Source organism: Anabrus simplex, chromosome 11 (assembly GCF_040414725.1).
Source record: "Anabrus simplex isolate iqAnaSimp1 chromosome 11, ASM4041472v1, whole genome shotgun sequence".
NCBI classification, from domain to species: domain Eukaryota; kingdom Metazoa; phylum Arthropoda; class Insecta; order Orthoptera; family Tettigoniidae; genus Anabrus; species Anabrus simplex.
Genome location: NC_090275.1, coordinates 4,832,936 through 4,905,024, shown reverse-complemented (window position 1 = coordinate 4,905,024; position 72,089 = coordinate 4,832,936).

Sequence of the window (72,089 nt, the reverse complement as noted above, 5' to 3'; positions counted from 1 at the left end):
TTTAAAGCTAAGTTAGGCTGGGCAGTGATATGAGACTAAACTGGAGTCCCATTACAAAGAATATTTTTTAAGTATTAGCTTTCACTTGTATATAAACTGGCTATAAATTATTACAAACACTTTAAAATACCTTTGTAAATATGTACTCGTATCAATTCGTGTTGACTGTGGGGTTCATATTACGCCGACTCATGACCTCAAGATACTGATGTAAAGAAGTTTCCAACAAGACATATTAACATCATATTGACGGTTTATTTGTACTACAACACGGGGTTTCTCCGTAAGTGTCATAATTAGCTATACATTAGCGAATTTTCACAACCACCATGCTGAATATAAGTTGACATTCAAAACTTGTGTCTTAGAAAGGCGATCCTAGCGGGAGAACTAAAAACTAAATTCGGTGACCCCGCTTCTCATTGCTCATTTCCCAGCCTAACCGGTAGGAGGCTGATATAAATAAGCGCAAGCAATGCCAGGATTCAGCTATGGGCCCCGTGGTCGCCAACTCACGCTCCCAAGTTAAGAGACCCTGGAGCCCCTTTTAGTCGCCTCTTACAACAGACAGTGGTTACTGTGGGTGTTATTTTGCCCCCAACCCACAGGGGCAGCAGTCCGTAGAGATCAACTCGATAATAATAATAATAATAATAATAATAATAATAATAATAATAATAATAACAGTGTGTGACTGCGGGAGAGGCCTAATGCAGTTCTTATCTGTGGACACCCATGGGCGACTAACGCAGCTGTGAGGTTGGGGTTCTCTGTAGGTTCAAATCTAATGCTGAACTTGTCCGAGGACTAGGAGGACTTGCCAGGTGCAGGTCTTGTTAATTGCGCCCTTAGGCGATCTGCCGTCGCGACGAGGACGAAATGATGAGGAAGACACATAAATCCAGCCGCTGTGCCAGCAGAATTAACCAATTATGGTTAAAATTCCCAACCGTGCCGGGAATCGAATTCGGGACGCGTGTGATCAAAAGTCAGCACGCTAAGCATTTAGCCATAGTGCAGGACAATCTAATGCTGAATGCCTAGTTCCCGAGCCAGAGAAAATAATCAATTAATGTTAAAATCTCGAACCCAGTACTCCTGGGACCTGAAGGCTAGAATGCTAATCAGGTAACCACGGGGCAGGACATGAGATGGAGGATTTATCTATCACAGTCAGTCATTTAACCCGATCATACATGCCTAGTTTATTGAGTACTGAACGCGCTTGTTTTCATCTGACTTATATGCCACTTGAAATGGTAGCGTTTAAAGACCATCATTTCCAATTTCTTAATAGATCTGTCTCGTGGCACAGATCAGAGCAAAATGTAGCTTCCACACAAGTCTTAGAATCATTTATAGCTGTGGCAATGAGGAAGCACTGCTGGGGATGGTCGTGGTAGAGTAGTACTTTGTGGCCCAATGACGAACTACCTGACTTGTCACCATCGACTTTTGCGGTTTCCCTGTAAGCGCTGTCGCTATTCGACGATCCAACCAGCTGTAGGCTGATGACCTAACAGACAGCTACTGCATCTTTGTTTAGTTCGTAGAAATAAAGACTTTCGGCGTAGTGGACTTTGAAAACACGTGTAAACCATTAATACTTGATAGCTTCTTTCTTTTCGGCTGTCTGTTTAATGTCAGCAAACTTGGGCTTCTGTAATGGCGACGGCGGGACGAGAAGCATCTTGATGGGCTCGACGCCATAACCAATCCACTCGGCTGGAGTGGCTGCTCACGTAGCTGTCAGCTTGCATTCAGGGGATTGTGGGTTCGAACTCCACTGTCGGCAGCCCTGAAGATGGTTTTTCTTGTTTCCCCATTTTCACAACAGGCAAGTGCCGGGCCTGTACCTTAATTAATGCCACGCTGTCTATGCGACGTAAAGCAAATTGTAAAATAATAATAATAATAATAATAATAATAATAATAATAATAATAATAATAATAATAATAATAATAATAACACTTGGTACGTCGTAGATGACAGACAGTTCTTGCAGGGTAGCCAGATCACTAATGTGAAATTCCCGCAACTTCAGATATCAGTTTCCCTTTACCCACAGAGACTGAGACTCCAGGAGAAATGTACAGTGGCCATGATCGTTAAGGCGTGGTCTCACTCTGTGGTTTACGGTTCGAGTCCCGTTGGTGGAAAAAATGTCCACCATCAGATTGTTGGCCGGCAGGGTATTCCAAAGCTCTCCTCAGTGTCGTATATGACGCTGTAGATGGTGATTCGTCCGTCCAGTGGGCCGTGAGCAGGCCCCCTGGCGTGTATAAGCAACCGGGCTTCACCCTCTCCCTTACTGACGTCATGGGAGTCACTACATAACAGAGATAATAGGTTTACAAGAACTACCCTTCAAATACCCCTCCATCGTACCACTAAATTTAACCGATCCTTTGTTTGCACTGCATCACGTATCTTTAACATCTTGAATCTTCACCGTTTCGGAAATAACACTACCTGTACTTCGCTAAAGCAATCCTTAACATCTGTCTTCTTGGAGGAGTACGCAAGTGGCAGAGATCACACAATCTTGTGTCTAACAATCAGATATATGTACATTGTTTTACTGTCTGCTTTCCCTTTAGATTCGTGTACTCTAAAATAATAAATAGGCTAAATGTTCTATCCTATTACTTATTATATATTGTATGTTTTAATTTTACTGAATTTGGTATCTGTATTTTAACTCACTTTTAAGTTTAATGCTTAATTTAACATTTTAAAAATGTAGTTGGTGTGTTAATAAACGCTTTTCAGCCGCAGCGACATGTAAATTATCAATAAATTCAATTCAATTCAATTCAATTCAATTCAATTCAATTCAATTCAATTCAATTCAGTTCAGTTCATTTCATTGAAGTCAAAAAGCCATCTGGTCGTAAAAACTCTCTACCAAGGTTCATATCATTTCGTAAGCGACCTCGTAGAGAAACGGGAGAAGGATTGGACACACACCTTTTAAAGACTTCAGTAACATTTAATAGATTTTCGTGCCGCAATGTAGGTTATCTTTGTTTAAGTAACTGCACTGTTACTAAATATCCTCTCGGTAATGCATTTCTTCGCCTTTGCTGTCAAGACCTAGTGTTTATAGTGTATTACGTCTTCTGGTATGGGCTAGAACATTAACCTGTCTCAGTCTCATCCTTGACTTTGACTCTACGAAAATAACTGAGGTATGAGCAATCCTTATGCAGCCAGTCCCTGTGAATGTGTCACTCATAGGGTCAGAGGGTTGGCAGACTGCTATGTAATAGTAACGGCCGGATGGATGAGGAAAGCAACGGGAAACTCCCTAGTACGCCTCTTCATTGACTCCTCGACCGCTAGTGGTAGTACTGTGCCTTTGGGCTGAGTAATCAACATGCATACATACTAGAGAAAGAAAACGATATATATATTAGGGTTGTTTATAGTCGCTTTAACTCAAAGGTCTTATCGCGACTCTTACAGATAATTACACAGTAATAATATTCTAATTATAAGGGAAAAAAGTATAAATAAGTATAATGTAAGCAAATTGATCAGAATTTGGAGCGCAAGCCAGTGTCCTTGAGGAAGTTGATGACTTGATGACTCAGTGCTAGAGAAGCCATGGAACACTCAACGACGATTCATCTGGACAATCACTCAAATGCGATTCAATCACGGAAGTTTTAGAAGTCATCTGTATCGCATCAACGCAGTGGACACACCATACTGTTCATGTGATGGCCAGTCGATTCAGGACCTAAATCTTCTCTTTTTTGCATGTGCTCATTACCACCAACAGCAAAATGTGTTGATTATATCTCTGCCTCACGCTAATCAACAGTTAGCAACCTGTGTTAGTACCCTACTGGCGACTAAAGACAAAAGAGTGTATACTATTATTAGGAACAGTGTTACAGAAACTTGTCTACAAATTTGACTGATTTTCTATGGATATGTCTGTGATTATAATGTGAACATGTGCAACATATATGTCTTTATATATGTATTCCAAACTGTGACAGTAAATTGTAAAGTTCAAACCAGCTAGATGGCTGTTTCGTCCGACACTGATCTAAAGCCAAATACATTTGAAAGAAGCCTGTGTCACTTCCGTTTCCTTGGGTATGTTGGTGTTAGCGCCAATGGTGATATAGTTGACATTCTCAGATGATATGCTTGACAATGAGGGAACAGTTGCAATGAACAAATTCTGTTCGATAAAACAATACGGGAATTTACAGTGAAAATCTAAACTAGCAAACCTAATACGGGAAACACAGATACAGTTTCAAAAGTAAAATTTATGGGAAAAATATCAAAACTTCTGAACTTAAATACAGGTTTATGGCAAAGTGTTGGCTTATCGCCAGTTCTGTTCAACTATGTCCTAGAGAAGCTGTATTTGAAACGAAAAGAGGATAAACTATTGGGGAGAAAAAAGAAAGGTGATGAAATTAATTGCCTGGCATTTGTATAGGATTTTGCTATAATTTCAGAAAGCCTGACGACAACACAAATCAATCTCTTGTAAACAAAACAGGTTTTAGAAGCTCTGTACAAAAAACATAAAAACACTCCTAACGACAGATATTGGTCGAATAGAGAAAGTAAAAAATTGAAATACCTTGGAAAAATAATTAAAGAAAATGGTTTAGAAAAACGTGCTGAAGAAGAAAAGTCACATAAGGTGGAAGAGCGTATGGCATCACTGTGAATTTTTACAAGCAATGCTTATTCTTACAATAAGGCTCTAAAATACATTGGTGAAACGATAGTGCAAGTGGATGTCTAGTTTAGATGAACTTGAAGTACTAGAAAGAAGAATCGTGAGAAACATCTTAGCTTCGCTGAAAATAATAGGACAGTGCAAATTAAGAAGTAATGAAGCAATATACCAGAACATAGAAAATATAACAGAAACAATAAAAGAAAGGAAAAAGCTATGTTTGACAAAACATATATTCAAGTACCTTTGGGAGAAAAAGTGAACAACCAGCTCGATACAAGAGGTCAAGAAAGATTTAGAAACTAATAAAATAAGAGACGAGGAAACTACAGAAAGAGAGATTTAATAAAAGGTTTTTAAGAATGGAGGGATTCCAAGGAAGAATTAAAAGTAAACCCGGTCTGAGGAGGGAAGAATGAAGCATGGTGAAGGAATACTGGAAAGAATGGAAGAGGAAAAAACAAGGAAGGATGAGATGAAATTGGCATATGGTCACTAGCGGCCCTCATCGTAAATAATAATACATTTACCGAGCAAGTGGCTGTGTGCTTTGGGAGACGCAGCTATCAGCTTGCATTCGGGAGATAGTGGGTTCGAATTTCACTGTCGCCATACGCTGAAGGTAGTTTTGCGTGGTTTCCCATTTTCGCACCAGGAAAATGCTGGGGCTTTACCTTAATTAAGGCCACGGTCGCTTTCTGTAAAAAGAAAAATATTCAGCACTTCTTTTGAACGCGGAAGTCTGTATGTGAAATTAGAACTGAAATATTACTAATTTATACATTACTGTTTTGTAGGAAATGACTTATTTTGTGTTTTATGTAATAGGCATACTTGCTACTTGTATAATTTTCTCCCGGAAGTGAGGAAGATGGGATCACACGTTGTAACAAAAGATGTGTGTTCATTGTATATTTTCTTTGTTACTCCAAATACTGAGCTTTGTTTGACAGTGTTGCGATAATATGATCACATGTCGCAGTGTCAAGGTTTGTTTGCTTAAGAGATTCGAAGGAATGTCCGCGTTTCTGTGCCATTTCCTGACGCCGCGGGTTAATTTTAGAGCGTTCTATGGGCCGCTTAAAAGCCTCACTCCAGTTTACGTTCAGCAGTGTGATGTCATACCGTAAGTTATCCGTCCTGTCCATGGAGTCACCTGCGGTAACACACCCTTCCAACTATCTCATACAATGTTTTAAAAGGTAGGTACAACATGATAGAAATCGCCCAGTACATTTCAAAAATTTAGGGTAATTTCTTACAACAGCTGTCTTGGAGCCGAAACTCCTTCTTCAGCGGCGTCATCCAGTGGCCTGTGTTATTGTGGTGTTTGTCTCCCCAACCCCTCAGTCCTAGCACTCTCTGTGGATTGGGGACGCAGGCGAAGAATACACCCACGGTATCACCTGCCTGTCGTAAGAGACGGCTAAAGGGGCGACCAAGGGATGCTGAATTTTGAACCATGGGATTACCTGTGTTTAGTACCATCACGTGAGGAACACCATGGGTCGACTTTCCTTGAGGCTGGTACCACTATGTGAGGAATACCGTGGGTCTGTGGGTGGATCACTGTGTATTTCCGTATCCGTGTATAGTATCAGCCACTATGACTGAGGCTCCTCCTTTGTCCAGATTCGAACACCCCAAGGAGATAAAAAGAAGCTAACATCGGTGGGGTGTTTTAGCATCTGATTGTGGACAAAATGGATCTGCGTCTCGAGGGACACTACGGGTCTGGGCGTTGCCACTATATGAGCGACGCCATGGGTCTGCGTTGCCTGTGATCAGTACCCACTCTGTGAGGAACACCACGGCTTAGTACGGATCTCTGTGATTACTACCATTATGTGAGGAACACCATGGGTTTGCGTTGCCTATAAGTGGCACCATTATGTGACAAACACCATAGGTTTGTGTTACCTGTGAGTGGTTTCATCATGTGTGGAACACCACGTTACTTGTGATTAGTACCGCTACATGAGAAATGCCGTGGTTCTTCTTCACTAGCGATAAGTACCATTATGAGGGGCGTTGACCTGGATTTTGGACACCTTTATACAAGAAGCATAATCGATTCAGGACTGCGCTTTGGATGCTGCCCCTTGGTCAGTATAAACCATTGTTTTAAGATAGTTTCTGGGAAGGTGGGTCATTGCTGGTCGGATCCACTGATTGTTTTAAGTTCATAATATTTGTTCATCGTCCGGCTCCATGGCTAAATGGTTAGCGTGCTGGCCTTTGGTCACAGGGGTCCGGGTTTCGATTCCCGGCAGGATCGGGAATTTTAACCATCATTGGTTAGTTCTGCTGGCACGGGGGCTGGCTGTATGTCATTTCCATCATAACTTCATCCTCATCGCGACGCACAGGTTGCCTGCGGGCATCTAATCAAAAGACCTGAACCTGGCGAGCCGAAGTCCTCGGTCACATCCCGGCACTGCCATATGCCATTTCATTGTTCATCGTCATCATTTTGAATTTTAGTCAGTGGATTGATTTTGGAATGATTTTTAACTTTTAATATTTTGAGTTGGATCCGCTGATTATTTTACATTCATATTCTTCATCACTATGTTTTGAATTCTGGTCAGTGGATGAATTTTAGAATTTTAAATTGTCGTTATATTTAGTCTCATTTCGTACCATTAGGGGCCGATGACCTGGATGTCAACAAGCATCATGGATCGATCGTACCGGCTCCTTGGCTGGATGATCAGCGTAATGGCCTTCTATTCTGAGCGTTCCGCGTTCGAGACCCGACCGGTTCGGGGTTTTCCCTTAGTTTGGAGACTGGATGTGTGTACTAGCCACATCCCTGGAACTCGTACACAACATCACGCAGTTTCCTATACACGGCATTTGCCTTATACAGTCTGCTCAGGCTTACCTCAGTCACTACTGTACACAAATATCTGAGAAATTTAAATAGTTCTACAGTAAGTAAAAAATGGGCTGCCTGGCCGAGGTCGTGAAGGCGTGGTCGGTTCACCAGGTAGGAGATGGGTTTGATTCTCCATCGGGAAGTCGAAAATTTTATGAAACAAGATTTCCACTTCCGGAGGTTCACTCAGAGCCTACACAAGAAATGAGTAACCGGTTAATTCCTGGGGGAAAAGCAGTGGGGTGTGCAGCTGACCACTCTACTCTACTAAGCGCCGAGGTTTCGACGGATGGTGGAAACCCTTATCTTCCACCCCTCCCAGGGCCGTAATGGGCTGTACGGAGATGACTCCACAGTGATTTCACTTAACGCATCGACTGTAATGAAAGTAGAGTTGCACGCACTTGACAAATACTCTTTCCCTCGTATGTTTATTGAAATGAACGCGGAAAGACAGCGCATTTCGAGAGGTCATTAATTACAGTGTGTTTTATAAAACATTACAGCGAACAGTCCTGTATGAAACTGACTCTACAGAAGCGGATTCATTTGAAATAGTCTGTACTTTTTTCTTTACAAGTCAGGTATTCTTTGTATTTTCGCTAGGTACCATTCATCCATGTTTTTACCCAGAGACTCCTGTTGAAGTTTTTCAGCACAACGTTGTCCGACTCGTTGGTTGAATGGTCAGCGTACTGGCCTTCGGTTCAGAGGGTCCCGCGTTCGATTCCCGGTCGCGTCGGGGATTTACCTTAATTGGTTAATTCCAATGGCCCACTCTTTTGTCTAGTCTAGTCTAATTACCCTAATTTTCATCATCTCCCGTGATCTACCCTATCAAAAGCCTTGGATAGGTCAACAGCGAAACAGTCCATTTGACCTCCTGAATCTAAAATATCTGCTATACCTTGATGGAGTCCTTCAAGTTCAGCTTCACTGGAATAACCTTCCCTAAACCCGAACCAGTCAGTAATTTCATAAACGTGACGAATATAATAAACAAGTAAGCCAAGGATGGGAAAGATGATAGCCGCTGTTTCCCGTACAATGGTACGACAGTGACTGTAATGTAGAAATTCCACTTCGGAGCCATACACCTGATGGAACTCTTGCTACTCATTGTTTTTCTTTTCAATGTAAATTGTCCCCTTGAAATGCCTGAGAATAATTAAAAGGTTAAGCACAATGTCCTGTTACGATTACCAAACAATGGGTGCCTACCACTAAGGCATGGCAGGTGAAAGTCCGCTTTGAGCGCCGAATGCGTCGTAAGACGTATTTTACGAGGATGTCGGAGATCTTATTGCAGACAAGTTGTCCAGAAAGACCACATTGTACTCTTTGACCAACCTTCCTTCCTAGCAAGGTCCTTTCCTACGTCTGGGGCAATTAAAAATTATTTTCTTCCCTTCCTTTTGACTTCTTCTTTTCTCCTTATTGTTGTTATTAACAAATACATCGCAATTCGTAAATGGTCACTTACAGTAGTGTGATGATAAAGTTAAAACATAATTACGCAACAACAGCAATATTACTACTTTAACATTCTAAAAGCAGTATCAAGTCACTCAATTCATTTTATATCATGTCCTTTGTATAACAGGAAGAGCTAAAAAATGTCAGACATTGAAAAATGGGTAGGTAATCACAAATTCAGGGTCAATCACAAGTTTTACTTTCACTTTACACTAGCACTAATGATCTTAAACGTTTTGGTACCGGAAGAGTTATTTTCTTTCCTTCCGCTTGACTTACTTGCTCAATGTTCTAATTCTTCGCTGGGTTAGAGCTCTCCGTCTTCCTGTGTTCCACTACAGTTCGGTAGACCATGATCTCAAGTTCAGTGCCACTGTTGTCATGTTAAGGTGACGTGAAGAAATCAGAGAAGTATAGTGTCGAGACTATTGCGGTTAACGTTTGAAGGCACTGTTCGGTTCGCGGCACAACCACAGCTTACTTACGTCTAACCTACGATTGGACACTGAGACGTTCTCTTCCTAAGGCACCAAACGAGTTGGTCGTGCGGTGAGGGGCGCGCAGCTGTGAGCTTACACCCGGGAGATAGAGGGTTCAAACCCCACTGTTGGCAGTCCAGAAGATGGATTTCCGTAGTTTCCCATTTTCACATTAGGCAAATGCTTGAGCTGTACCTTAATTCAGGCCACGGCCGCTTCCTTCCAACTCCTAGTCCTTTCCTATCTCATCGTCACCATGAAACCTATCTGTCGCGAGGAGTTCACCTTAAAACAATAATCTCCGCAATCTTTTCTGTTCTGTCGGACGAATGGCTGATTCTGTCACCCTCCTAAAATTAATGTATCATAAAGCTCTAATTCTGGTATTAACCAGGGAACGAGGTAGATAGTACATGCTATTACAAGGCAAGGCAGAGCACCGATATCATGACTGGACTGCCACCAACAATTCTTCAGACTAGCTAAGAAAGGGGCACTTTCACCAACGTCTAGGGACTGGTTACGGCACTTGAAGAGGAAAAAGGGAACATCCAAATACTTCTTCTAAACGACCGTTTTTAAAAATCTAAGATATTCTCTTTTCGGTGTAACCAAGTGGAATGTAGAAGCTGCCCTTACAGGCGATTGTGTTCGCCTCCATACCACTATTCGTTGCTGTCCCCCGTGGTCCGGGTTCGATTCTCAGTACTGTCAGGGATTTAAGCATGGCAGGAGGGCGGGAAGAGCTGCCTTCACTACCTCCGGGCGAGGCCACGCGTTCATTGCCAACAGGAGAGGATGTAAATTGCACTGGTTAGTATTTTGGCACATTTTCTGAAAAACCTTTGTCCATACTGTAGCGTTGCCAGTCAGAACAAACGATCAGCGACTTCACTGCGTAGTAGTAAAGGCTAAATCGAACAACATGTGCATTAGTCAGTGCTTCAGTTCGTCTAAATTATAATATTAACATGTATAATTGTATAGTAATCTCCTGAGTTGTGCATAGTGTAAGTGAATGGGACAAAGTTTTAATCACTATAGAAGAAGAAAATCCACAGCCTGACCTAGCGGCGAGGACGGGAAATGTGCCGGCTGCCGAAACTGTCGCACTCCTCTGGGGCGATGATTAATGCCTGACAGATGAAATGAATTGATATTGGAGGGTGTTGCTGGAGTGAAAGATGGTAGGGAAAACCAAACTACCTGGAGAAAAACCTGTCCCGCCTCCGCTTTGTCCAGCACAAATCTCACATGAAGTGACCGGGATTCGAACCACGGAACCCAGCGGTGAGAGGCCGGCGCGCTGCCGCCTGAGCCATAGATTGTTTTAAATTATATTATGATAGTGGATTGGAAAGTGATCAAGTGGATATTGTCATGCACATATCAATTCCTTTCGCTCATCCGCATTATATTTTCGTGGAAAATGTATGCCCAATAAAAACACCGAAAATTTGCTTTCTTCCTTTTCTTTCTTTCTTTCTTTCTTTCTTTCTTTCTTAATCTGTTTACCCTCCAGAGTGGGATTTTCCTTCGAAATCAACGGGGGATTCCACCTCTTCCGCCTCAAGGGCAGTGTCCTGGAGCGTGAGACTTCGGGTCGGGGATCCAACTGGGGATGAGGACCCGTACCTCGCCCAGGGAGCCTTATCTGCTATGCTGAACAGGGGCCTTGTGGAGGAATGTGACGATTGGAAGGGATGGACAAGGAAAAGGGAAGGGAGCAGCCGTGGCTTTAAGTTATATACTACCCCGGCATTTGCATGGAGAACTGGGAAACCACGGAAAACCACTTCGAGGATGGCTGAGGTGGGAATCGAACCCCTCTTCTACTCAGTTGACCTCCGGAGGCTGAGTTGACCCCGTTCCAGCCCTCGTGCATTTTTTCAAATTTCGTGGCAGAGCCAGGAGTCGAACCTGAGCCTCCGGAGCTGACAGCTAATCACGCTAAGCACTACACCACAGAAGCGGACCAAAAATTTGTACTCAGGAAAAAAATTCTTACACGTCATATAAGAAAAAAATACCTTGGGAACTAAATCAGTTCCTGTGAGCAGGGCCAAATCGTACGCTTCGCATTTGATAAAGTTTCTTGGTATTATTATTCAAAGTGAATTTTAAATTTAAAGAACTCGAGATATTGAATATGGATGATATTAAATACTTTTTGTGATAGTAAAGTGAAATGAAGTAAAGGTTATCTTTGAAAGGTGGAAGATTTATTGACATATTTCTTTCATTTGATTTAAGTATTTAAAAAAAATCTTTTCAGTGTAATTTACTAGCGCCCTTCCTTACAGTAGATCGTCGCGACAGAGTTGTATAAAGTAACACACACCTCGGTATTTAAGTGAGCTGTTATGGAGAACCTGTTTTACCAGCAGGTCCAAGTTAACTGTCTGCTAGTTACTGGATATTTTATCTTTGATAATCTCCATAATTAGTAGCAAATGTAAGTATGGAGTAAACAGGACGCCAGTCCGTCACTGTGTGAGATTGCTGTAGTAGTCTAATCTCTAGTTTCAATGCTAGTTTTCATAATTTTCGTTTCTTCCAGTTCATCGTTGTTCTAAAAGAGGGCCGAGTTTATGTGTACGCAAAAATGAGAACTCTATATGAATTGGTAAAGTATTCCATAATGTGGATGGACTTACTCTACAACACGATTCACAAAGAAGACACAATTGTTCTCTCAGTTATTCACATTTCTATAATTTTATCTAAAAATAACATTAAAAAGGCAAATTCACATCCTTGCACCTGGTGCTTACGGTGCAGTCCGTCTTCTGGTATAGGACATGTTGCTTTCATTGACCTCATCCTTGGCTGTAATGATATGAGCGCTGCTAGTAATGTCATTCATTATGCAGACAGGTACGAATGGGGTGAAACTGTCACTATTGTGTTGACTGGTGCGTGCATTTCACTGGGCTTGGCAGACTCCTATGTAATAATAATAATAATAATAATAATAATAATAATAATAATAGTAATAATCCGACTCATACGTAACAGTAATGTCTGGCTCATCAGACGATGTCTGCTACTTCACGTATTGTAAAACATTATTTTTCTATGATTCCAGCATCCGAAACAAATGAGTAAAAGGGCATAGTTTTCGTCATGGGACTCCCATGTACTCGATCTCAACTAAACAAATATCGGCGAGGAAAAGGACGGGAAACTCCCTCACTCGTCATTTCCTTAGTATGCCTCTTCAGTGACGTCTAGGTCATCTACCCTAGATCATAATGGAGCTGCTGAGAGTTCACAACAGAGGAGGACTTCATTTGCAGCAGACTCTACAAACAAGAAATGCAATCAATCAATCAATCAATCAATCAATCAATCAATCAATCAATCAATCAATCAATCAATCAATCAATCAATCAATCAATCAATCAATCAATCAATCAATCAATCGCCATTGATTTCCATTTACGGCAGTCACTCACATACAAACATGATGCGTTAAATGCCGGATATAAAGTATAGAAACATTACGGCATTGTCTAATAATAAATTGTGCTCAAAATTTGGTTTCATGTTGTCAAGAATAATAATTTCAACTACACTCATGTTCATAGAAAACGGAGCACCTTGAAATATTAGAGATAGCAAGTTCATATTCCCAGGACATGAACATTAGTATGTTCTGCAGAAACAATCAGCATTTCAGTCATGTAGGTTCAGCATGTGTCCTGTTGCCTAATAGGCATGGGCATTGATAACTTGTTCCATGCAAGGGGCATCGACGCGTGTAAGGCGCGAATGGCGTACTGGGGTATAGCCATCCATGCTGCATTCACCTGGTTCCACAGTTCATCCTTGGGTCACAGCGCTGCACCCACCGTTTCACCATATCCCACACATTTTCGATTGGCGACAAGTCCGGTGATCGGGCGGCCCAGGTCAACAGTCTGACATCCTGTGACAACAAGAAGGCACGTGTTCGTGCAGCAACATGTGGTCACGCATTGTCCTGCTGAAGTATGGGGTCTGGGGCGTCGTGCAGGAACGGTATGGCTACGGGTCGCGGGATGTCATTCACGTAGGTCAAACTGGTCACAGTGCCCCAATGCCTCTTCCCCTGTCTGCGGCGAACCAAAATGCCATTCCTGTCCCCAGTGTCGTCGTTCCATACATCACTGCACTCTAGCATGTTTATGCACATGAGCCACAGGTAGGCGGAGAAGTGGACGACGCGCCGGTAACCCAGACCGTAATAAACGGCGACGGACTGTGTACGATGTGTTACACTGTTCCGTCAGAGCCGAGGAGGACGCAGATCTGTCCTGCAAAGCCATTCGGAGGAGGTGTGGATCTTCTCGGGGGGTGGTCTGGGTGGTGTGACCAGGCCCATCTCGTCGTGTTCTACGAACTTCTCTGAACCATTCTGTACACAGCCGTTGCATTGCCGACACACTTCGTCCCACATGAGCAGCAATTTTCCGCATGGATGCATCACGTTCTCTCATGCTAATAATGCGCCCCCTTTCAAACTCACTGATTTGACGGTACGATTCTCGTATACGTCTGCGAGGCATCCTGCACACCTGCTCAAGTCACATTGATCCATTACCTTCGGTTTATAGCGACAACGAGAGCCGCAGGCAATATTTACCAGTTGGTGGCGGTGCGCCGTGATATCGATGTGGACCTTGAACCTGAGGGTCAACATGGTTCAAATTTTAATCATTTCTTGAGAACATACGAATGAACATGTCCTGTGAATATGAACTTCCTATCTCTAGTCTTCCAAGGTGCTGAGTTTTTATGAACATGAGTGTACTATGATAGTGCTGTAATGAGTAGAGAGCGGATTCTTATGCACTAAAAATGGCAAAAAATGTATGCATCTATCTACTAAAAGCAGGGACATATGCACTGCACTTGTTTTTCCTCTATAAGTTTGGTTCTCTTAATATCCACTACTGAAGTATTATTCTTTTGGCGTGATTTCTATGGGTTATTGGTCTTCATACAACGAAGAAATGAAGGCGGCGGCTTCAGCGAGCTCGCAGTGCACTAAAGAGGCTTGCCAACGACGGCGCATTATCCACAGATACTAAGAGAACCTTTTCTTGAGCCCGATTTTTATGGGGTTAGGAGTAAGCAGGGAGCGCTGCCGGTTCCGGTTATACTGCCAACTAAGTGGAAATGAAATTTGAATTGAATCGATAATACGACCGATCGATACGAATTTTCTAAACATTTATTATCTTACGTCAACAACTGTGTCACACATACATTATTTAACATTGTATAACATTTCTCGATGCGAATGAATTATATAGTTTGGCTTTGCTGTATAAACAACAACTGCACTAGTTCGTAAAGTGTACGCCAGATGTCTCACAGCGATGAATAAGCGATTCATAGTTTGTGTTTCAAAGGTTGCCAATATGGATGTCGAAGGTAATCGAGGCCTATCGATTCAGCACTAGGGGTCAAGAAAAGGTTCGCGTACTGTACACGAAAGATGAACGGTAGAGATAGGTTCGCTCTGGACAAGACAATTAGTGTGGACTGGTTAGGTCCTGCTAGTGCCAAGACCATACAAACAAAATGGTGACATGATTTAATTTCAGGCTTTCTCAATATTAATTCTTCTATATAAGTAGGAATAACTTTTGAGGAGGGTAGGTTGGACCCCGCCAAGCGTCGAGAAAGAATATCTCCTCTCTGCTACTTCAGGTATCGTAAAACATTATTTTTCTATGATTTCAACATCCGAACCGAATAAAAAAACGCCAGCGAAAAAATTACTCATTGTCAAGCTCTTGTTAATATCGTCGACTGTCAACATCAATGCATTGTGAAGGCTTCCGGCGCTGAGTGGAATTTTTATTTATTCATTCCTTTGGGTCATTGTACCGATTTGAATATTAATAAAAGTTGTTTTATACAAAATAATAATTAACACTGCACTCATGCATTTATTCGCGATGTTGTCAACAACTTCCCGCATGAATGGGTCGCCAAACTGACATTATATATCGTATCTTGGAGAAGATTGTATGCTTATATCATGGAATCAAGCAGGTCCGTATAAATGAGATCGGAGTATGTTCACAGATCCTCGAATCGTAGAAACGACAATTTAGTCGACGCTTTTGTTGGGCTGGTGAAACTCCAGAATTTTATAAAGAAGTCTGGGATGGTATCATGTGCTCCAACCATGAATCCGATAACTTTGATATTGCCATGTTGGTACTTCTGCTTGATGAAAGGCATTGTCGGATCGTGCATGTTCTGTTCCTGAGATCTGAAATTATAAATAATGTATAGTGGCATTCACTAACTTAATATTTCTTTAATCAAACACCAAAATTTGAATAAAGCTCAAGTCTAAATAAATACTGTAGGTATTCCGTGTAATATGAAATATTTCACTCATTCTCACTTGTGGTGAATACTGCTGGACATTATGTGCTACTTCGCACACAGTAGAAAGTTTACCTACCGAGCCTTCGGGGTAAATGCTCAACAAACAAAACATATTACTTTATACTCATATGAGATAATATTACACTCAGGAAAATGACCAGAGTTAGTTCACTCTGCCATCTGGTATACTGTGCGCCTCCGTAGCTTAACCCTTTGCACTAATATGTGCTAAACTGTATGTACATTATAGTACATGGTCTGGCAGAATAGCCTGTATATACAAATAAATGAATGAATCAATGAATAAATAAATAAATAAATAAATAAATAAATAAATAAATAAATAAATAAATAAATAAATAAATAAATAAATAAATAAATAAAATAGCTTCCGTCAGTCCCAGATTCGAATCCCTTTACTGTCATTGGGGCTGTGCTGTGCCTCGGGACGAGGACATGAGTTTCTTCAGGGGTATATTGTGATCCTACAAAATGGCGCTTTTCTCTCACCCCAGTGGGGTCACGAGTGTGAACTGGAACAAACTCGAAGTCCCCGAGCTAGAGGAATTAGCAGCGACGGCCAAAATCACCGACCCACCCGAGAAATGAACCTGGAGACCTCTGACCATTTAGTCAAGGATCGGACAACTTGCTTTATTATTGAATTCAGGGGTCTGCTTTGACTGAAATGAGAGATCAGTTTATTTTTAATATACTGTGTGTGTAATGGCACAAACGGACAGCGTTGTCAACAGCCGTGTACACTGCTGGGGTCTTAATTACCATAACGTAAAGGCACTAGCAACAAAAAATAGACATTCAGAGAGTCCTATTAATATGGTACATGCAGACGTGCCAACTCTCCCGATTTAAGCGGGAGACTCCCTAATTTTGGCCCTTCTCCCCTCTCTCCTGATCGCAGAGACTTATCTCCCGATTTTGAGAACAGATTTAGTATTGCTGTATTTTTGGAAAGTCCGAAGTTTTTGCTCGTTCTTTCAGTAGGTGGAGAGAATTGATGTTCAGTGGGCACTGGCAAGACTGATGCAATCAGCTGGTGGTGTTCTTAAGTATGACAGAATCTGTAACATAACGGTTTTTATTTCATCATTTCCACATAGCAATGTCGGCTGTGGGACTATTTTTAGCATATTTAAAAGGACAAAAACTCAATTCAGATCAAATCTTCCCGAAAATGAACGCTGCAAAGATATTTAGGCCTAACCTTAAAATACGTTCAACAAGGCCAGTGCTTTGAGCATAAATCTAGTTCAGAAATTTATGAAGAGGCCTAAGGCGGTTAAAATGAAGAATCATGTGTTTAAAGCTCTGATATATGCGGTATTTCAGTGTTTATTAAAAAATTAAAATAAATAAGAGAAATTACGTAATTGAGTAGTTTAATGTGTTAAATATTCTTCAAAGTTACGTCATCAATGATGTATCGTAAAATGCCGGGATATACCTCAAAAAAAAAAAAAAATCCTGATTTGCGGCTTTTGAAAGTAGGCACGTGTGTACATGTTTCGTTTACGTAAACACCGTCAGGGATAATAATAATTGTGTAGTTAAAATAAAATAAATAGATAATGTGTGTATGTGTGGCCATTTTCAAGGCCCTCATTTAAACTCGTCCACTGAAACAGTAAAAATAACACATAATAATAATATTCGTAATAGCATAAAAATTACTTGGAACAGATACAATAAAAGAACTATATAAAAAAAACAAAATTACGACATTATAACACAGTAGTTGAAACAGGAGCTCTTTATGTATCTGAAACTATTATAATTGATGGCAGATCTCGAATAAAGATGATCGGTAAACAAGAAAGAAGAATCCTCAGGAAAATCTTAGGAGCGAAGTGCGAAAATGGAATTTGGATGAGAAAGAAAATCACATGAAGTCTCTCAAGTTACAGATGCAATCAGAAAACGGCGATTACAGTCACTTACATAGAATGGATAATAACAGGTTCACAAAGAAACTTAGTCTTATCAACTAAAATTCACAATAAAAAGAAACCAGTGAAGACTTAAATGAAATGGGCATTAATGAAGAAACCATTCAAGATAGAACTAAATTTCGAAACTTAACTCACAAACACAACACCCGACTGAATTCAGGATGGACTGAACAACGTAGAAAGGCATACAACGAGAGTGTGAAGAGATATTGGGAAGAGAAGTGCTAACAAGTTCAAACGCGCTCCTTAGTTGGTCATAACTACTGAAGAAGATTATTCTTAATTTTCTAGTGGCAGCTAATGTACACTTAAAAAGTAATCACACTAATCCATTCATTCCTTGATCAAGTGAGCGGCAGTGACTGCTGATGAAAAGCCGCCTTAAGTGTGCGACGACGGGATTTGTTCCTCACGCTTCTAGTGAGAGAACTCCATGACCTGGACGCAGACGGAGCGGTTTACGGTTACGGCAAGATCTTGCATTGTGTTCATGACAGGACGGAAGATAAGAAAAAGGTGAAGAAAGGTAGTTGAGAGTATTTTATGGAGAGGTGATAATATGTGAAGTTCACGGCGCTGGGAGCCGAGATAGCTCCTTACAATACAATGATAATTATATAAGCATCATATCGCAGACTAAACATAACTTTTAAACTGCTCTACAGGCCCCGATCGAGTTTCTTGTTGCTGGCGTATGTTATTTTACTGAACACAGTGTTACAATAGTAGTAGGAATAATTATAAGTGCATTTAAATAGTTATGTAATATTAATCAAATCGAGTAAGTTGACCTTCCGTTTAAGGTTCCATAGCTCTGAGTTTGCATTCGGGAGATGGTGCTTTCGAATCCCACCGTCGGCAGCTGTGAAGATGGTTTTTCATGGTTCCCCATTTTCACACCAGGTAAATGCTCGGACTGTTCCGTAATGAAGGCTGCGGCCGCTTCTTTCCCGCCCTTGCGTCGCCGACGTTAAATCATTACCAAAAAGGAAAAACATATTCCACGCTTGACGTTATGAAAACTGCGTTTGAAAATAATTATTATCCAGTCCTGCCTCCTATCTCATAGACCTGAAGAATACGACAGCAGTGGGAGCGTGCTTGATGACGGAAGCGAGGCGTGGCTCTTGCATTTCGTGGCAACGTCTTAAAAAGGAAGTGGAATCTCGTGAGAACCAACATTTTGTTATTCGTCACAAGAGGTGTTGTTGACGTATATGAGTTTTAAAAGCGACATGTTTTGTATGTCCACCATCTTTTACCCTGATTTTAACTTCATTACTTCACGCAAATAAGATACTCGTGTACCATTCGAGTTCACAAAAAGGGAGCTTGGATCAAGTGTCAAAACTAAAGAGCAAACGCCTTGATATTGTAAGCTAGTAAAATAATCATGCTAAAGAGAATCAAAGCATGTCTTCTGCCCCAAATACCAGCAGAGTAGCCTGGATTCCTGCCAGGAAGAGAACTTGTGAACACTTCCTTAATACCCGACAAATCAATGAAAACTGCAGAAAGGTTCATGCATTTATCTGCTTCATAGATTATACGACAGCATTTGACTGTGTGCAGCAGCATAAAATGTGGATCATATTGATTAAAATGCGAACACTACTCCAACTGGTCGACTTTAAAATATCTTTGTATGAGAACAGCACTGGTAAAGCCAATGAACCGCCTGATCTCTTGAAGTCACTAAAAGGCGCCCGTCAAGACTATGTACTGAGCCATATTTTATTTAATGTCTATGGTGAATGGATAATGACGAAAGAAACGGAAAACTCATATTGTGATATGATAGTAGGTGAATATTTTTAACAATCTGTATATGCTGATAGCACCGCATTAATAGCTTCAGCAGAAGTTGAAATCCTCAGCCTTCTTCGCAGAGATGAATAGGCAAGCACTGAAGTGGACTTAGAAACTAAGACAGATAATACCAAAGTGACCGACGAAACATGTGAACAACTTGCAGGTGGTGGATTTGAAAAACTCTAGGGTCACTTACTGCAAACACAGGTGGGTGCACTCCGGAAATACACAGAACAGTGTACTGTATTAGTTATTGCCAAAACTGCTATGGCGAAGCGTTTAAGAATGCGGAAGAGCCATGATATTACCAGCGCCTACTGAACACTTTGGTGTTCTTCATCCTCCTGAACGGATTTTTGCTTATATTAATGCCTTCGTAATGTTCTGTTGGAGACGCCTGCTGAGAATTCCATACGGAGTGCTATAAGAACCAGTCGTTCGACACTTGATGAATTGCAGATCAAAATCCGTCTGCGTACCATAGTGAAACAATGGATTGCGGGATATTTTGGACACACCATTAGGAAGGATAGATTTGAAACAAAAGAAACGTTTCCCTTTGCAAAACCTAATAATCATGAATATGTCTTTCAATAAATGAAACTCAAGGGGAACTGCAAAAACTTCACTTGTAGCCACAGCGTCTTTGGAGACCAAGGCCTAGCTAACGACTAATGTGACATCACTGACGATACACTTTCTATTTCTACACGCTCTATTTATACAAATCCATAGCCGCAGAATCTTTGGCGACCAAGGCCTACGCTAACGTCTAATGTGACGGTGGCGTGCCAGATGCGACCGTGCCTCATGCGACCCGTGCCACTAGCGACCGCAAATCTGTAACCGTGCCGGATGCGACCGGCGTTGACAAGCAAATTGTCATTTGATAAGTTGTGTCATCACCCAAGATAAGGTAAGCTAAACGAACACTTCTGGGCGAAACTCGTTTTACAACACGAAAAATGGTGATGCGTTTACGTCTTTTCCCACCGGGCGAGTTGGCCATGCGGTTAGAGGCGCGTGGCCCTGAGCTTGCATCCGGGAGATAGTGGGTTCGAATCTTACTGTCGGCAGTCCTGAAGATGGTTTTCCGTGGTTTCCCATTTTCACACCAGACAAATGCTGGGGCTGACCTTTAATTAAGACCAGGGGCGCTTCCTTCCCATTCCTAGCCCTTTGCTATCCCATCGTCGCCTTAAGACCTGTCTGTGTCGGTGCGACGTAATGCTACTAGCAAAAAAAAAAAAAAAAAAAAAAGATCCTAATTCTCCGAAATTATTTACGACTTAGGCCTATTTACTTATCGTGTCCTATTAGTACCAGGAGTGTCCGAGGACGTGTTCGGCTTGCCTGGTGCAGGTCTTTCTACCTGACACCAGTGGGCGGCCTGCGCGTCTGAATGTGGGATCATTATAATGAAGTAGGGAGAGATGAAACCCGGTTTCGGCACGTAGCCTACTCACCTCGAATAATACCAAGGGGTTTGCTCAATGCTTTACGTCGCCATCCGACGGCCGAATCACCATCAACAGCGTCCGGCTCCATGGCTAAATAGTTAGCGTGCTGGCCTTTGGCCACAGGGGGTCCCGGGTTCGATCCCCGGCAGGGTCGGGAATTTTAACCTTAATTGGTTAATTTCTCTGGCACGGGGGCTGGGTTTATGTGTCGTCTTCATCATCATTTCATCCTCATCATGACGCGCAAGTCACATACGGGTGTCAAATCGAAAGACCTGCACCTGGCGAGCCGAACTTGTCCTCGGACACTCCCGGCACTAAAAGCCATACGCCATTTCATTTTTACCATCAACAGCATCATATCCCCTCACTCCATTTGAACACTGCGAAAAGGTTTGGATTTGAATCCAGGGCTTTGGCATAAAATCGAGTGATTAGAAACTGTCTACCACCAACTTTCCTACCCTGCCGGCCAACATTCTGATGGTGATTTTTTCCCATCCAGACTAAGTGGCTCAGACGGTTGAGATGCTGGTCTTCCGACTCCAGCTGGGCAGGTTCGATCCTGGCTCAGTCCGGTGGTATTTGAACGTGCTCAAATACGTCAGCTTTGTGTCGGTGGATTTACTGGCACGTAAAATAAGTCCTATGGGACTAAATTCCGGCACCTCGGCGTCTCCTTAAACCATAAAAGTAGTTACTGGGACGTAAAGCCAGCACATTATTATATTTTTCTTTCGACCAACGGCACTCGAACCTGCTAACCACAGTGTCAGACCTTTATTTTAGAAAAGACCAAGTGACTGCCCTTAATGCAGATCAATTGTAAGTGATTGATGGGTCGCGTGTGGCACGATAATGGCCTGGTCGCATCCGGCACGGTCGCATCTGGCACGTAACCAATGTGACATCACTGACGGTACACTTTCTATTTCAACACACACAATTTATACAAATCCACAGCCGCAGCACATTTGGCGACCAAGGCCTAATGTGACGTCACTTCTGTCACGCATTTCGTCGCGTTACGTCACCCTAATTTTCGGATGACCGCCAGCGATAAGACGTATTCATGTCAAAACTTATCCTGCAAGGGATGGTTGAACGCTCGCGAGACCGTCGATGACCCCCTTACGACAGAGCATTATATCGGCAGAAAATAGAACTGTTTGGCACATTACAAGTAGGATTAAAAACAGTCAAAATTTTACGATACTCGAATAGGACGATTGACAAAGGAAAAGAATGGCAATAATGAATTTGGCGTAAAATCTACGGCAGTGAATTAATTGCTGGAAAATAGCTGAATTGCTATATAGTATATACCGATAGTTCAACTGTATAGAACATTTTATACTGACAACGAGATTTGAAAACAAGAACAGAATTGCACTCTACAAACCTACTTTAGTGAAACGTATTAGGGTGTTTAATAGTTGTGTATTGTTTAAGCCCACCTGGTCATCATCATCTTTGATGTGAAGTCTATATGGTCTGACACCGTTGCTGGCCGGTTCGAGTCCAGTTTGTCAAAAAGAAAATCACCATGGGAATGTTGGCTGGCAGAGTAGAAGAGGTCGTGGTCGACTGCTTGCCAAAAGCCTGGATTAAATTCTAAACTTCTCCGCAGTGCTCAAATGAAGTGAGGGCATATGACGCTGCTGATGGTGATTCGTCAGTCGGATGGAGACGTAAAGCCAAGAGCAGACCCCTTGATGCTATTCGACAGGAATCAGGCATGTCCCGGGTTTCACCCTCTCCTTTCCTACTTTCATATATCATGCCACTCATTTCATCTCATGAACTCTTCTGATAAGGTTGAGGTGAGGAAGGGCATCCGGTCGTAAAAACTCGCTACGAAGATTCACCTCACTTGATACTCGACCCAGTAGAGAAGGGTTGCACATACCAACAATACCTGTGTATGGAAGCTAAAATACACTGAAGAAAATGGAAATTGCAACACCCAGAAGGAGTGGTGCTACATTGCTGCAATTGAACATGCAGGACGAGTGTTTGGTTGTGCTTCGATGATTACACTTTCAGGTCCCTCTGACCGCAAGTTTGGACAACAATCAATACAGGATATGCCCTCCTCGAGCTGCAATACATTGATGAATTCGTCGAGGCATGGAGTCAATAAGGCCCTGGATTGCTTCCTGAGGAGTTGTGGCCCATGCTTGCTGTACTGCACGGGTCAATTGTTCCAGAGTTGTGGGTGGCTGAGGACGGTTGGCCAGTTGTCGACCCATCATGTCCCACACATGCTCAATAGGACTGAGGTCTGGGGATCTGGCGGGCCATTCTAAGGTTGTGATGTCGTGGAGAGCTTCTCTGAAGATACGTGCAGTGTGAACCCGGGCATTGTCCTGCTGAAACATCCCATTAGCAATGTTCGCCATCATAGGGACAATCACTGGATTGAGTACCCTATCAACGTACTGTCGAGCAGTCACAGTGCCCTCAACAAGCACTAATTGTGATTTCACATTAAAGCTAATAGCTCCCCAGACCATAATGTTTGGTGTTGGCCCTGTGTGCCTCTTGACAATAAGATCTGGGTGGCCCCTCTCCCCGGTACGTCGGCGCTCACGATTCCGGCGATCACTGCGGGCAAGACAGAAGCGCGATTCATCACTAAAACGACCCTATGCTATTCGTCGACCTATGTCGATCTTTCTCGACACCAGGCCAGCCTTACACGTCGCTGTTGTGGGGTCAATGGAACACCTTCTGCAGGGACACGGGCTCGTAAGCCAGCTGCACGCAGGCGATTACCAACTATTTGTTGTGTAACGTGGGGTGCCACAGCTGCTCGAATTTGCGCTGCTGTTGCATGGGGTTCCGTCCTGGCCATCTGAATGATGCGGCGATCCTCTCTCACAGTTGTCTGTCGCGCTGGGCCTGTGCCAGGTCTGAGAGTGTGGGTACTTTCATTTGACCACTGCTGCCATACACGTTGTACCGTAGATGCATGTCAGCCAACACGTGCAGTGACAGTCCTTAGCGACAATCCAGCCTCACACAGCCCAATTATCCGAGCCCTCTCAAACGGGGACAGTTGTTGATAGCGTGCTCTTCTCTGTCGTCGAGGCATGTTTGACGGGGAACACTTCACTGCACAGACTGCAAGGCAACTACGCTACACCAGAGTTCGTATACTAGAGTTGATTCCTCCGCGACCAATCACGTGAGGAGACCTGTAGCAACAATCCAATGGGTCTGAAACTTTGATCGTTTACATACCTACATGGCATCGTTCCATATCTTGAAAATCAACACAAACGACCAATGCCTTCATGGTGTTGCAATTTCCATTTTCTTAAGTGTACTATTCAGTATGCAATTTTATTAGTAGAAACTAGGAAAGTCACAGGTTCCTGTTCAGAATAAGTCATACGGTGGTTAGTCTGTGTAACAACGGTAGGCTTGTGGCGATGTTCTGATGTATTTGATGTCCTAGTCCAATCCGTATAAACTGATGTGTCTTGACGAAGCCTCTGCGATTTTGCGTTGTGTTATATCACCAGATCGCACCACCATAGCTATTACTGAACGAAAACTAGGAATGTTTAGTTTGAACCACTCGGTCGGCAGCCCTGCAGATTTTTTTTGCGTGGTTTCCCATTTTTTATAAGTTGCTTTACGTCGCACCGACACAGATAGGTCTTATGATGACCACGGGTTAGCAGTGGCCTAGGAATGGGAAGGGAGCGGCCGTGGCCTTAATTAAGGTACAGCCCCACCATTTGCCTGGTGTGAAAATGGGAGACCACGGAAAACCATCTTCAGGGCTGCCGACAGTGGGGTTCGAACTCACTATTTCCCAGATGCAAGCTCACAGCTGCGTGCCCCTAACCGCACCGCCAATTCGCCCGCTGTTTCCCATTTTCCCAGCAGGCAAATGCTGGGACTGATCCTTAATAAAAGGCCACGGTCTCGTACTTTCTAATCCTAGCCCTTTCCTGTACCATCGTCGTCATAAGACCTGTCTGTGTCGGTACAACGTAACGGAAAATAGCTGCTTTGCGAGGAATGTTATTAGAAAGCACACAAGACTGACACTGAAAGATGTCAGGTTATTAAGAGTAATATGGATACTGGTAGACTTATTAAGGGAAGTTAAGAATTGTGTTAATTGCCCTCCAACGCCCTTGGTTTATAGAAACGGGCTCCCTCTATCATCAGACTCATACCGTGCCTCTGTGTGCTCTAATTGCCATGTGCTGTCTTCAGTTCTTTAGATGCCGCCTGCGAGATTCGGCAGGATAAAAAAGGAGATTCATATGTAGGGTTTACTTTCCCACGGCTCTCTTTAGACGTCTGAGTAAGTTAAAAAGCAGGGCGAGAGTATCGTTCTCTTAAGGATTCCCTTTTTTATTTTTTATGTTTTTTACAAGCTTGTTCCTCTGTGAGTTGATGACATTGCCCAAGTCAGGCATCCCTTTTGCACGTACCACTTTTGGGACTTCGGGTGACGAGGAGGTTGCACTGCTTTTTATTATTTATTAATTGGTGTGATCATTAGGGATCCAGAACACTACAACAACTTTGTAAACTAATAGCCTGCACTAGTTAAGAAAGAAACCAAACCCCATGGTGCAAGCGCCCCGAAGGGCCAATGATGATGATGATGATGATGTTTGTTTTTTAAAGGGTCTAAAGCTAGGTCATCGGCCCCTAATGTACGAGATGGAACGAAAAGACATGCTAATTAAAATTTTAAAATATATCCACTGACTAGAATTTTAAAACAAATGATGATAAAACATTATAATGAAATTAGAATAATAATTAGTGGATCTAATTAGCAACGTGTTATTTTCTGATAAAATTATAGAAAATATAAATTACAATGGAATAAGGCATTCCGTTGAAGTACAGAGATATCATTCAAGTTAAAAGTTAAAATAACATATTAAAATACACAAAAAGTAACTAAGATAGAGTCAGAGGGATAAAAGCGTAGTTATCAAAAATACACGAATACAAAGGATATTATTACACACGATAAAAAAGGCCACTATCCCTCATAAAAAATATGACGAGGTTTGCTACCTGGTCGTCATCTCGTAAGATGAGGGCACTCGGGAGTTGTAGACTAGGATGTGTACCACGGTTAGATAACGGGGGCGTTCACCCTTCAGTAGGTAGGAGTGCGTTACTATGCCGTGACCGCCTACCAAGCGACCGCTGGCCTGCAGATTATACCGGTGTCGAGTGGTCAGCACGACGAATCCTCTCGGTCGTTATTCTTGGCTTCGTAGACCGGGGCCGCCAGGTCACCGTCGGATAGCTCCTCAATTGTAATCGCGTAGCGTAAGTAGACCTTGAACCAGCACTCAGATCCAGGTAAAACTCTCTGAACTAGTTGGGAATCTAACCGTGGGCCTCCGGTAACAGGCAAGCACGTAGACCACGGGGCCGGCGCTTAAAAACAAATGAAATGAAATATCAACACCAACAAGGGTGTCTTATCAGTTTAGGTGTGGTACCGAGCTCGGAAGGTACAGTTGGTGGGTTCGATCGCAATCCGGCACGGTGTGGTAATAGCCTTGTGTTGTTACTACAGACATGTAGAAGAACTCTTGCGGGACAAAATTCCGACACCTCTGTGCCTCTTAAAACCGAAAAATAGTTGAATGAATGAATGAATTGCCGAAACGTCGCTTTCAAAGCCCTCCTCTGAGGGGACTGACTCTCTCTCTGAAGGGATGGCTCGCCTGTGCTCGCTTGGTGAATCATTCCAAGCAAGTCTCTGTCTCTTATTGTTAATTTCATTAACTGCACATTTTTTTATGACCAGTATTCAGTATTTGAGGGGGAAATCTGTCTGTTTACAAATGTGAAACAGTAGTTACTATGGTCATCTGACGAGAAGTGGGGTAAGGGTTGCTGAGGATAAGTATGCGCATGCGCCAGTCTCAAGTCTCAACGCCTGACAATAAACATCGGTTCCGCCCGCGGCGATTCCTGTGCTGCTGTGAAGTTTCAGGTCCGTAGTGCAATTATGCTTTAGTTACATATTTACTGTAAGTAATGCATAATGAACAGGTATCTCTTTCAGAAAGCTAATTACTATTAACGTTTGTAGCTTAATGTAAGCTGCCGCGACTTCTCGTGGGACGCAGATCGTGAAGTCACTATGCTGCCAGATCAGACGTCGCTAATGCTCTGAAGGTCAAGGCACACGGCTACCAGGCAGGGCTGCAGAGTGCACAAGACTACGGTGCATCCCACTGTGGGCCCGGCAGAGGAAGTCGGATGTTTGAAGGGCGGACACTGGTGACATATTTTGATAAAATTGATCGAATCTAAGTCAGAGGTCACCCAAAGGATTCTAGTTTATCTGCCATCTGGTAGTGAAAAATGAACTACAAAAGACACACTCCGGCAGCCTAGATGGCGTCAGATCAGAATTCCTGTACACTGTAGCTAAGGCCATGTGATGATGATAATAATAATAAAACCAAAAACAACAATTCCCTGGTAAGTTAACGTCAAGCAAGACCTCGAAGGAATGTGCTTACGACCAGAAGACGCGCACGAAAGAGACCTTTTCAGAACAAAAATTGTGACTTTTGGGACTTTCCGGGATGTGAAGTGGACAACTGGTGCAAAGTGGCCGGATGAACGCCGTGGTCGACTCAGCGAGCTGATGAAAACCTACTGGATTAGTCGAGAACTGATAAACGCCAGAATATGTTGTTATCGTGGTCCATAGTTGGCCGATTAATAAATAAATAAATAAATAAATAAATAAATAAATAAATAAATAAATAAATAAATAAATAAATAAATAAATAGTTAGATAGATAGATAGATAAATTAATAAATAATATTAATGGGCTTCTTTACGTTCTTACGACAAGGTGTTGGCGGTCCGTTTCCTATTCGTGTGATCTTGGTTGATCGTTTGATCTCGGAATCCCGTGATTTTGTTCATTGTCTTCGTATAACAGTGTCTGTTATATTCTGCATCCTGTGGTATGATCTTTCCTCCTAACATCCAACTAACTACCTTTGACGGTTTTAGAGATGCTGAGATGCCGGTATTTTGCCCCGCAGGAGTTCTTTCACGTGCTAGTAAAGCTACCAGCCACGAGGCTGACGTATTTGAACGCCTTCACATACCATCGGACTGAGGCACTCAGCCCGGCCGTTCTCCTGTAATCCTTTAAGCCTATTAATTTGTATTTCCTGTTCCTCCATGTAGCCTATTCCAGAATTCTCTTAGCTGTTCACTCTGGAGCCATTCCTTTGATGTGTCCTTAGAAACAGTCTTCTCTTTTTAAATGATGTGATTTTCTCTGTCTTTTTGTATAATTCCACATTTGGGTGCAGTCGAAATTATTGTCCCACAGTCCTGGGCTCTAGTATATTCCTGAATATTTTTTGTTCCTTTTTTTCTCGATATTTTCTAGTAAGCCCTTCTTGTTCAAACAAATGCATTCGATCGCATATAAACTTTCTGATTTGATCACAGGGTTGTAGTGTCTATGTTTTGCAGTAAATGAGCATGACTTTTCGTTATATACGAGGACAAGTCGGTAAGTATCTGCAGTATTGCTCCAATTGTCCTTATTTGTGTAACCTCCGTGATAAGTAAGGTTACAAGTAAAAGTTTATAATAATAATAATAATAATAATAATAATAATAATAATAATAATAATAATAATAATAATAATAATAATAATAATAATAATAATAATAATAATAATAATAATAATAAATTTGCTACCATTATGCAACCACCTTGTTACACACCAACACCAATTAACGCAAAGAGATATGATAATAATATGTATGAAATTGAAAACATACGTACATTAAGCACAGAAAACTATAAGACACAGGTTAACCAACATGACGGTTAAGAAAGGATAATTGGGAAGCGTCTGGGAACCATATCCAGGCGGTGAAAGAAATTGGCAATGCTGAGGAAGCGAAATCAAAGGTGATTTTAAATGCACAAGTTTACTTAACAATTTATACTCAAATTAGAGCGCAAACAATCAACAAAATGCCTTTAAAATCGAAAATAGATTTCACAATAAAACAATTTACCCCGAGGGCAGGATTTTAGGTTATTTAAACTTTAGGTCTGAACATCTCACACTACGTTCCACTGTTCATGGCGAAACATTTAAATCACATAATAGTGACGTAAGAAAACGTAAGGTAACATCATACAGTCATAAATATGTACATGTGAAAAAAAGGAGAACAACTTTTAAAATATTTATCCTAGTGCAGGGCACCCCCTCCAAAACACTCCTGAGAAAGGGTGCCCGTCCTAAACGGGAATACACTAAGGTGAAACGGGATAAATGAGACAGTCCCAAGGGGAAATTTACACTTTACGATTACATCGAGAGGCGTTGAATATTTAATTTACAAAATCAAAGAAATGGGAACTGTCTGTTAACACAAATCTGATACGACTTGCCGGAAGGCTAAGTCATTTTACGCAAAATTTGACGACTGAAGGAAAAAATGGGTAAGCTCCGGCAAAAGAAATTAAACGGAATACTACATTTGAAGATAACCGGAAAGATGAAAAACAACTAAGTGCTTACCTATTGGAGGGGCCAAGAATACTCATCACCTGAAGAAGGCAACCTTTCCCTTCACTGGTCACGATTCAAAGACGGCTCAGCAGAGCTTGGCGTTACCCACGAGCTCTTCTCCGGAAATTAGAAAATAGTAAAACGACCAATGAGCGTCCGCATTTTCCTTCCTCCGCCAATCACAATAAATTGTATAATTACCAATAGGGGCCCAGGACTAAAATCTGATAAGGAACATCGAGTAGTATCCAGAAACTTCGAAATTGATGCAATATGATGAAACCGGAAATATCCCATCCCGATCTGGAGCGTGTGGCACAGGGTGCCTCCCAATTACCACATCTTACTTTAATTTTTCACAACAACCCATCTTAAAGCCATATCAAAATTAAATATTTCCACAATTCATACACACAAAATACAAACAATAAACACATACACGATACAAAACTCCCCTATCTTTAAATTCCAAAGAATCACTACAATTTGGCTCTGCGGCATTGTGTGCTCACCAGCCGCTAGATGGCAGCGTTGTCTACGTCTGTGGCAGGTTTCAGCGCTATCAGATCAGTACATATTTCGCTGTTGCGACGTCAAGATGGCCGCGCCGCTCTCTGTATGCACCAAGCAAGAACAGCGTTCTGTGATCCGTTTCTTGTGGTCTAAGGGTGAATTAGGAGCAGAAATTCATAGAAGACTTTCAGCACAATACGGGGACAATGTTTTGCCACAACGAAGTGTTTACCAGTGGATCGAATAGTTCAACAGGGGTCGCACGAGCGTGAAGGATGAGGAAAGATCCGTGCGTTCATCTGCAGCCGTAACTGATGCCAATGTTGAACAAGTGCGTGAAATGTTCCTGCATAACAGACGAGTGACTGTTGATGTATAACAGGCTTAACTTTCACAAAGTCTGTTCTTCAGATGCTGCGTTTCGAGGTGTTGGAGCATCCTGCGTACAGTCCCGATCTCCGCCCCGTCGGATTATCATCTGTTTGGTCCAGTTAAAATGCTCCAAGAGGCCGTCGATTCAGCTCCGATCAACAGGTGGCATGCTGCGCAACCAAAAACATTTTTTTTTTTTTGAAGAAGGTATCACAAAGCTTGTGAAACAGTGGACCATGTGCAAGGTGACCATGTTGAAAAATGATGTCAATACAAAGTGTGTACTCTTTTTGTAACAGATTATAAAAATTGATTGCAGATATTTATTGACTTGCCCTCGGATATTGCGGCATAGCTGATATGGTTCTTCCATCTTTCTTGCCCTTTCCTCGAACTCTATTCCTGGTAGCCCTATAGAGTTATCCACTCCCCTAGATATTTCAACTTCTGTACTCTGTTAATTGTTCCATACCTAGTGATAATATTCTGTGTTGGGTCTTTTCTGTCCTGTGTCATTAGTCCTGTCTTGAAGTCCCATCTTTACAGCAATCTCTTGAAGGGCTTCACTCTGTACATTAGCTGTTTCTGTGTCTGCCGGTATCACCATATCATCTGGGAATGCTACACAATCAATTTTTATTCCAGACCTCCCCGTTATTATTATTATTTTATTATTATTATTATTATTTTGTTTGTTTGTTTGTTTGCTTGTTTGTTTGTTTGCTTTTCGAACTAAGCCTCTGTGGACTGCGTGTTAACAACCGATCTAATTTTCAGTGTCTTTGTCTTGTTCGTCTGCCGGCTTTGACATCCTGCCAATGTCTCTTGAGCCCATCGATCAGCGCTTTCTTCCACTCCTCTCCATCTTCTGGGTTCTGTCTCCACCATAAAATCGTGATAGCTTTTCACCATCCTTCTGAAACTAACCCTGTCATTGATTTTATCCTCCGTCGTGTCCTCCTCTCTCAGATCTTTCTCACGCTCTTGGAACCATCTCAACTTAGATGCCTTTGGTTTTAGAAAATTCCAGATTTTCTTCGTGAACTGGTCATTATTTACTGTATACGGAAGATGTGCTCTTTCTAATTGTTCTTGTTATCGGTTCCACCTGTTGTATACTTCTTTATTAGATTTCGGTGGAACCTGCCCGTCAACCCATCTGTTGCCCAAGGTCTTCCGTAGTAGTCTGCGTTCTGTTTTAAGTAGCTGATTGACTTGTCCGTTTCGAATCATGCACAGCGTCTCCGAAGCATAGTCTATACGCCTTCTGGTCTAACAACAGTGCTGTAATGTCTTAATTTGACTCTGAAACTCAGCATCGTATTATAGATGTTTTTAGTTAATTGGAATGCTCGCTGTAAATTCCGGATGCGGATATTTGTCGCTTCTTGTTCTAGCCCATTCTCTTGCATTATTTCACCGAGCTACTTAAACTTCTTGACTCCTCTAATCTCTCCATGGGCTGTTAACATCCATTCTGGACCACCCCTGATGTTCGTCATTATTTCGTTCTCAAAAGAGATTTGTAGTCTTACTTTCTCTGCTGTTTCTTTATGATGTTTATCTTGCTGATTGCTGAACTGATGTTGTTGGCGAATATGGCTAAGTCATCCGCCAAAGCCAGACAGTCAACATACACTCCCTTGTGTTTGGGGCCTAATCCAAATCGATCTTCGTTTCCTTTTTCTTTATTCTTCTTCTTGTTTGTTATGCCCATTCATTGAGCGCGTTGGAACTTCTTCATTGGCTTGATGACTTTCGCCTTCATATTCTTCCAAAATCTCTTCATGAACCCACTGTGTTGCCTCTTCCGTTCTTCTGACCACTTTGTACCAGTCCTGCTGTTAGTAAATGTGTGTTTATTTACTGAGACTTTGCGATTTCTCCCCCCCCCCTTGTTTCCTCCAGCCAATTTATTTTCCTTATTATTTATTCTCTATTATTATTATTATTTCGTGAACTCAGCACAGCGTTCACAGTAACATTTTCTGTACGTTTAGATGAAATGAAATGGCTTTTAGTGCTGGGAGTGTTCGGCTCGCCACGTGCAGATCTTTTGACACCCGTAGGCGACTTGCGTGTCGTAATGAGGATGAAATGATGAATGCAAAATACACACCCAGCCCCCGTGCCAATGAAATTAACCAATGAGGATTGAAATTCCCGACCCTGCCGGGAATCGAACCCGGGACCCGTCTGACCAAAGGCAAACACGCTAACCATTTAGTATGGATGAAACATCATCTGAAGAACTGGTTGATTTTTACCGAACATCCCTAATGTAAACATTCTTTGCGCCGCTCCTTGAAGTGATAAGAAATCGTTCAAAGAAATCGCTACAGATAAGGAGACTGTCAATAGTAAGCTATGACTTGTCTGCGTAACCGTTCAACTGATAAGACATTGAGCGGAAATATTGCGGGGAGCGTTTCCCTTGTTTTATCTGTCGGAAATAGTCCTTTGATACGTATTATACGGTGTTTTGTAAGATGACAGGCAAGTTCAGCGTTGTTAGGCCTAATGCATTTTTCGGATAAAATGGGACCGAGCGACTTGGGTGCGCGGCTGTGAGATTGGATTGGTTCGAAACACCACTGTCGGCAGCCCTGAAGATCGTTTTTCGTAGTTTTCCATCTTCATACCAGGCATTTGGTGCGGTTGCACCACCCCAATCCTAGCCCATCGTCGCCAAGATCTATCTGTGCCGATGCGACGTAAAACGAATTGTGAAACAAACCAAAAATAAAGCAAAATGGGATTAAGGTTCTGGAAACAAAAGTAAAATTTGAAGTCAAAATCTGTTTTTAATGCATTGCATCACCTAAAGTATGTCCTTTTCAATTCAATTAATTGCAGATAATTTCTGCCTTTTTAAAGTTAGCGGTTATTAATCTTTCTTTCTTTCTTTCTTAATCCGTTTACCCTCAAGGGTTGGTTTTTCCCTCGGACTCAGCCAGGGATCCCACCTCTACTGCCTCGAGGACAGTGTCGAGGCGGCCTCGCCCGCTATGCAGAATAGGGGAGGATGGGAAGATTGGAAGCGATAGACAAGGAAGAGGGGAGGAAGCGAGCATGGCGTTAAGTTAGGTACCATCCCGACATTTGCCTGGAGGAGAAGTGGGAAATCACGGAAAACTACTTCGAGGATGGCTGAAGAGGAAATCGAAACCCTCTCTACTGAGTTTATCTCCCGAGGCTGCGTGGACCCCGTTCAAGCCCTCGTACCACTTTTCAAATTTCGTGGCAAAGCCTAAAATCGAACCCGGGCCTCCAGCGGTGGCAGCTAATCACGCTAACCACTACACCACAGAGGCGGAGCTGCATGTCTCTATTCGTGACATGCATTGTATGTCTTGTTATACTCCCTTCAGCTACCAAATTACCCCCTCATTCCCCTTTCTTTTCTTTACCGGCATACTTTTACTTATTATACAAAAGAATCAAGAAGTCAGAAATTATCTTAGAATTTTACTCGACTGACGCAATGATAAACTGTAACGACCAACAACACTGCCGGCTAGCAGTTCATGTACTGTATTTCATCATAAGATAGCTTCCATGACCTTTGTCCAAAATGCGTGGGTAAACTTCGCGATAGTCACTTACCACTTCACAAGCTGTCCAAAAAGACGAAGTCCTTGATGGATTACAGAAAAGAGAAATATAAATTAAAAACTTGTTATACATTTTGTGTGTTTTACCTTAATAGATAATTTTGCTATCACATTATGCACTTTCTCTGGACTACCTTCTTACCCAGTCTTATGTCATCCCTTGATGAATTTCTTTTCAGAAGGCGAATCAGCTAATAGCTATCTGACTAACGTATCTTCTTGTTTTCAGGTTCTTGAAGATGTGAAGTGCCGTCGAACTTTCTCCGGACCAGTGTTTGATAAGCGTTATTAGGTATTGTTAAGTATAGTGAGTGAAGATGGATATGGAGGTGTCAGAAGGGAACCATGAGGGGGGTTTACTGTGGTATCATCACATGTGGACCTCATCGCTATCGGATGAATCTCAGTCTGTGTTCGGCTCGAACCACACTACGATAGTTCCGAGTGGGAGCAATGTTTCGGAAGACTACGTTGATGACTACGTTGATTTGGGAAGCATACAACTCTTCAAGGACTACTCGACGGGTCTTCTCTACTTTGCTACGGCGTGCTGCGTCATCTTCATCCTCGTGGGAATCCCCGGAAACCTCATCACTATTATCGCCCTCTTCAGATGTAAAAAGGTAGGATTCTCTTATGATGTATGCATTTTTAACATATCTCCTGTATCTGGACCCTAAATGCCCCTTGTGTAGATCATCAATCATTGGCGCTGCGATCGTTAAAACAATGGAGTATTGTCACAGGAGAGAGAGAGAGACGCCTGCTGTTGCCATAGTAACGGAGAGTAAGCCATCTGCTCGAGTCCCACACATCTAGACTCTTATGAACATAGTACTGTATAACAGTTCACAGTTTCTTCGCTAACGGAGAAGCTCTGAAGCATGGATGTGTTTTTGAACTTGGAATACGAGGGAGCGAGTACATATACTTTGGTTGTTCGCCTTTTAGCAGCCTATTACTGTGCAGGGGGCACAGTCCTTCGACTCCACCCACAGAGGAGATACAAGGAGTTCCGATAAATCGAAAGAAAAATGAGCGATCCAGAAAAGAATGGTGCGCCACTTGTGAGAAAATGGAAGGCCTTTGTACCCTTTCTTCGCACGTGAATTTGCAGTGGATTACATGTTTCCTTCAGGCTCTATTCACACGTTTAATGCAAAATGTTAAAATGATACTTTGGTACGAAAGCGCGTGGCAGAAACGTGAAGCTGAAGAAAGTCCAGTTTATATATTTACTGGTCCGAAGTTGTACGAAATTCACTCGGGTTGCATATTGCATCTCTGTGGTGCTCTGACGTTGATGATGATACCCCCCCTAATAAGTGCCCTAACAAAAAGAGCAAAATTGCTCTTTAGCTTTTCCCGTCACCAATGTTGAGGTGACATGCACGACAAATCATCTGCGTTATTGTCCGTCGTACGATAAATACGTACATGGCATAAAGAAACGGAAATAACATATTCTTAAACGTCCAGTCTTTTGATACGTAGATCCAATGTCAACGAAAATATTTGAGAATAATCTTCCTACAAATACCTAACCCATGTGATTACCATGTCATCATATGCACCTGATTCCTGAATGAGTTGATTCAAAATACGTAGTTTGGTTGAAATAAGTCCGTCAGTTTTCCACTTTTAGCAATATACAAATAGACAGACAGACAGACAGACAGACAGACAGACAGACAGACAGACAGACAGACAGACAGACAGACAGACAGACAGACAGACAGACAGACAGACAGACAGACAGACAGACAGACAGACAGACAGACAGACAGACAGACAGACAGACAGACAGACAGACAGACAGACAGACACCAAGTTCCATCTCATGTTTGCTCGGTATTCACTTACATTAGGTGGGGGTAATTTTAAAGCCGCACGAATTCTCCTGTTATAAATCCTTCAAATAACTGGAGGTCTACGAGGAAGTCCGTCACTGGCTGCAAACTATGAAGCCCGTAAAAAATTGAAATTTTCTCCATCATTTGAGAGTAAGTGAAATTATGTACATAAATTTTTTTATTTAAAATGAAGGGGCGTTTCACAGATTTTACATATAATCAATAGTGTTAAGAGAAAATTGATAAAAAACTCTTTTGGTATTCCTATCAACTCCAAAACTATGCAGTGATTTTAAAATGAGATTCATAAAGAAACGAGTTCCTGGATGAGTAGACTCTGGCCGAGGTAACTTCTTCTGGTCTTCGTATAAACGCCCAGTTTATTCAGTGATTTTTAAATGATATGCATATTGAAACCTGTTCTTCGGTGAGTAGACTCTAAATATGAAGTTTGGTGGAGATATAATCAATAGTGTAAGAAAAAATGAAAAAAAAAATGTCCTCTTCTGGTACTTCGCATAAAATCCCAGTCTGTTGAGCGATTTTTAAATGATATGCATATCGAATCCTGTCTCTTGGATTACTAGACACCATTGATACGGTCTTGAATTGACCTCAAACGGATAAATATATGAAAAATTGGCAAAATAAACGAAATTACATACTGCGCACCCCCTACAACTTTATTTATATAAGACACTACAATGCAGTAATCAGACCGTCAGTCCTCTATGCAGCAGAGTGTCTATATTTAACTAAGAAGGCCCCACTAAGAGCCCTCGAGGTACAAGAAAGAAAGTTCCTGAGACGGATAGTGGGACCAAGAATTTTACCAGATGGAAGCCGATGGTATCAACCAAATCGTGAGCTATATAAACACCAAGAAAATCTCATAGATGCCATCAGAAGAAGGCGACTGGCTTTTTACGGACACCTATCCAGAATGGACTCAAATAGATTATCTCATAGGATCTTCAAGGCTGCTAACAAGGGCAAAGCTACTGGGTTCGTGTGGATGAAGCAAGTGGAGAAGGACCTTTCGGAACTCCACATAAATCAAAACGACATAGCTGATCGGAGTAACTATCATTCAACTCTTAAAACTAAATCCTTTGTAACATCCCTCACAGAAGTTACCCACAGACCAAAAGACGAGACCAGGAAATGGTCTGAGGAACGTAAGATTGAATTTAGCCGGAAAATGAAGGATTACTGGGCCATCAGGAAAGCTCGAGGTACCAACAAGAAAACAGCTGCCAAACCAGCCGCTAAGAACACCAATTGTGGCAAACAACGACGATGACTTCAAGAAACAGCTAAAACACAAGCACCGTGGTCCATAGATGGCCCTAACGAATTAAAAAAAAAAATGATAATGACCGGGCGAGTTGGCCGTGCGGTCAGGGGCACGCGGCTGTGAGCTTGCATCCGGGTGATAGTGGGTTCGAATCCCACTGTCAGCAGCCTTGAAGATTTTTTCCGTGGTTCTCCATTTTCACACCAGGAAAATGCTGGGGCTGTACCTTGATTAAGGCCACGGCCGCTTCCTTTCAACTCTTAGGCCTTTCCTATCCCATCGTCGCCATAAGTCTTATCTTTGTCGGTGCGACGTAAAGCAACTGTGCACAAATTAGCCTATAATGATTAATATGCTTTTGGCACGCAATCTAGTGATTATAAATTGTATACTACCAACTCCCCTACCTTTCCAGCCAACATTCTGATGGGACTCGAACCGGCTAACCACGGTGTAGACTTCAACGCCTTAACAATCATGGCCACCAGGCGGGTTGATGTAGGGAACTAAAAGAACTAAAACAAACTTCGCTTCCAATTTTTTAGCTTCATCTACCTCCTCATATTTTAAAACTTAGTTGGACGAATCATTGAACATTCTTCAGAAATAGCTGAACCAAAATAGTCACGTGTAATTAAAACTGGAATGCTTATGTGTAGGCAAAATATATAAAATAAAAATCAAATGAAATAAAATATAGATTTTCGAGGTCAAATCCACTGTGTTACTATTGACCTTTAGCTGGGGTAGATCTTGGGAGACTACGCACGAACATGAGAGCTATTGGACTAGACAAAAGTGTGATTGAAAGGGCGGCTAAATGTCAAGATAATACAACCTGTGACAATAAAGATCGGTGAATGAAGTAAGAACGGTCGATCCGGCAACATAGGCGACAGGCAACGCTGCACCTGCGTAGCAGCAGATTTTCACCACCATCTCCCAACGTTGTTCAGGTGAACATCATGTGTGTGCCGTGTAAGGTCTGTTGCGTGTTTAGAGCGTTGGTTCTGAACTGCGAACAGGAAACCGCACGACCAAAAGATCAATGTACAGTTTTGTTTTAAGCTTGGCAAGACACCGAAAAGAAGAGCATGCGATGCTGGTACGTGCTTATGAAGATAGGGCACTGTCCTTGAAGTGTGTGTACGAGTGGTTCGCCCGTTTTCGAGGAAGCCGGGAAAGTGTTTCTGACAACCCCCGTAGCGGAAGACCAGCGACCGCCGTCAGTGAGGAAAACATTGAGAAGGTGAGGACATTAATCACGATTGATCGGCGATTAACTGTGCGCTTGATAGCGGATGAACTGCAGATTATTCGTGCGACAAAACGTTACTCAGAAGTTACGGAAGAGGAAAACGTGTTCTCATCTTGTGCCATATCACTTGACTGACGATCAGAAGCAGGCACGTTTAGAGGCTTCACAGGATTTTGTCGAAACGGCGGATGCGACACCAAATTTCTTGAACTGTATTGTCACTAAGGATGGAACCTGGAGTCTCAGGTACGATCCTGAAACGAAACGGCAAAGCATGGAATGGCCAGGTCTCAATCCTCCAGACTTCTTCCCATTCCCACGACTCAAACTGGCTTTGAAAGGAAAGAGATTTGACGATATTCCTGACATCCAACGAAACGTGACGAGGCTTTTGAACACCATCCCAAAGGAAGCATTCTTGCAAAGTTTTCAGGACATGTTTCGGCGATCTGAGCAATGCATAGTTATGGGAGGGGACTATTTCGAAGGACAGTAAGGTCACTGTGGTGCATTGTTCATCTGTGTTGATAGTACAGGACTATTCACCGATCTTTATTGTCACAGGCTGTAGAACTCTCAGAGTATTAGAATAGTTAAAGCATTGACTAGGAGGGTTTTTTCCAAGGCAGTGAAAAAATCCCCTACTACCGGTACTTTATTTTCGGTTTTTGAAATTTATCGGAACGTAATTTTGAAAAGGCGTTGATAATGATAACCAATGGTATCACACGGAATAATTCTTTCTCACACCGTATAAAATAGATGTATGGTACGTGTGGGCTCAATTTCAAGAAATACGTACGTCTGCTTCTATATGAACCCTCTTAAAGTGTAACAAGTTAGTTCGTGCGTGTTCTAGTTTGATACTATAACTCCTTATGTTTGTGAAAGATATTCCAAGAGTTCGGTAACCGTACAATTACTATCAATCACGTAGGATTCACGCAATATTTATAGAAAATAACTTAACTACACTGACTGAGCAAATGTCATTGGATAGCGGAGCACTGATGCGCAGGTGTGTTGTCTGCGCACCGCACGCCCGCTGTGCCAGCGGCAGTTGTTTAGGAGACCTTGCGAGCAGTGGCTGTGCATGTGACAGGTGTAATGTGGAACGTCGTCGTGAGCTGACACCGTTCGAACGGGGTATGGTGGTCGGTGCCCGACGGATGGGAAGTGCGATTTCGGAAGTGGTGCGGGAATTCGGTTTCACACGATCAACCGTGTCCAGGGTGTATCGTTAATGGTTGAATGCGGGTGTCACCGTCCACAACAGACGAACGACCGGCCGTCCAGCCACCCTCGATGACCGTGACCGGTGACATCTGGGACGGATTGTCAATAGTGACAGACGGGCAACCGTGCAACAAATCACGGCTCAATTCAACACAGGACGTGCTAGACACGTCTCCCAGTGGACAATCCGTAGGGATATGGGTTCTATGGGGTATGGGAGCTGGCGCCGCACACGGATGCCACTGTTAACCCAACGTCATCGGGCACAACGACGCGCATTTGTCACCAGTCACCAGGGATAGACACTGGAACAATGGCGTAACGTGATATGGTCGGACGAATCACGATTTCAACTGCACCATGCCGATGCAAGGCACCGTGTATGGCGCAGACCACATGAAGCGATGTCCGCCTGCCTCGAAGGTGTGGTCCAGGGCGCTGGTGTGTCTGTTATGGTCTGGGGTGCATTTTCCTGGTATAGAATGGGCCCCCTAGTTGTTCTGGAAAAGACCTTGAATGGTACGCGGTATGTTGAGCTGCTCGGAGACCATCTCCACCCATTTTTGGCCTTCCAGCGCCCAGACGGTTTTGCGGTGTTTCAAGATGATAACGCGCCGCCACTTCGCTTCCACGTCGCCCGAGAATGGTTCCAGGAACATGCAGCAGAGGTTCAACAACTGCCATGGCCACCCAGGAGCCCTGATATGAACCCTATCGAGCATATCTGGGATGTCCTGGAACGCAGGCTCCGTGCCATGGATCCTGCACCCACGAACATACCAGCATTGACGGCCGCTCTGCAAACGATTTGGTGTCAGCTGCGTCCAGAGGACTACCAGGGCCTTGTCGACTCACTTCCACGGCGTCTCACTGCAGTATTAGGTGCCTGTCCCATGACATATGCTAAGTCAGTGTATTTCATTACAACAAGTGTAAGAGAATAATTACAATGTTTTCGTGGAGAAAGTGACATATTTCCAGTGTCTTAACACTGACAGCAACACTTGTCCTCTGATTTTCAAATAAATATTTCTTATAACTTGTTACAGGGTATTTCTTAACTAGCTGCAGTACAATCATGCAGCATGGGCAAAGTTACCAACTCTCCAGCTACTTTCCGCCAATATTCAGACAGGGTGATTTACTGGGGACGCAGCAGTAATTCCATCTGTCGGAGATTTCATCAGTTTTATTGCAGGCCTTCCTGCGGACTCTCTGATAGTAATCCTTCTTTCATCACTCCCTCTTGCCTTATTCTTCAAGCGATCGTCCCTTTACGTCATTTTTATAATCATCTTCACAATTCGATATGGATTGATGACCACGCACCTTCAGCCAATTCCATCGCCAGTGAACACGACTGAACAGTACTTCCGTGTTAACAATGCTCAGCGTTAACAAGCAACAAAAGTCGGTACGGTAGAAGACATACAGAACATATTCGGAAATTGTATTCTCATGTAGTACTTTTTGACAGGACAACATACGTGCGTACATACATACATACATACATACATACATACATACATACATACATACATACATACATACATACATACATACATTATCATTATAGACTGTTATGCCTTTCAGCGTTCAGTCTGCAAGCCTCTGAGAATTTTCTGAACATCGCCACAATCCTCGATTTGCAACTAGCGTTGTGGCCTCATTTAGTTCTATACCTCTTATCTTTAAATCGTTAGAAACCGAGTCTAACCATCGTCGTCTTGGTCTCCCTCTACTTCTCTTACCCTTCATAACAGAGTCCATTATTCTCCTAGGTAACCTATCCTCCTCCATTCGCCTCACATGACCCCACCACCGAAGCCGGTTTATGCGTAAAGCTTCATCCATCGAGTTCATTCCTAAATTAGCCTTTATCTCCTCATTCCGAGTACCATCCTGCCATTGTTCCCACCTGTTTGTACCAGCAATCATTCTCGCTACTTTCATGTCTGTTACTTCTAACTTATGAATAAGATATCCTGAGTCCACCCAGCTTTCGCTCTCGTAAAGCAAAGTTGGTCTGAAAACAGACCGATGTAAAGATAGTTTCGTCTAGGCGCTGACTTCCTTCTTACAGAATACTGCTGATCGCAACCGCGAGCTCACTGCATTAGCTTTACTACACCTTGATTCAATCTCACTTACTATATTACCATCCTGGGAGAACACACAACCTAAATACTTGAAATTATAGACCTGTTCTAGCTTTGTATCACCAATCTGACATTTTTTTTTTTTTTTTAGATAGATAACTCTTTATTGCCACCCTAGTTTGCACCATCGGTTACAGACAATAAAGAGCATAAAATACATATGAACCCAAAAAACCAAACAAAACAATATAAACCAAACAAAACAAAACAATATTGACTAACATACCATTATATATAATATAAAGCTCTAACTATCTACACTAAAACTATTAACTAAGAACCCCAAAAAAACCGCACAACATAATATAAACCAAACAATACAATTACTATCTACTCTACTTATTAGTGGTGTCAATGTCGGCGGAATCCAGCCTAACACTGCACCAACTTGTCTAAAACTATTGAGATGCCTCTGGTATGCGAGGAACTCCTCCGCATGTATGGGCATCCCCTATCTACTCTCTACAGCTAACTAAACATAAAAAAAATAAAATAAAAAAAAATTAAAAAAAACCTCGGCTGCTGCGGCATTCCCTGTGAGGAGAGATCCATCCCGCCCTGGCCGCTTCAGCCACTCCTCCCGGGTTAGATATTACCCCCACCTATAACTCGTACTTCTCTCCTCATCTTACGTGGCGAATCGTAGAGGCGGTTTCCGGTCCGTCATACGATCCGTCACGCATTTATCTACTGCTCCGCCTATAATCGTGTCGTCTTACCGCCACCATCTTGATTCAGTTGTTATTCTGTGAGCGGACATGTTTCCTCTTTCACCTAGGGATGGGACTGTACCATCCCACCCGTCTGTCTCTTATACCCCTCCCCCCTTCCATCCCCAATCTTCCCCTCTTACTCTTCCTAGCCTCTGTCCATCTCTCTTATAATACTTATTCGCTAACTGCTAACTACTTTCCACTTTACCGTATAGTTAATATTTATCAATCTGACATTCCATTCTGTTGAAATTCTTACCTACTGACATCAATTTAGTCTTCGAGAGGCTAATTTTCATACCATACCCATTGGACCTATTGTCAAGTTCCAAGATATTAGACTGCAGACTTTCGGCACAGTCTGCCATTAAGACCAAGTCGTCAGCATAGGCCAAACTGCTTACTACATTTCCACCTAACTGAATCCCTCCCTGCCATTTTATACCTTTCAGCAGATGATCCATGTAAACTACGAACAGCAAAGGTGAAAGATTACAGCCTTGTCTAACTCCTGTAAGTACCCTGAACCAAGAACTCATTCTACCATCAATTCTCACTGAAGCCCAATTGTCAACATAAATGCCTTTGATTGATTCTAATAATCTACCTTTAATTCCATTGTCCCCCAGTATGGCGAACATCTTTTCCCTCGGTACCCTGTCATATGCTTCCTCTAGATCTACGAAACATAAACACAACTGCCTATTCTTCTCGTAGCATTTTTCAATTATCTGGCGCATACTGAAAATCTGATCCTGACAGCCTCTCTGTGGTCTGAAACCACACTGGTTTTCATTCAACTTCCTCTCAACGACTGATCGCACCCTCCCTTCCAGGATGCCAGTGAATACTTTGCCTGGTATACTAATCAATGAGATACCTCGATAGTTGTTGCAATCTTTCCTGTTCCCTTGCTTTTAGATAGGTGCAATTACTGCTTTTGTCCAATCTGAAGGTACCTTACCAACACTCCACGCTAATTTTACTACTCTATGAAGCCATTTCATCCCTGCCTTCCCACTATACTTCACCATTTTAGGTCTAATTTCATCTATTCCTGCTGCGTTACGACAATGGAGTTTATTTACTATCCTTTCCACTTCCTCAAGCATAATTTCCCACACATCATTTTCCTCTTCCCCATGAGCTTGGCTGTTCGCTACACCACCAGGATGATTTCCTTTTACATTGAGAAGATGTTCAAAATATTCCCTCCACCTCTCCAGTGATTCCCTGGGATCTATTATGAGTTCACCTGAATTACTCAAAACACTGTTCATTTCCTTTTTCCCTCCCTTCCTAAGATTCTTTATTACTGTCCAGAAAGGTTTCCCTGCTGCTTGACCTAGCCTTTCCACGTTATTACCAAAATCTTCCCATGACTTCTTTTTGGAATCAACAACTATTTGTTTCGCTCTGTTTCTTTCATCTGCGTACCAATCCCTGTCTGCCTTGGCCCTTGTTTGGAGCCATTTCTGATAAGCCTTCTTTTTACGTTTACAGGCTGCTCTCACTTCACCATTCTACCAAGATGTTCGCCTTTTCCCATCTTTACACACAGTTGTTCATAGACATTCCCTTGCTGTTTCTACTACAGCATCCCTATATGCCACCCATTCACTTTCTATATCCTGAACCTGCTTACTGTCTACTGTTTGAAACTTCTCACTAATCATATCCATGTACTTCTGTCTAATTTCCTCGTCCTGGAGACATTCTACCCTTATTCGTTTGCAGACAGATTTCACTTTCTCTACCCTAGGCCTAGAGATACTTAGTTCACTACAGATCAGATAGTGGTCTGTATCATCGAAAAATCCGCGAAAAACTCGTACATTCCTAACAGATTTCCTGAATTCAAAGTCTGTTAAGATATAGTCTATTATGGATCTGGTACCCCTAGCCTCCCATGTGTAGCGGTGAATAGCCTTATGCTTGAAGAATGTATTCGTAACAGCTAAACCCATACTAGCACAGAATTCCAGTAAACGCTTCCCATTCCCATTAGCTTCCATATCTTCCCCATATTTACCAATCACCCTTTCGTATCCTTCAGTTCTGTTTCCAACTCTCGCATTGAAATCGCCCATTAGCACTATTCTATCCTTGCTGTTGACCCTGACCACGACGTCACTCACTGCTTCATAAAACTTGTCAACTTCATCCTCATCTGCACCCTCACATGGTGAATACACGGACACAATTCTTGTCCTAATTCGTCCAACTGACAAATCTACCCACATCATTCGCTCATTTACGTGCCTAACAGAAACTATGTTGTGTGCAATGGTATTCCTGATAAAGAGCCCTACCCCAGACTCTGCCCTTCCCTTTCTAACACCCGTCAAGTACACTTTATAATCTCCTATCTCTTCCTCATTATCTCCCCTTACCCGAATATCACTTACTCCTAGCACATCCAGATGCATCCTCTTTGCTGACTCAGCCAGTTCTACCTTCTTTCTTCCATAAGCCCCATTAATATTGATAGCTCCCCATCGAATTCCATTTCGTTCGCCAAGTTGTTTCCAAGGAGTCCCTCGCCTGTCAAATGGGAGTGGGACTCCGTTACTCCCATAGGTCCGAGTCTCATAGGTATTTAAAAATTAAATTTTAGGCGCCTTCCCGTAAACTACAATTTAATCCAGCGTGAGTAGCATTATTCATAGCCTAGATTGTATACTTCAATCCCAGACTTTACATACCGATTTTCATTACATTCTCTTCACCCATTTTCTCGTGCTTCGGCGTTGATATGGACTTCGCAATAAGAACGCTTATTCATGAATATCTCTGCCGGTGTGGTAAAGATGTATAACGCATAAATGAACGTAAATTTAATTCTATATCGCTGTAGTTACGTAGTATTTATTCGCAGAACCACTAATAACAAATATTTGAGAAGTAAATTTTAGGCCTTCCCCTAAACTACCATTTATTTCAGCTTTAATAAATTATTTTTAGGCTAGGTTGTAGAGCCTTATTCCCCGACTTTACCTACCAATTTTCATTAAATTGTCTTGACCCATTTTCTCGTGATGCGCTTGCAGACAGACAGACAGACAGACAGACAGACAGACAGACAGACAGACAGACAGAGATAATGGAAAAAAAAAGTGCATTTCCTCGCTTCTGTGTTCACGACCGACACAGAAATAGAATTTAAAAAAATTCTAAGCAATGCACAGACAAAACTCTTATTTTATATGTATAGGTGAATATTGAACTCAGCAAACGGATCATTTTAACAAGCAACGTAAGGTAAAAAGTGGTCAATGCACTTTCTGTATAAATGTGAAATAAAGCGCTTGTAAAATAACAAGGGCATTGTGAAATAAAGAGTGCCTCTGAATTTCACGTAACGTTACAGTCATGCGTGGCACATCAGTTAATATTGTTTCCAGCCGGGAACAGCCAACCCGTATCTCCATACACTTTAGCCTCCGTTAATATGAAATTATGGGTTATTTTAAAAACGGAAACACGTGAACTGCTCGTCGTAACTTCTCGGTTTGTGTTCATCAAATTCAATCGAGAGGTTTTCCCTCTACTGGCTACAAATTAATACGCGCTATTAGTATTGCCAATGAATTAATTTGTTTCGAAACATTGAATTCTGCTGACGTCCACAAAAAGTACCGTCGCTTGGCAGCAGCATTGCGCGCGATGTTGATTACTGTTGTTGATAGCTGTAGAAGATAATATTCTCGACTTGGCTTGCTCCGTCTGAGATGGTGTCGGTACCCGATCCCAAGATCACGTCATAAAATCTGGCAGAGGTACTCGCATTTTGAAAGATACATTCTGAATTCCGTGTTGGAAATAATTAATTTAATTAATGAATAAAAACTCAGCTTAGATTGCCCATTAGAGGTCTGTAACACAGACATCGAGCGAGTTGGTTACGTGGTTTGCACTACGTACCTGTAAGTTTGCATTTGGGTTGGAATCCCACTGTTGGCAGCCCTGAAGATGGTTTTCCGCGATTTCTCATTTTCGCACTTGGCATCTGCTGGGATCGCTTCCTTCCCAGTCTCATCCCATCGTCGCCATAAAACGTGCCTGCGGCAGAAAATAAATAGCAGCATAGAGCAGACTTGCAGGTGGCCTAAATCGCGCCATATCTTACTGTATATTCATATCGTCCTACTAAGGACGGCGTTATTTCAGCTGCATTCTCTCGGCTTTGATCTTTGCCCAGTGCTCCTTCATTCGTTGGCGGTGTTGCTCTCTTCTTTCATCCGTCTACGTCTTTCGCTTCTTCAACTTTGGCCTTTCTTGAAAACCCTGGTGGTCTTTTACTTTCCTCCTGAGTGGGTTGCGTTCTTGTGATCCCTTATCTCCGGTAGGTCCCCTTCCACTTCCTTGAACCAAGTTGGCTGGGTCTTCTTACCTTGAAAATAGGTAAAGATCTGGTTCGATAATCGTGTAGTTTTCGTTCTTAATACGACGCAATTCTCCTTATCCGCACGACATCAGAGATCTTCTGGACATGAATATACTTCTCATGGTTATGTATCTTTGTCGTTAATTGGGCCGAGAATTTTCCTTAAAATATTTCTTTCTTTAATTTTCAATTTTATGTCAGTCCTTTGTTGTTCAGATCAAGGCATTCCACTGTTTAAAAAGCCTCCGGTCTTATGGCAGTACAAAAATATCTCAGTTTTGCGTTCAAAGATTTGGACTTTTTGTTGTAAATGGCTTTGGTCAGCTGATAAGCCATTTTCATTTTATACATGGGCGACGCGAAAGTTTATTTTTCACAAATGTTTGGTTCTGTCTAGTCACTGGTTTATTTTTAGCTCTCTGTGATGGCTTCATGTTGGTTATGAATTGCGTTTTCCGAAGAGATCTGGAGGTCTGCTTTTCCCGCCTATGTCTTGAGGTGGTTAAATTTGCTTAGTAGTCATGTCTATTATTATTTTACTTTTCTAGCACTTTTGCAATTAAAATTTGGTTTGGAAAAAGCCCAGTTGAAGTGACTGCTGGAAATAACCCTCCATATTTTTAACTAATTACATCTGACGACTTCTTAATGAATTCAAAAGTAGTTTCTTCTCCTTTTTCTTCTGTCTTATCCATTCTGTTTATAAATGTGGCTATGTGAATGAAGTTGGCAGCTGTTCAGTAGAGTTCAGTTGAATTGAGATCGAACGATCTTCTTGTATTGGCAAGCCAAGAAATTCTCTTTTTGCCCTCTCTCTTGTTTCCCATCTACTGGGGCTTGGATAAGACGCTTATTTCTTATTATCGGGTAGTACCATTCACTTGTTCATCACTTAATATTTCTGGTTCAGCTCATTGCTCGGTGGTAATATTATCTGTCCGAGGGATTGTATATTGTCCTATACATAGCAGCAAACAGTCTAATATCAGTATGATCCACTAGTTCGGCGTTCTGTTTTTTTAGTGTAGTGCTTTAGACACCGATACAAAACCGCATTTAAGGTAATCTTCCTGGACAACTATACATCTTTGTCAGCCACGGTAAAACTTTTGGAATCCATCTTCAACAATGCTGCTTTTAACACATTTGATTACATTAAATGACGACCCGGTATGTTCTTTCTTCATTGTAAAGTGGTAAAGGTCACAGAAGGCTAAGTCAAGTAAATAGACGAGGTGTTGAACCACGAGAGTTCCATGTTCTGCTAGGAATTCCAAGGTCAGTAAGGACCGACGTGCAGTCTAAATGGTTGGCGTTCTGAGCCCAAGGTAACGGGTTCAATTCCAACTCACTCCGGTGGTACAAGCCTCGAGCCCACCACGGCATCTCGGCAGGTATCCCACTAACTGATAACTATGTATAAATGCGCACAATGACGTCATGAGATCAGACACAACATTTCTCCTTGCACTTTATAGGAAATTATTGCACAAGAACCTTATCACAGTAATTGGATTGCTGGGGAATACAGGGATACTATTACAAAATTATTTCAACAGTTTTGTACTTATTTACATCTTTGAAATAATCTATATGAAAACGTGGCATTATTAGCCTTACGGGGCTCTCTTCAGCTTCTAAGGAATCATCTATATAACCAGCAATAACACCTTGAACAAAATTGCATAATCTTTCTAAATTCATAATGTAATATGTTTACAGACTTATATACTGTGATAATATACTTAAATTGGGAAATATGAACAAATAAAAGTTAGCGGAAAGTAAAATCAATAAGATTCTTTACTAGGATGTGAGATTGTCCACTTACCTACATATCAGACCAGCAAACGACTTACAGTCGCTCCAAAAAGTACTGTATTTGTTAAAAATGAGCACATGGTATTTTTAAAAGTTCCTGGCTGGTGAACTTTCCTCAGAAACAATTGAATGCTTGCTGTGGGTATGCACAGGGTTTGCATTTACGTGGGAGGTGAATTATATTTTGATAAGTAAGTCTGATGAAAGGTTAAATACAAGGACCGTACAGTACCATGCTTTAAGAAAAGTGAAGAAAACTGTCCCTGAATAAAATGAAACATCCTGCAGGAACGAACCATCATATCGTCACTGCCATGAATATCAATTTGGAAGTATGTGCGAGTGTGTGGTGAGAGACCTTTCTCAGGTAGACCTTTTAACGAAAAATGCAGCCTTATAAAATTGTAATGTTGACCTCAGAGAGTGTAGTGGGGCTATGATTGCTTATACTTAAAAAAACATTTTTGCACCTGGGGTAACGAATGTTTTCACCGCATGCCATTGGGCGGTATGTTATGTTAAAATCACGTCTCGCGCGTCTCGCAGCCTCACGATCATTCTGAAAAGCAATCGCCCATGCAGCTACGGTAACTTGCTGCTGCATATTCAGCGCCATTTTGGGTAAAAATGAAAGAGATTTTGTTGCTGCATTGTTGTATGGGGCCTTGACGGTGCCATTCTTCCACCTGTAAGAACTGTAACTAACCCTGTATGTATGTATGTATGTATGTACAAATTACAAAAGAACTATGTTCTGTTACTCAAAGTTAGCATTATTGATGCTATGCATTCCTTCCTAACTTGGATCATTTCATTGCTTTATTATAAGAGTTCTCATGCTTGTGTGGAAAATAGGCCATAAATCTCGTTGCTTTAAAAGCACTTTGCCTGATAGAGAAGACTTTGTAGTATAATGAACTGGTTCTATCTGTCCGTGTCTACGTAATCAGCGTGAAGTCCTTTTAGCACAAAATGCTCCAGGGTTGCTTTTCTGGCTTAAGTCCTTTTGGAACTGAGGTCCGTTTAACATGAGCCAGCCGATTCAGTTATATGGACAGAGCTTTTCCTTTACAACTGTTGTATTTCATCCGTCCGCAGTAACACAGGTCAACGAGAACGCTCTTTATTAGAGATTAATTCTCCGTCCCTCTATAAAACATGGAAACCACTGGAACATTTTCTATCTTGCCATCCTAGTAACCTCTCTCTGCCGTTCTCTGCTTAGCTGCAGAAACGCGATGGTCGCAGCGGTGGAGATGTTCACCGCTCTGCTTGACAGCTTCGTGTCGGTCGATTTACCACCACGTAAAAACCAAACAGACCCCATAGCTGCTCACTGCGAAGGAGACGGGTGGTCACCGCGACGATTGCTCTCAGCCATTTTTCTTGGGTTCCTAGACCGCGGCCGCTATCTCACCGTCAGATAGCTCCTCAATTGTAATCACGAAGGCTGAGTGGACGTCGAACCCTGACCTGCCCGGGAATCGAACCTAGGGGCTCTCGGTAAGAGGTAGCCTCGCTAACCCTACAATCTGGGATCAGCTGAAAAGATGTGCTGCGGGCCACAATTCCAACACGCCCTACAAGTAGTTAGTGAGACGTATTGCATCTGATCGCTTAAAATGCGAAGAGCGGATCCCGTGCCATTAACTTGAAGAATTATGCACGGGGTCGGATATGAGGTCGGATGAAACTTTGTACCGATTTTTACGACCGGGTGCCCTTCGTGACGTTAACCTCTTGTGATGAAATGAATGAGGGGATATATGGTAGTAGGAAGGGAGAGGCTGAAACGCGGTCCGGGCACACAGCCTACCCCAGTCGAATAGTACCAACAGGTCTCCTCAAGGCTTAACGTCTCCATCCGACGGACGAATCAGCATCACCAGCGCCATATGTCCCCCACTATATATGAGCAGTGCTGAGAGGTTTGCAGTTTAATGCAGGCTTTTGGCAAGCAATTTAGTGATATGAAATTGTATACCACTTCCTCTCCTAGCCTGCCGTCCAACATTCTGACGGTGATTTTTTATTTTATTTTTTACCAACGGGACTCGAACCGGCTAACCACTGTATTAGTCAGACCATGACGTCTCCAGGCCACCTTGTATTATTGTTCCTATCGGCCTTTAAGGACCACGTTATTTCTCCTCTGGACTCTGATCTTTGCTCAGTGCTGTTTCATTCGTTACCGGTGTTGCTTCTTTCTTTCCTCCGTTCACGTATTTCCCGTCTTTCTTAAAAACCCTGCTGATCTTTTAGTTTCCTCCTGAGTGGGTTGCGCTTTTGTGATACTCATCTCCTGCAGGCCCCTATCTACCTTCTTGAGCCAAGTTGGCTGAGTCTTATCTTTAAAATAGGTAATCGTGTGAGTTTCATTCTTAACAAGTAGCCCTAAAATGCAATTCTCTATTATTATTATTATTATTATTATTATTATTATTATTATTATTATTATTATTATTATTATTATTATTATTATTATTATTATTATTATTATTATTAGTAGTAGTAGTAGTAGTAGTAGTAGCGAATTCTCCCAATATTGGAGGAAGTTAAGCGCATAACTCAATGAATTCTGTGGGTTCTTCTTGTTGTCGCATTCTTTCCGAGAAGGCTTGTTTACGTTCCTCCGACCACTGTGCTCTGATGTTTCTTCCCAATTGTCTACTTTGTGTCTAAAGATGTCTCTTTCTAGAATGTCTGTTGAACTTATGTTTGCGTTTTTGAAGTCCTTTCGAAGTTCGATAAGCCAGTAAAGCCAGGGTGCTGAGCTCTTAAGTGAGGTTACATAATCTATAATCCTTTTTTCGTCAGTCGATTTTCTTTTCTTTATGTTTGTTTGTTTGTTTGTTTCTTAAGAAGGAAGTCATACTTTCCAATGTAGACTAAGTCAAGTGAGACAGAAACTTGCCAGTCTGTCAAACACTTAACAATTTCAATATACATTATAACATTATAAACATACCTGTAGAAATACACATTATTATAGAAACAATGACATGTTTCGTTCTACAAGAACATCCTCAGATTCTATCAAACCACTTAAAACATACGTATATATTTACGTTGCGTAAACCTGTCAATAATAGAGAGGTAAGTGAACGAAATATGTCATTCTCTTTATAATAGTGTGTATTTTTACAGTTATGTTTATAGTCTTAACTTATAATTTATATTGACACTAGCTGATGTACCCGGGCTTCGCTGCGGGATTCTCAGAAAGACTGATCTCGTGGTTTTCCTAACTGAAGTCAACACACGTAATCACAAAAACGTCAGTAGGAAAGTAGTGAGTAAAATCAATGTTATCATATAAAATACTCGATCAAATGAAAAACTGCACATTTTCTCACTTTTAACGAACAGTACTACGGTGCCGATCTAACAGTCCAAAGTTCCAGAGCTGGAATGACCAGGCCGCAGACAGCCGTGATCACTCCTCTGCCATTATTCCGTTAAATATGCACACTGCTCATTCCAATCAGTGCCTCAGAGTAGGGATTGAATAACTCGAATGCTATGATGAACCAGTGTGTTACGTACCAGTAATATCAGAAAATTTATGAACCAGAGGAATGGTAAGCTAAAGAAGAAAGTTATCTAACGCCCCAGCTACTTCCCGCCAATATTCAGGCAGGCTGTTACACTCGGTACGACCAGGAGAGCTGGCCGTCTGGTCAGGGGCGCGCAACTGTGAGCTTGCATCCGAGATATAGTGGATTCGAACCCCACTGTCGGCAGCCCTGAAGATGGCATTTGTGCTTTCCCATTTCCAAACCAGGCAAATGCTGGGGCTGGACCTTAGTTAAGGCCAAGGCCGCTTCCTTTCATAGTCCTAGGCCTTTCCTATTCCATCGTCACCATAAGACCTATCTGTCGGTGCGACGTAAAGAAAATTAAAAAACAACACGGTACAATTCTATCTATCGTAGATGAGTGGCAAGAGAAGACAAAGCACATCAAACAAACAATGGTCAATGTAATGTTAGTGTTGATCACTTTTATGAGCTTTCTATATTGTAGACTTTCACATTTAGTTTCCTTTCGACTTTGTGAATTTAGGGCGTCTTATAAAATTATGTATAGCGTAGACTGTAGTTCCTTATTCTCCCACTTTACATACCGATTTTCATTAAAATCTATTTCCAGATTTTCTCGTAACTCGGCGCTGATATGGACTTAGTGACAAAAATCCAAATTCATGAATATCTCTGACCATAGCCGGTACTGTAACAATGTATAAGACATAAATTATCGGAAATATATTGCTGTACAACTTTAGTTATGTATTATTTATCGATATGACCACCAATAATACAAATATTTGAGAATTACATTTTAGGCCCTCCCCTAAACTACCATTTTACTCAGCGTGAATAAAACTATTTATAGCCTAGATTGTAGCGACTTATTCCCCGACTTTGCGTACCGATTTTCATTAAATTATCTTCAACCATTTTCTCGTGATGCCCGTGCATACATACGGACAGACAGACAGACAGAAATTACGGAAAATTAAAAAGTGCACTTCCTTGTTGCTGTGGACACGACCATTACAGAAATACCATCCTTTTAAAATTCTGAGCAATGTACAGACAAAACTCTTATTATGTATAGAGATTGTTGTGTGTTTGGCAGACTGGAAATCGATTTTCTGGTAATCTAGTGAGATGACCGAAGAATTTCATTCGTCTTTCCCTAATGTCAGTTTCGATGTTTGAGAACTTTTCTCTTGTTTTGATGGATTGTATGTATCCTGTAACCGTCTTGGATGTATCTTGCTCCTAAGATGTTGCTAATGATCTTCCTCCCTTCTTTTTTGATTTCCTCAGGTTCTTGTTTTCTCTTGAGTGACAGCGTTTCACTTGCGTTTGTTATAACTGTGTTGTAAGACCGAGAATGTTTTGGACTGACACTAATGCTTTGTTGCGAGATCTTTTCAAGGTCTGTCGGTTCGATAAATTCTCTGAGGTATTTATAGTAAGGGACACTGTCACTTGTACCATTATTATTATTATTATTATTATTATTATTATTATTATTATTATTATTAAGGTCATATTTATTTCTGATGACATATTTTACAGACTACTATATCTCCTGGTATGGCGTACAACATTGACCTGTGTCTGATCTGATCTGAATTTCCCTAAGCAAATATACAGTGTACCTAAACCTTAATGTTCTCACTCTAAAAACTCATATCAGTGGCATCTTGCTGTCAAAATCTACAGTTAAAATTATTTAAGTCTGTAAAGAAGGCAGCACAGATCTGACTGGCGTCAGGAAGAACATCCGATCTTAAAACTGAGCCAAATCCGTGTATAATTCAAACTCCAAAAGTACGAAAAAGGCTAAGAAGAATAAACCGTAAACGATATCGACATTGTGTTATTCTGCTGACAAAATATTGCAAAAATCACAAACATAAAATAATGGAACTGACTTGTATTCCCCTTAAAGTTTAGGATGAAAATACAATTTGTGACGGTGAGCTGAACCAAGATCCTATCTGTGAAACTCTCGTTTAGCAGTCGGGACGTGGAATGTGAATTTCTAAATTACAAAAGTTGAGTTCTCTACTTTGTCTCGACCTATATAGTTCGCTGTTTATGTACGTACGTGGCGCACCAATGAGGTCAGCTCTTTCCTCTCCACTCGCGCTCAACTGATCTTAGTGTTAACCCACTGGAACCGTAGTACTCTATTCGTGGATGGATCGAGGAATCTCACACCGAGACTTAGAAAATGAAGTAATTTAATCCTGCAGCACGTTGTGAGTTAAGTGCTGGCACCTAGTCTCCCAGGATCATGTATATATTTAAAAATATTCAACCAACAGACAGTTCGAATTGCTTTAAACCTTTAAATATGTATAAAGAACAGAAACATGTATACATCAAACACTTTTGCTACATTTTACAGGTGCACTTGACATTATAAAAATTACTGTAAAAATGTGTGTTGGTATTTATATTACAAAACAAAACAAAAGTAATGACGTCTGGCATTTGAAATTAAACAGTATTCTAAAATACACAATAGAAAATGCAAACTAGAAAAACTTAAACACTCTGGGCTTGAAATTCTATCCTGAAATTACAGTAGCTGTACATGAACTATTTGGAAATAGAACATCCTGGGCATGAGAATGCAGTATTATTTAAACGTACAAACCGTTTATAAAATTTGCAACGACATTTGATATTTTCTGCTCATGTGGCACATTATCTTATTCTTCCTTGTCTGATTCTTCACAGTGTTCTTTACGTTCATTTCTTTGCTCACTAAATAAAATGCTATTAATAAAAAGATTCATATTAAAGCCACCAAGAAGTAATCAAAATTTTAAACATTACTTTTAAGACACTAATGCGCGTAGACATAATGTTATAAAAACGGCTGTTCTACAACCAGAGAGTGCGACCTCAAACTAGCCATAGAGCAGGGTGTACCATGCGTAGCGCTGTCGGAGTTTAAAACTGAGAATCATTACATAAGAAAGATTTCATTCTGTTCAATGTGGTTCCAGCTATTTCTATACTGGTCTTGATTTTCAAGTCGGGATCTAGGTCGTCAATAATCCAGCGACCAAGGTATTTATACTTGCTTACTTATTGGATTGAATGCTGTTTTAAGTTTTAATGTAGCAGTCTTGTTCTTTATCTTGCTGAAAATCACTACTTTTGTTTGGTTAGCATTTATATTTAAGCCCATTTCTTGACCATTGTGATTCAGCTTGTCCAAGTTCTCAATACTGTCACTAAAGATCACCGTATCATCCGCATATCGTAGTGTGCTTATTATTTTTGCACTGACACGTACTTCCACTTCCGTATCTGCTAGTGTTTTCTTGGAAATAGCATAGGAGTATAGGTGGAACACACATCCTTGCCTGACGCCTCAACGTACATCTAGATGATTTGTCACTCCTTCGTCTACCTTGACTACATATTTTTGCGTCCGTTATAGGATCTCGATGACTTTGATGTCTTTGTCATCTATGGCAGTGTCATGTAACAGTTTCATGAGTTCCTGATGTCAAAAGCTTTTTTCATAGTCGATGAAGAGGGCATAGACATCTTGCTGCTGTTGAAGGACTGTTAATCCGAAACTAGATTCGCGAAATCCAAAATCGTTTCTAAACCCAAATTGTGTTTCTTCAATGTTTTCTTTCTTGAACTACTCCCAGAAAAGCTGTTATCAGTTGGTTCATTAAACTGATAACTCGATAGTCATTGCATCGTTTCGAGTTTATTTATTTATTTATTTATTTATTTATTTATTTATTTATTTATTTATTTATTTATTTATTTATTTATTTATTTATTTATTTATTTATTTGTGTCTTTATTAAGTGGCGAAGTTAGGGCTCTTGGCCCTCTCTTACACTTAACCACATATATTTTTTATTTTTACAGTATTAATCTAAAGTATCATTGTAATCAATTACTGTTATTGAGATATGTCAGATAAGGAATTACAATAATACAATTAATTAAGGTTACTACTGATGAAAAATTATAGGATAAATTGAAAGTGGGTAATAAGAAAAAAATATCAACTTATAACCTAAAGAATATATCTACAACTAGCTTAAAGAAAAACTTATTCAAATATAAGGCTAAAATAAATTAACTAGTATGTTACGATCTGAGTGTACTAAAATCGATGTTACTATGCAGTCTATTTCTATGAACAGTCTATAGCCTTAAGTGAGAGTAGTAAGAACGTAAGTGGGATAGCCTAAGAACTTAAATCTAGTACGGTACGTCATTTTTGGTTTCATTCACACGTCATTCACTCTTACATTCATTCGAGTCAACTGTATGTACTCTGGAGGAATTTACGGTAGGCTGTTTTAAATGTCCTAGACGAGCAAGACTTTTTAATATCATCCGGGATCGTATTCCATAACCTCGTAGCAGAGACCAGAAATGAATGGCTGTAGGTATTCGTTCGATGCGGTGCTATTTCAAGTAGTGATCCGGAACGAGTGTTAATTTTGTGGAACGAAGAAATAAGCCTAAAATTGGACGATAGGTAGGTGGGGCTGTTTGAAGAAAGCAGCTGATAGATGAGGGTCATTTGGTGCGTTTTTCTACGGTCATTTAAACATAGCCATCCCAACTTTTTGTAGTATGGTGTTATATGAGCATCATGTCGGAGCTGGAATGCATATCGAATGCACTGTCATATACACAATTGAAATGTTGAGCAATTTTTAACAGTATAAAATCAATTTGGTTTCCTATTATCACGTTATTTTCTCCATCGTTTGCCGGAGATATCGATATGTGCAATCGTCTTTTTGGAAGTTGGATCCAAGTGTTAGTGATAACCATTCCTGTCTCTTGGAAAAACTGGTAGAGCCTGTCTCCACGGTGATTGGTTTGTAAAAATATCCTTTCTCCTATCAACTCACTTCGCTTCCCTTTTCCTAATTTACCATTAAAGTCTCCCACTACTGTTGTAATGGTATTCTTTTTCACTGATTTAAGAACCTTAGTCACACTCAGAGAAGTTATCCACTTCACTATCACACTTTCTGGATTAGACTTATCTGAAAAGCTCCAAGAGCATAACTCTGTCTGACACAGGTACCACGTTGGAGAAGTATTTCCGATATTCTTTACTCCATTGCGGTGGTTGTTGTTATCTTCTAAACTGCCAGAGAAATAGAAGATTCGTTCATCACTTTTCAGTTTTTTGTCCAGGACAACCTGAGTAGGCGCCAATGAGTTAAGTCAATAGACCCTGGATGAACTGTACACTGTACACTGCTCGATGGGCATTAGCCCGCGTGGTCGTTAGACGGTTCTAATCCCGTTGCTGGAATGTTGGCCGGAAAGGTAGGAGAGGCGGTGGTATGCGTGACGAAAGGCTGGACTCAATTCCAAACCTCTCTTCAGTGTTCTCATTGAGTGGGGGTATACGACACTGTTGACGGTGATTCGTCCGTTGGATGGAGAAGTTAACTCTTGAGCAAATCCCTTTGTGTTTTTCGACAGCAGTAGACTATGTGCCGGTACCAGGTTTCATCCTCTCCCTACCTTCTCCTCCTCCACATCATGATCATATACCCTCGGAAGGTTCTTTTGCAATCATAATTTCTCTCTCTAGTTCATAACATCACCAGTCCACAATTATTGATAAGTTTGCGCAATGTAAACAAGATTGTAGGCATGGTTTACAGTAATTTCATGGAATCTGAGAATGTTGTTGGAGATTTTTTTTTCTATTTTGCTTTACGTCGCACCGACACAGATTGGTCTTATGGCGACGATGGGACTGGAAAACTCCTAGGAATGGGAAGGAAGCGGCCGTGGCCTTAATTAAGGTACAGCCTCAGTATTTGCCTGGTATGAAAATGGGAAACCACGGTAAACTATCTTCAGGGCTGCCGACAGTGGAATTCGAACCCACGATCTCCCGGATGAGAACTCACAGCTGCTCACCCGTAACCGCATGGTCAACTCGCCGGGTTTGTTGAAGAATGACACATGTAATTCTTTGTTTCATTCGTGTGTGTTTTTTTTACAAGTATGTTATAGTGTTGTATGCGTTAGAACAGACTGAAAAGCTTTACTCCTTGTCCATTGTTCAATAAAATATCAATTGCTAAACAATTTTGCAAATGAAAATTTAAATTAAAAAAGAAACGACCCGAAAATCTACGGTTGTTCATTATTACGATAATGATGTTCTAACGTCACCACGTGTTTATTTGTTGTCACAAAGTGTACGATGCATTGCAGTTCACAGTCTACGTGCAATATTCGTATCGTTCTTCAAAAGAAGCCGTACGCTCTGAACAAAACCAGACTGGTAGCGGAGAGATATGCAAATATTTCGACCCGAATGCTAATCAGCGGCCAACATCTCGTGGGTAGTAAAATAGTTTTATTCTGCCACACGCTGATGTTTCTATTCTGATTCTGCATGTATCCTCATTTATTTCCACGCAAGGTTTAAAAACCTCGCAGTAATAATCGTAAAAATGGCAGGCGTTATTCCGCACTCGTTACAACTGACTTTCTCGTTTAATGGCCCGCTGTTTCACAAACACAAAATATGACTTGAGCATATTGTTGTGAACACATAAAGCTGTGTTACTGCGCTGCTTAATAATGTGTGATGTTAGCTCTCTTGAAGGGGAGTGTCGACCTTTCTGGACCATATATAATATTTCTGTTAAACTTAGGTCAATGATCAATTAACCCTGGACTGGAAACGCACGTTTCAGTCAATCAATCACTACCGATCTGCATTTAGGACAGTCGCCCAGGTAGCAGATTCCCTATCTGTTGTTTTCCTAGCCTTTCTTAAATGATAGCAAAGAAATTGGAAATTTATTGAACATCTCCCTTGGTAAGTTATTCCAATCCCTTAACTCCCCTCCATATAAACGAATATTTGCCCCAATTTGTCCTCCTGAATTCCAACTTTATCTTTATGGTGTAATCTTCTCTACTTTTAAAGACACCACTCAAATTTATTCGTCTACTAATATCATTCCACGTGAGCTCTCCACTGATAGCTCGGAACATACCACTTAGTCGAGCAGCTCGTCTCCTTCTTCCCAAGTTTTTGTAATGCTATTCCTTTGTCGCAAAATCTCCCAGAACAAATGGAGCTGCTTTTCTTAGGATTTTTTTCCAGTTCTTGAATCAAGTAATTCTGGCGAGGATCCCACACACTGGAACCATACTCAAGTTGGGGTCTTACCAAACTTATATGCCCTCTCCTTTACATCCTTACTACAACCCCTAAATACTCTCATAATCATAACCATAAGAGAAAGAGAAAAAGAGAGAGGGAGAGAGACGCATGGTTTAAAGTGATTTCATCGAATCTGAGGATGTTCTTGTAGAATGAAACATCTAACTCTTTCTTATTCTTCTCCTTTCGTTTCCACCTCTTTGGGGCACGCTCAATGAATCACTTCTCTCTCTCTGTGTTGTTCTTTTCTTAATACCCCGTTTTTCTTCATTCTTTCTGATCTTCGTCTCCTCTCGTCTTCCGAGGTAAGTAAGGAAAAATAGAAGGACTTAGTAAGAAACTGAATCTAGCAAAGAAGTCAGCTAAGGATAACATGATGGCAGTCATCCACATTTTAGTGAAAAATAGAAGGGTATATATACTGTACGAACTTCAAAGTAGAAACAGTTTCCGCGCTGAAACATGGGGAACTCAATACCTCGTATTTTAAAATGACAGTTTGCGTGAATCATTCTGCTGTATTACGACTCAAACACACTAACTACGTAATGAACATATACCAAATATATTTTCAAAAGTCATGTTTTCAACAATAATAAAACAAAGTGTGTATAGGTATCTCCATTATACTGTTGACCACTAAGAGTTGGGAAAATGGCCGCCACAAGATTAGTTTACGAGCTAGCGAAAGAATCCTTCTACATAGAAGACCTTAGATGAAATTAACATTGCCAGCTACAGGACCACCTATACACTTATTAGAGCGCAGACAAGCAAAGAGAAGATAGATTGACGCCATGATGGAGAGAACCGTGGGCAAACGAGAATCAAGATCAAAGACATATAATAACGAGACTCGCCATTCATTGTTTACACCATAAGATATACTCAATGTGATCATTCCTCAGCCCGAGAGACAAATGTGTATGACGTGCAACAAAAGAACAACATCTTATAGTGAACACAGTAAGAATTAATTCCCATTCGGGGGATCCTTTTTCCTTTGTATTTCAGTAAAGGATGTTATGATTATTTATCGTTAGGGCACTAAGGATCACGAGATCTCAACTGTTTGTCTTCTTGCGGGCCTACCAGGTTTTCATCCTTTCGAAGTGCGCTTTCTTCCATGGATCAGAATGGACAAGCTTCAGTCGACTTCTTCCTGCTGAACCTGTCTAAGTTTGTGTTTGAATGGTGCTTGTTTCCGTATTTCCGTACTTTAAAAGATACACATCAATCTCCACCAACCAAGGAGGAATCGTTTTGAGACTACTTCTTCTTCTTCTTCTTCTTCTTCTTATTATTATTATTATTATAACCCACTGTGCGATGATTTATTTTGTAGTGAAATGAACTATATTTTCGGAAATACCAGTATCGATGAACAATCTAGAAAAAACATGGCATACTGGCCTTTAGAGCCGGGTCTAATCAAAACAGTGTCAGCTTTCATACGAGACATGGGTGACCATTGATTCTTTCCTGTCATTTAACACGCCCCTGGAACACATATGCAGTCGTCTTTCTCGTAGACCTCAATCACATCGTCCTCCTCTTTGTCATCTGAAGTGAATGGTGTTCCGCCTACACTCTTCCCTTGGTCTAATTTCATCAGCCCGTCTCGAATTCAGTCATCACCCTTCCCAGCAATAAAAGTCGTTTCCAGTCATATTACTAATCTATAAGTATTGAGGAAGTCGTAGATAACAAATCTATTATGTTCATTGCCTTGGAAGCAATAACAGTTCTACAAACAAACAAACAACAAAATCCTTTGTATAATAATAAACTAACGTAAACTGAAGCCGCATGACCCTGAGCACGAAAGCCTATACACTAAGGGTGAAAACCTCACCCTTTCTGGCCTGTTAATACTGAAGGTAGTTATTGTCTAACTGTTGTGTTCGATTCAGTGTCGCTAACCACGCAGTTTACTTTGCCGATACGACGTCTTACAGTTACTGTTAATCTGGCACGTTGGCGCTATACAGCCATGGTTTATTTCGTGAGTTGCGAAAATTACGTATTGCCACTGGCGTATTGTTAAAATCACTAGTATTACATTTGCGGGCATAATAAAAGGATGTTTTCTTTCTCTTTAGGATTGTAAATATATTTGGGTAATACCAGGTGAGTAAAATTGTGGCATATTCGAATAATGCATTTAAAATGTAGTTGGTGTGAAATGACGAACGCAGCATTTTATTAATTACGGTCTTATTTCGTCCAATACGTCTAGAATTCAACTAGGATGTATAAGTAGCAAGAAAAATCTGCAAGAACTCCTCCGAGAAGGAAAGCAATATTACCTCCTCTATAAAGATCAGTTCAGTTCAAATGGTAGGAAATGCCGTTTTCAACCTCACTTAACCTCAGCTTGTCTTGTAACAAGTGTGGTACGGTTTGTAGGCTTAGCCTTTGTGTGACTTACACCATATGTACATGCAACATATTTCCTTGTGTGTATCATTACAGCGTGGTTTCTCTTCAGTCCGACAAGGCATAGCAAATTTCAAGAAGGCAAGGCAAACGCCGAAGAATATGGTTATAGTAAAGCGAATATCAAAATAAATGCAGAAGTATATAACATTAAATTGAGTGAGGTGAGAGACTGCGTGTACTTGCTTAATTCCTCAACCGACTTAATTATGAATATCTTGATTGATCATTGATACTTACATTGAGATTAGTTTGACGGTTATGGCTCGTGATTTCAATATGTAACTATTCATGTTGGCAGCAGTGATGAGCCATTTAAAAAACAAAGAAAATGTGGCGGCGATATTGACCTTTTAGTGTAATATAGCCTTACGTTACAAGTAGAGCACTAACACACTAACTGCACACTAACAAAGTGTTATGTTTGAATGCTGAATCCCTCAGAAGAAAACACACGTTCACAGATAGTGAATGATAGCGAACTTGGGCACTGTATGCTCCAAGTTTACATTCCAGTGTTAACATACCGGTAGTGTTACAATTACTTGCTGAGCAACTCGGAAAGCTTTTCAAGATTACGAGAACTACCCTACTGAGGAAGAACCAGTGAGAAGTATACAGAATGTCACCTTTACGGCCCAGTGTACAGGAAGACAGGGATGTCCTCTTTCTACGATTGTTCTGAATGCCTTCTCTGAAATGATGAGAGGAAGCAGACACTAATATGATGTGATGTCATCCGTTCAGTCGAATCCGACCATCATCTATTCTACGAATTAGCGCTCTCCAAGTTGTCCTGTTCCACACTGCATCCTTTAGTTGTTCCAGGGTGAGGGTTGTGACTTTTTTAATGGTGTCTAACCAGCGAGTCCTTTGGCGACCTTGTCTTCTTGTACCGCTGATCATTCCGAGCATGATTGTTTTTTCCAATGCATCTGATCGCATAACGTGGCCAAAGTAAGCTAGTCCCAGGTTCATAATGTTACCAACCAATGACATACGGGGCATGATGGTCTCTAAAACTGCCTTATTGGTGATTTTTATAGTCCATGGTATTCGTAAGATTCTTCGTCAACACCAGAGTTCAAAAGCGTCGATCATCCTTTTGCAAACAATCAACGGAATATGCAGGAGGATAATTAAATGTGCAGCAAATTTAGCCGGGAGGCCGTCATCCTTACAGTGTACAATGTCTAGACTATCAACCACAGCGAGAATTATTTTATGGCATGAGAATCAACGCGTCAAAAGCTGAATATATGCTTAGAGCACACTCACAGAGTAATCTTCACCTTGAAGTCAATGGACCAGATATTGAGCAAGTAAAATAATTTAGTTTTAAACTTTTTTATTTGACAGTCGGTAAGTAGCCATGCAACCACCAAAACATCACATAAAAATACATAAAGTGCATACCATACACAGTATAAATAACACTCTACCTAAAATACATGCAACAGACGAGGGAAATACAACTAATTTTGTTCACTTCACAGCACAGTTAAAATAACCTTCGGCGGTTAATGTCTCTAATTTTGGTTTAATATGTTTATTTATCAACTACAGAGTTACTACTTCTCCATTCATAGATTATATAATAAATTCAAATAATAATATTAACAGTACTTACTACTACTGCTACTACTACTACTACTACTACTACTACTAATAATAATAATAATAATAATAATAATTCAGCAATGTACTATATATACATACCAGGTGTATGCGTAAGTCTTTTCCAGTTTCACTAAGAGATGGCGCCACCGAACACTACGCAGCGTATGAATTTGGCACATACGTCAGTTTGTTCGTCTGACATTAACCTACCATCACACACAAGTCGAGTCCGCGAAACACTAGCGTCTGTGTTGTATCGTTCAGCGATCATGTCGACATTTGTGCCTGAAAATGAACATTCGCGGCACGGATTTCTTACTTAATCGAAAGAAAAAGCCCGTGGAAAGTCATCGTTGGCTGATAGAAACATGTGGTGAACACGCTCCATTGGTTAGAACATGTGAGACATGGTGGGACCAGAGCGGTATTGTGTATTATGAACCCTTGAAGCTCGGCGAAAACGTTAATGCCAACAAATGATTAATTTAAATCACGCGTTGATCAAAAGACGACCGGAATGGGCCAGAAGACACGGCAAAGTGATTTTCTTACATGACAATGCGCCGTCTCACGCAGCAAAGCCAGTGAAAGGCGCCTTGAAATCGCATGGACGGGACATCCTTCAGCACCCGCCGTATTTCCCCCGATCTGGCGCCATGTGTCTATCACCTCTTCGCATCAATGGGGCACGCGCTCGCAGAGCAGCACTTTAGCAATTTCGAGGAAGTTGAAAAATGGCTCGACGAATGTTTTGCCGCAAAAGACAAGCAGTTTCTCTAGTATAGTATACCTGAAAGATAGGCGAAGTGTGTAGTAGCTGTTGGCCAATATTTGGAGTAAACAAAAAATTATTTTTCCTTAAAAAATACGTGTTTTACTTACAACAAAACCCGGAAAAACTTACACATATAGCTGGTATTTACAAACACGGAGGGAAGAATAAAACATGAAAACAGAAACAGTGTTTATACCTTTGAAATTACCGATAGATAGAAGAAGGAAATATAACTTTCAGGTACCAAATACGCAGAACAGGATACAAGGAACTCTGCCTATGAGGCGTCCGTAAGTCATCTACGAATTTCACTTGTTGACGAGTGGATACATTCAGCATCCCGCTAATTTCATTGAGGGATTTTAGGGCCTGAATAGACCAAGAGTTCCTGTGTGATTCGGTTCTGTTACGGGAAGTCACATGAATTGCTAGCAACTGGACCATCAAGGATAATGCCGATGTGAAACGTGCATCAACATACCTGCGTCTAGTTCTCAGTATGCATCTTTGTACAAAACAGATCATAATCTATCGAGGAGAGCTTTATACTCAATCAATTTTACTGATCCTTTTTGAGAATGATCTCATTTAGGTCTTCAGATCAGTCATATGTCAAATTGGGCGAGTGTTAGGTAAATGTTCTTACCAGATCTTCTTAGTAAATATATTATGCTGGTACGAAAAGGGACATGCATAAGACACACTTTGTGCATGTCGATATTTACTGCAACCGAGAATGGGTAATTTCCTCTTGGTCCTTTTCGCATATAGCAGAATCTACCACTCTAATTCGATGAAGATGATTTGGGTAGCAGCCATGACCGGGACGGAGGCGTATGGTGGACGTAAGGTATAATTTGTCAAACCAGGGTCGTGTTCGTATGGGAGGCTGATGAGCAGTCTTGTCCTTAACCTGCTGCGTTATGTTCCAGTTATTCAACCAGTCATTGTGAGAACTGTTGCGTAGTAAGTCCATTCCTTTACAGGTCCCATCTGAGATGCTCTGCTTGCTAGTTTATCAACTCTATGCCAGCGCGTCCTTACAGCCAGCTAGGCCAAAATGTCACGGAAGGCGACTGGAATAGCTCAAGTGTGGCGCACCATGATATTTTCGCTACGTCTTACGAACATTCATCTGGACAGACCTCAAGCATTTGAAATGCGGTGTGGCAGACGAATGCTTAAAATTTCATAGACAGCAAAAGTGATAAATTGCCAATTCTTAGATACGATGAAGCATAGGAAATCACTGGTCAACACGAACGCCAGTCATGGTGAAGCTATACCCTACGGCACTCGCTCCTGATAAAAATTATAGCAGAGTGCTGCATTACTGGAAAGCAGGAAACGTGTTTAAAACAGATGACGTGCACGTAACAATGAAGAGAACTTGGCAATGATCGTGCCATCTCGGGAAGGACAGTCTTAGGATTGAAAATTTACATTACTCTTTAAACCGCTCCCTTGCGGGTTCACAAAGTCACTCAGAAGTAATCGAATTTTTGAAGTTTAGAAGAAAAAAAAAAGAGTCCATTCGGCACTCCATGTCGTGCGATGTCGGCATGTAGATTTCTGGTCGCCCAACATCTGATAGAGTAAAACGGAACGTCGAAATTGATACGCAGGAAGCGTAGACGGCATAAAGTAATACAATTACAAGCAAACGGTAGATCAGGCCATGCGATTATTATTATTATTACTATCGAAAATTAGATTTTGACAATACAAACTGAATGTTATGCTCTGAAAATCTATTTACCTACACGTACAGTTTGTGAATACATTTTATTTATTTGTTATTCACTTAATTTATTTTATTTTTTATTGCACACTACGGGTTTCTTTGTCTCACTCTCGTTTTACCGCATTACATTATATATTAATGCTAATAATATATAAGCTGGTTACACTAATTAAGTAATTATGTCTTACAGTTGAATATTCATAAATTATAAAAAAGAATATAATACGTCATATATAAAATACTATTTGTATAGGGTAAACCATACAGTGATGGGCACCGAAAATACAAGGAGTGTAAAAATAGCCTTCTGGCAGCAGTCTGCATCCTTTATTTGTACCTATGTGTCAAAGATACTCTTAGGCATATTCCCATGCACTCTCCATGGTTTGTGGCCACGTAGTGAGCACAAGCATTTCTTTGTTAGTGTTGTGGAATCCAACTTGGTTTGGTACTGAATCATTATCAAATTGTTAAGAGGAGTGTATCCAGTTTTTAGGGAGGTAAGCAAATATGCTAGTGTATATTCCGAATATGCTGTTTCAATATTTTGATATACTCATTGAATTACATACATACATACATACATACATACATACATACATACATACATACATACATATATACATACATACATACATACATACATACATACATACATACATACATACATACATACATACATACATTATCATTATAGACTGTCCTGCCTTTCAGCGTTCAGTCTGCAAGCCTCTGTGCTTAAAATGTTCTGAGCTCGGTAAATTCATGAAGCAGGATGCTACCCTACTTACACATAGGCTAATCCAAGTGAGGATCTCTCCTCTAACGGGTTATGGACCACCGGTGGATTGTACGGTCCTAGCCGCCTGAACACAAGGAGGGCCAGGACTCAGAATATGTCCGAGATGCCCACTCCCATTCCATAGCAACTGGTATCCCGAGTCTCAGGACCACTCAGCCGTTACCCATGGTTCACGAACTAGAACGTGACTACAGTAACCCACACCATGAACCATACTCTCGACCAAATAATAATAACCTACAAAAGGCAGCGTCCATCACTGTGATTTCCCTTATTTTTATATTTCGTAGAGTTTATCAAGGGAAATATCATAAGAGATAATTTAAGCAGATATTATTCCACTAAAGACGTACTCTAAGGACGTAAGCATCATAAATAAGGCTAAGTGAATGCAAAAGACGTAATACATTTTTATTCATAAAAGCTTTCATATAGTTGTTTACTTCAATTCCATAGGTTTGTTTGTGTTATTCCAGCTCCAAAATGCCAAATAAAGGAAAGGAGCTACAGAAAAGAAAGTCTAATGGCTGCAGTTGCCGCGGCACACGATAGAGAGAAGATAAAAACAGCAGCAAGAATCTTCTGTCATCCTAGGTATACACTTCAGCGTTACCTTAAAGGACAACCGAAGTCTACATTTGATCCCAATCCGATCCCTACCGACAAAAAGGAAAAAAAGTTTCGTTAACTGGCTAATAGACTTGAGCAAGAAAGGTTTCCCTAGGCGAAGAGATGTTCAACTCAGTGTGCAGGAATTCCTGAAACCAAACGAAAGGAAAACTCCTTTCAAGGATAACCTACCAGGAATTGAATGGTTCTAAGCTTTTCTTTCGGAGACATCCGGTGCTATCTGAAAGAAGATCTGAGACTGTAACGAATGATAATGCTAATATAAGTGAAGCACATATTACAAGATGGTTTAAAGAGAGTGAAACATATTTGAAATCAGAAAATTTGTTTGATATACTCCAAGACCCATCAAAAGTATTTAATGGAGATGAAACGAAATTTCAACTGTGTCCAAAGAATCGCAATCGCTCCAAGTGTTCAAAATATGTTTATGAAGTTTCAGTGGGAAATGAAAAGCAAGCATTGAGAGTTATGTTCACATTTGAAGCCGATGGTTCAGTCTGTCCTCCAATGATAGTATACAACTACAAAAGACTGCTCAATGAGATTGTGCAGTCTGTTCCAGATTCATGGGGCATAGGTTGCAGTGACTCGGGCTGGATGAGATCCGAAGTATTCTTTGAATTTGTGGCAAATATTCTTCATCCCCATTTAGTGAAATCACAAGTGAAATTTCCAGTGATACTCTTTGTGGATGGTCACAAGAGTCATCTTACAATTCAGCTTAGCGAGCTCTGCACTGAACTTCAGATAATTCTTATAGCACTATATCCGAACGCCACAAGAATTCTCCAACCAGCGGACATTGCTGTATTTCAGCCAGTCAAGAGTGAGTGCTAAATTGGCGTCGTGAGCATCCTTCAGTGCTGGAAAAGATTGTGAATGACAGAATAAAGCCAGAAACCTTGAAAAGTGGTTTTAGAGTCTGTGGTCTTGTTCCATGGAACCCGGACAACATAGACTAAATGTATTGGAAGAAAGTACAGTGTTGCCACTCTAACCGATATTAACAAAAATGTGAATAATTTGGATGAGAAGAACACATTACTGACATTTCAAAAATTTTGCAGTATTGTTCGAGAGGATAGAATTGAGCAGTTCAAGAATATTGAGAAATTAACAAAAGAAGAACAACACAGCGAAGAATTTTTTATTGTACAGACTGTACGAGGAATTTTCAGAGAGAAATGATCAGAATTAGGAGTTTGATGTACAAGATGTAGAACTGCAAACCAGAGAATCAAATTCGGAACAAACTACTCAGGAAAAAGGATCTAAAGAACAAGAACAATCTGTCCTCTGTACAGCTCCTCTACACATGAATCAATCGCCTCAGCCACGAACACCATCGTCAAACAGTGTGTTGAAGCGTTCGGATGTTATATCACTGGTATGGCCTGAAACACCCAAAAGGAAAAATCTACGGCATGTGCAACGCATGCCTTACGTTATCACTTCCAAGCAATGGAAAGACGTCCATAAAGAAAAGGCAGACACGAAAGCAAATGAAGGGAAGAAGAAGGAAGACAGGAAGGGAAAAAGTGAGGAGAAAAAGTTCCAAATAAACAGGAATGAAAGGAGAAACAAGAAAAGGAAGGATATTTTGCCTGCCATACGAGAGGGCAATGACCCCAAAATGACTGCAGCCACATTTGTAAGAAAGATCTTGCTATTTGAGATTCGCAATGAACATTCTGGTGAGGAGAATCATGATGACGAACACTTGAAACAGAACACGAAAAGTCAGGCTAAGGGGTGAGAAGTACCTAATTGTGAACAAGGGAGTGCTTCTACGAACATCTCGAGTACAGGCGAAGTTAAGATGGGGAGATGCTTCATCGGGGCGTGAACAGGTAACTTCTTGCTGGGGAGCAAAACTAACACTTCCCTTCAGAAATCCACTGAAATATTTTCTTCTGGACTTTGTTTCCAGTGTGGTGGTAGCCTTAATACTAAGATCCAAGGAGTTTCCTGTCATATATGTCATAAGATATTACACAAGTAATGTTTTCCTGTGGGAAACGCTTGGCATCTAGCAGAAAATGAATCAGAAGATGAGAATATTTTATTCCGTATAAATTGTTTGGATGTAGTAGATTACAGTGTAAGTGATTAAACTAAGGAGATAATAGGTTTTGTGACTCCTTATGAGGCATTTTCCTCTGTGCCCATCACTACGTTTCAAAGTGCCCATCACTGACATTTAATGAATTACTGAAAATATTATTTTATAAAATATCACCATTTAATAACGCTACTAAATGTCTAACATACCATTCTCATAAAACTAGGAACACTTCACTATTTTCTTGCAATGAATGAAATATATATATCTTAATAATTATTAGGTGTATGTGAAATAAAACTATTGGAGCCCTTTTAAAGTGCCTATCACTGTATGGCTTGCCCTACATTATTAAGGAAATGTACATTCATTTGTGATTTTTTTTGGAAGCTTTTAAGTCTATTTGAAGGATTTGAATGATCAGCTGAAATTCAGTGAGTCTTTTTTACGAACCGCACTGTTGTAGAAAGTTCATAGTCTGTGAAGAGGAGAATTTACATGAATATTATGTTCTAACTTTCTCATTAAGAAATGTTTGGACAAAAGTTGCAGCACAAGATTGGAGAAATTCTTCTTCTTGAAAGGTGTGGTTGGACTCAAAAGGCATCATAACCTTCAGTCCATTCTTTCTCTCCAAGGAGCACATAATGTGCATATTGTCAAGGAGTACATTACTCATGTGGTCCCCACAGCCTGTTTTCTTGTAGTGTAATAATCTTAGAAATCTTTTCTGTGCGTCCTCAATTTGCGCATTTTAAACATATCAAAATATTAGGGTTTTATTACTTGTGTATCATTTATAATGGAAATTAAAATATTACGTAGCATGAAATCTTCGTCGTCTGTATATAAACATGCTTGCAGTTAATATGATCTTTTGTCGGATTCGTGTTCAGAATCACTCGCAATTATTTTGCCATGATGGCGACGTAATAACGGCACGCGTGCAGCCATGTTCACGTAACAGCTACCTCTCAGAATTGTGTCCTTTTAATTGTATGGTAGGGTCTGTAATTTCTGTAATAGATCGTCTAGAACTTGACTCCACACTGCAGCCTATCAATGCTCATACATACACAATGTGAGCTCTAGCGTTGGCCAATCTCTTCCAGTAATAATTACTGTTATCAGTTTTCTACGTGTTCTGTACTGAGGAAACCAGTTAGTGCAACATTAATTGCTCAGATAATGCAATAGAGGCCACAGCTACAGATAGAACGTTTCCGTATGCGAAACCACATTTCCGTTGTTTATGAATATCTTCGTCAGGATGTATGACTTGCTCTGGATAGACTACTTTAGATGTTGTGCCCGTCTTCGACACTTGCTATACCGACTAGCAGTTAACGCATTGCTTACATTCCAGTAAGAACTTACCTCTGTTTAGCCTCTGTTTACTTCTAACACAGTAGGCAGCTAACTCTTCAGTACTCGGTACTCAGTTATGCAGCTAACTTGTTACATATACATAGTACCTGTCACGTAAGGCTGTACACAAATATCGCCGCCTTATTCTCTTTTTTTAAATGGCTCATCACTGCTGCCAACATGACTACTTGCATATTGAAATCGCGAGACATAACCATCAACAAACTAACCTCAATGAAAGTATCAATAACGGAGGTTCCCTTACCCAAGCAAAGTATTATAAATGACCAATGAAGATATTCATAATTAAGTCGGTTTTCAAGTTTAATGAGGAATTAAGGAAATGCGCACTCTCTCTCACCGTCACTCAATTTAATATTATATATTTCTGCCACCATAGCTCAGTTGGTAGAGCAACCGACGCAAAATGGGAGGTTGTGGGTGTCCGGTTGGCCATTTTTATTCTGTACTTAACATCTCTTCAACACGTACTAAATGTACGTAACACGACCTAATAGGTTGAAAGTCGGTTTCGATGTTCCCTTAATTTTTTTTCACTGTGTACTTTGTGTCCCTAGACCGTGGGAAAGTGTTCTGAGATGGTGAGGGATATCCTATCTATCGAAGGGTTCTCCGACGTTGTATTGCTGTATCTTCCCCCTACCCCAAGGCCTCGACTCGCTGCAAAATTACCACACCTTTGGGTCCACCTGTAGACTCATGTCCTACCCACTAGTCGGTGTTTCCGAACCCAGTCCATTGTGTTTACAGTTTGCTTTATGTGTGGGAGAGGAAAGGCCTAGGAATGGGAAGGAAGCGGCCGTGGCCTTAATTACGGTACAGCGCCTAGTGTGAAAATGGGAAACCGCGGAAAACCATCTTCAGGGCTAGCGACAGTGGGGTTCGAACCTACTATCTCCGAGATGCAAGCTCACAGCTGC